Genomic DNA, 72089 nt, shown 5'->3' with positions numbered 1-72089 from the left:
AATGCCATGTAGTAATCACATGTGTACTCAACCGTCGCCTTGGCTACACTGAGAATTGATCTGCCCAAATGAATTACACCACAAATTGTCTTCACCACGTGTAACACCGCTTTATCTGAGATGAGGTTAATTAAAGGAGCTCAATAGCCCCCACGGAAATAGGCGTCGGAGTTCCTGCTAGTATTAATCTTAAACCGAAAACAATCACTATTCCATACATGTGTCTGATAGCAGGTGGAAATCTTGGCCACACATGAGAATATGTGAATGCAAACCATTGCTCCAAAACTGTCATGTGCATGCTCGGGAGAAACAAGCACACAAAAGGGCTGTTGTGGTCTTCTCAACGTGATCATCAATAAAAAAAATGTTGGTATTATTCTACAAATTTTGAATTATGAACAGTTTGTCAATTTGATTCAGTTAACGTGGTGGACTCTAATGTTGCTGAAAATTAAAATGGCAACATCTCTTGACGAGGTTTGGGTCTGAATGTGAAGTGCTAATGAAGTGACAATGTGATACTTTTGTTTTGGATAAAATAAAGATAATTGGGCTACGTTCAAATAGTCAACATGTTTCACTCATTTTGAAACAAATGTCTGTTACACATGTGTTTCTTGTAGTTCTTGCACACAGGAAGTCATGACAGAGAAAGGCAAAACTAACATTGCGTTGTTAAAGTGAGAAACCTGCAAACAGAGCCTGTTTACAGACATAATATTATATTATTACAGTATCTTTCTGTTTACAGAGACTAAACCGAGTCAGAATAATAACATTGACAACAACATTAATCACCAAAACCTACACACACTTGTATTGTTTTCACATGTGTGGAGGAAAGAAAATACAGGTGTTCTACATTTCTTTATAAAAACCCATCAAATAAACAGAATTGGACTGTATTGAAATATTTGAAATTACTATAACAAGGATTCGTTTCCCTGGAATGTTACAGGTTTGTTTGATCAGCCAGTCGGTCTCTGAGCTTTTGGGACGAGCAGGCAACAGTTCCCAAACACCTCTCCCTCCCTCACCCTCTCCCTCACCCCCTCCCACCCTCTCTGTGCTGGTAACATGTGAGTAATAGGCTCCACCACATCACTGGCTGCTATAGGCTGAACATGTTGTTGACAGCACAGTCGCTCTCAGGTACCTGGTCGCCCTGCATTGTCCCCCTGGCGCGCTCCAGGAGAAGAGCATGTTTGCAGATCGACAGCGGCTGCAGTTGCGAGCTGTACTGAGCATCTGTGCCTTTAAAGACTTGTAAGTGCGCGTCTACCAGAGAGCCCGCTGCCAACTTGCCACAACTCCGACACGCTCGGCGAGTCGAGCAGAGCTACCTTAACCAGAAAGGCACTGGCTCACCCTTCACACCTAGACCCATGGAATAATAACAATGGAATACCACTGGATACTGCTCTCTGTCTTTATGTACTTAATCTTCCGTCCAGGTAAGACTGCGCTCTTGATGCGCCACTTTACACAGAACTTGTTGCTGCTCACTCATGATGAAAAACTAAAGGTTTGACTGTGTTTTACTAGCCGAGGTATACTTTTCCCTTTAGAGCCCTTAACATAATCCACATCAAAGTGCAATGAATTGCTCCACTTGCCCCGCATCGCGCTCATGGTGCGTTTCTCCCCACTTTTCTTTGTTCTGGGAAGTGGTGCACTCAGCTCGAAAGGCTGCTAATAAGACAACCTGAACTCACTGAAACCTAATGAGGAAAGTGGATACTCTGATCTGGACGTCAAGTGCGCCACTTTAATTATTGATGCTTTCTACAAAGAACAGTGCGCCATTAACAAAAAAGTAATCAAACAGCGAAAAAAAAGGAGCAGGTTGCTGATTAATATACACGAGCCGTGTTTTGCTCGTTGAAGGTGACTTTCTCATGCAGGTTTCCCTAATAACCGTCTTTATGGAAATGTTTTTCCTGCTCCTTATCCCGAGGAAGTATGCAAACAAGCAACTGTTATGTTTCATGTTTGGATTAAAATGGCACGCGCGTACATTAACGTGATCAACACATAGGCTACTTTATTACTTTACTTTATTTTTACTGTATATATATTTTTTTTTACATTTACCTGACAGAATATAATAGATATTTATAGTCATTGCAGCACACACATTTTGTGCAGGTTTTAGATGCTGAGTTATGAATAAAATGGATAAAATGAGTCGTTTCCAAACTTTACAGCACTGTTTGTTCTTTGTCTAACGAGGAAATTCAGTCTGGATTTTCCCTTAGAGATAAGTCGCAAATGTATGCAAAGTTGCTTGGAAAGCTATCATTCCTGAGAATCGGAGAGAAGCAGTGACCCCTAATGTGTCGTACTATGTCGTCGCCTCCTCACTTTGCGCCCTCGGTGCGTGTGCGGACCCGTGGCCGATCACACCGGCATCAGCTGTCCACTGCTGCTGACATCTTAATGATGAAGCGTGTGACATGCTCAGAGGCTGATGTTGTTGTGTGTAAATCCTTTACACCACCCATGCCATGCAATAAAGAGGTTTGGCTCAATGAACCTTTACTACGTTTTCTACACCACTATGGTGATTTACTATCACAAATGCAAACACATTATGTAAATAAGTAAAATGCTGCAAAACATGTATCATGTTTTTGTTTTCTCTCTCTCCTGCCAGGCTGATAACCAAATATAAACATTACATCCACAGTTGCTTGTCACCTACACCACGTATACAATGAGGATCTTTAAACACCAACATCATTTGCATTAACAGTCGATAAACAAACCCACACCTCTGTAAGGATTCTGCTGTTTGCTGTTCTCTGATTATAGAGGATAAATCATGCCTCCATGCCATTTCTGTGTATCACTTAAGTCTAGTAAGGGCGCAGAAATGATGTATGAAATGCATTTTATCACGCCAAACTTGGAATGGAGGCAGCATATTAATCCGCAGCATCGCTCCACAGTTCCACATTAGTCCCGTGAAGCTGCAGCCACAGTCCTGGTGCTGTTCATCACAACTGGCTTCAGTAAAGAAAGCGTCAGTTGAATTAACTCCTAGGTGGGGCCATTTTCTTTGAACAAATATATTGCTCTTGTGTTTCCACACCTGTTTTCAGTTGGTGAAGCAGATTCGTTCGATTAGATCCCTTCAAGAAATCATCCACTCGACCTTCTATGCCTGGCTCTTGCTGCACACATTTGCTTTATGTTACAGCATGACCACTGTCATGCAAAAGAGTTCATGCCTACAGTAATGCAATATGTAATATAATAATATAATGCAATAATGCAATAATATTTGGTTGTCTCTACAGACAACAGCTCCCATGTAAGGTTCAACCTCCTCCCTTGTCAAAAGACGCTCAACTTCATATGTGTTTATATCTCTAAGCATCCTTTTAACTAAACAGTCGGAAAATAATATCTGGCCATTTAATCACATTGATGGATCACTGGTGCACTTTTTCAAAGAAGTCACATGCAAGTGAAGCTACAATGTTAAAGTGGACTGCTTGGGATGGTGCAAATCCAGTGTTTTGAAGTTTGGGGGGTACGGTTATCCTATTGTTTACATGTGGCTCACGCAGGGTTTATGTGTATTATCTAAGCCGCTCTTATGCACACGGATCCTGTTGGATTGCATGTGTTGACATAATTTTGACTCCACTGTGGTGTGTAAATCCTTTTTTTTTTTTAACACTTTTAAAAAAAAAGTTTCCAGTGTTAAAAGTAACTTTTAACACTTATATATAAATTATTATAAATAAACTACATTACCTTTAAAATTCTGAAAGATTACAATCCAAGGAAGACTTCACATCAGTGTTTCAAAGCACTCAGCCTCATTCCCGTCAACATGAGACTTTTCCCACTCAAAACCAAATGTGGTAAAACATTGGACAGTTGTTTCTTTGAAAATATGTATATCCTGATATTTTAAATCATCTTTAATATTTTTTTTACAGGCAACACCAAGCCTACAATTACCCCCATTGACCAGGATCACCTAGTCATTGATCTCAACCAGCGATTTGAACTGCTCTGTCGGGGTGAGAGGGAGATTCAGTGGATGCGAGAGGATCGGCCAAATGTAAAGCTGCGGGAGGAGAAAAAGACGAATGGCATGTCCACGCTGCAGATCACTAAAGCTCATCCTGGACACATGGGTCGCTACATCTGCCTGGAGAAGAGCTCTGGGGAGCAAGCCTCCATCTATGTCTACATCAGAGGTAGTTGGACGTAACTGTCTATGTCTTTGCTGACTACATATGTGTGTGATACCATGAAGAAAGAGATAAGGAAACTAACTGAAATACAAACGCTGTTGGGAATAGACTGTGGTGTAGAGCGGAGTAAATCTTTTAGCGTTGTTTTTTTTTGCTGTGGTGATATGGAGCAGTGTGTGTGGGTGTGTTTGCTGAAGACAGTTTATAAATTTTGCCCTTGACAGGTACAGTACAGTAGATACTGTAGCTATTTATTGAGTGCAAGACTGAGTTATACTGTATCTCTTCATCCATGTGACTCCACATTCCCTTGGCCCACAGCCATTACTGCAGGTTTCATGACTGTACACTCCACAAACAATGCGTCTATATCGGAAACGACTTTTTAGACGAGAGGCTCCAGGTAAAACATGAACAAGAAAAATACTGAGACCAAAGATTAGCCCGTGCAGAAGGTCACATTTTAATGATCAAGCTTCTCAGGTTTGCAGGGTCAGTAACTGGGGGCGAGTTTTGTGGTGAACAAGCTAATAGCTGAGAAGCTGAGGTCTCATTCGGATGGAGGATTTGTGAAGGAGAGCCTTGTTGCTGCTAGAACTGGAAAAATTGGTTTGTTCCAAATTGTGAGGTTGTCGAGTGATAGGGATGATTTTACTGATTAAACATCGACTCTACAACGAAGTCACAGTATTTTTCTCTAGCTCTTGATGAAAATATAGATAAAAGTGGAGATACATACATTGAGCTGTTTTGGTGAATTGGGTCACTACGGAGTTTGATATAAGGGAGGAATTGCAGCGCTAAAAGCCATGCATGCTGTGGCAAGTGCAAATTGAAAGGGGTAACACTGCTCATTTTTCCTACTACGCAAGAATAGAAAAGCTGCTTTGATCTCAGTATAGCTGGTGCGTCTCCTTCAGGTGTTTTGGCAAGAGGTTTCAAGACAAGAAAAGTAAACAGACAGAAATTAACACATTTGTCATGCAATGTTGATGTACCTATCAAACTTAATATATAACTATTGAGCTTCAGAACAACGCTGAGCCTCTAATATTTATAATAATATTTACCATATCTGCTCGAGCTGAATGTGTATCCTTAGACACGCACTGACGTTAGCAACTGAAATAATATTAATATAAATATTTACAGTTTTTATCTAGTAGCAACATCACTTATCACATTAGTGATGCATCTGATCACAGAGTTCAGTGCCACGTAAGATATATAATATAACCAGTCTCCACCCTTGATTTAAATTAACCCACATTTCAGTGATCAACTGTTAACTAGTACAAAACATGACTGTTTTGTAACGTATTTGTTGTTGAAGCTTGTGCTGCACAGAGAAGACTAATAATAGTGTAATAGCGGTGGATGAAATCATCAGATCTGTGTACACTAATGACTACACTTAGAATGAATACATGAAAACAAACATATTCACACGAGGGCTGGGAAATGTACATGTACATTTTTTCCATAAAAGACCTTTAAAAACACAGAGAATGATTCCTTCAACTTCTACGTAGGAGCAAATCTTAATCTTTAATTATCTGACATTTTAGAACAATAATTATTGATATTGATTGATTGGCCAAATCCCCCAGCCCTCATTCACGCTATATCTTAGGTTTGCTTGCTCTCATCATCAACACACGGGATATTATTTTTCTTCCTGTGAATTTCATGAGAGTTACAAAGCAATGTACATACATTAACTACTGAATGTGAACAAAGTAGTTGTTGCTGAAAATAATGTAATAAAGCTGTTAGAAGGATAAAGTGTAATAGTAATTTAGGTAAGGTTACAGACTCTCATTGGTACTTTGCATACATCTGATTTTTTTTTCCATTTGCCCCAGCATTTAATCTCTGCAGTGTTTTTTTATTCCTGTGCTGCATCTAGATTTATTCACTTATTTAGTTTAGGCTGTAAATAACAATTCTGTATTTCTAAATATGTCCGTCTATGTTGAGGATGATGATAATAATGAGGTCCACACATTGAGAACAAGTGAATGGATACATTCTCTCATCTTGAAATAACACTTCTCAAACAGAGACGGTTAGAAGCTAGTATCTATTACACAGTGCAGCTTTGTTATATAATGGGTATCACAAGCTAAAGCTTTAACAACTTACACCTCTGGCCCCACTTCTGGTGTGCGATTGCTTCTTTTTTCCTGGCAGATCTTGACAATCCCTTCAGAAAATCAAAGGTGTTCAACATTCTGACTCGTGTGGGAGACAGTGCTACCATCCCCTGCCTAGCAACTGATCCAAGTTTGGACAACCTGCATTTGGAAACATGCTCCGGTGGAGCTCTAGCCTCTGGTCTCCAGTATATTACGAGCCTGGAACAAGGCATCGTCATCCACAACACGCAAAAGGCCTATGAAGGTTGTTATGTATGCACAGGAAAGCTCAGGGAAAAGCACATCAAGTCACATGACTACTACCTAACAGTGAGACCAGGTAACGTTTGAAAAATGCATGTATACATTGTACATCAAACATTCCCCTACGTACTCACAATGTTTTGAAATATCATTTCAGTCCCGCTTGATCCTCCGGTGATTGAGATGCAGGCTCCCAAAAGAATGATTCTTACCCAGGATGAGAGTCTGACCCTAACCTGCAACACCACCAATGTCAATGGAGAGATCAAGTTGCAGTGGGTGACCCCGCCTGGTTCGGTGAGACCCTTGTGCATTTTCTTTACTGTGTGCTGTGCTATATTGATGGGGTATTTATCTGTGTATTTTGTTGATGAAGCTGGTTTTGTTTATTGGATTATATGAAAATTAGGGATGTCTCGATCAGGGTAGTTGTGCCCCCGATCCTAATCTGATCTTTTTACTGTTGTGTCTCTGCCAATGCTGTGTTCTTATCGGATATTTGCACGTCATTCAACTGCAACCAAGATTATGAAACGATCAATTATCTGCATGTTAGCTGTACACATGGTTTGTGTGTGTGTGTGTGTGTGTGTGTGTGTGGGTGAGCATGTGCTGTGGCGCACCAGACAGAGGACAGAGCAGAGCAGATCAAAATTAGACATCGTATTAAAATATGACCAATTATATCAACCATAGGTGATATGAAACAAATACAGTCGACTGCTGAGCTACGTGCTGTGGAAAGCTTTGCAGGTGAAATGGAAGTTTGGGGAGATTGTTGATCTCTGATCAGTAAAAAAAAATGGTACTTGAGATCGGGATCGGGACATCCCTTAAAAATACTGTAGCTTGAATGTTATACTACAAGCCAGCTGATTACTTAAAAGAGTTATTGGATGTACTAAATACCAGCTGTGTAGTATTGTTTTACATGCAAATGTGAAGCCTATATGATGACTCCCTGTCAACAAGTAGAATTATTGCCTGTAAAACGGCTTCTGTTAAGCCATCACAAGTCATGCTCGTCAAAAAGTGATCGACTGAAAGTGCAAGTGACTGTGGTTAAAGTTCAGTCTGTGCAATCTTTTGGATGTTGTACGTGGTTTCTCTGTGTGGATTACCCTGAGCATACATGCACAAGCAAGCGTGTGTGTGTGTGTGCGTGTGCGCGTGTGTGTGTGCACTTTCATGCAGGCGAGTGTGTGTGTCCATGTGTGTCTGTATGCTTGGCAAGTGTAGACATGCAGACGGGGTTAATCTCTAGAGATCTCTGGGCGTTGACAGGGTGCCGTCTGGTATCCACAGCAACCAGCAAAGGTTGACGGTGCTTCACGTATCCAGACGGAGCACTTCACCCATGTGCGCAGCTCCACCTTGCACATAGCAGCGGTCAGACCACGGGATGCTGGGAGGTACCGGTGCGAAGCTGAGAACGAAAAAGGCATCAGCACACAGTCAGTGTGGCTTGACGTTTATGGTGAGTGCATGAATAAGTTTCTTTAACTAACTTGGAAGTTATTACTCGCTGGTGGCAAGGGCATAACAATGATGTCATTGTGCTGTGTTTTGTTTTCCCCCTTTTTCTCGCAAAAGTACTGATAGCTGGTTTTCCATTCCAAAAACTCGATATCCAAAGAAGTATTCAACATTTTTGACTCAACTGCTTTGTTTTAGAGATTTAGATGATAAGACATATATCTGTATACTTAATATGAAGCTATTAAGTGCAGTTTGGTAACTTCACTCCGCACAAAGATTCTCTGTTATCTAGATTGTGGTATATCTCAGTCAAGGTTGCAAGGAGAAAGTAGCACCTAACAGTAAAATATTAATTTTTGTAGTAACAAAGTAATATGTTACAAATGATTTTTCTGTAATATTATTACTTCTACAATAGCCTGTAATGTGTTACTGTAAATGATCACATCACATCTGCCCCTCGAGCTGAAATGATGAAAAAAAGGAAGTAATGCTGCAGAGATCCCAGATGAACAAAGTCAGCACTAAGTAGTTATTTTCACCTAAATTCAACCGAAGTTACTCTTCGGTATAACAAGAGAAGCTGTCTTTTAAACAACAGTGCTGTCATTCTATGTGAAATCAAAAAAAACGTGTGTATTGTTGACACAGAACAAAGACTAGCAATAAAGTCGACAGCTTTATTCACATAATCAAAGTGTTTGAGATAAACAGACACTTAAATTCATGCTGAATATATCCTATCATGTCATCCAACACTGAATGAATGATGAATGAACAGAAGTGTAACACAGTGAGGATGATGATTTCATGGTGGAATGGTTCTATAAAATTCATTTAACACTAATTTGCCCCAAAACCATTGAATTACCCAGTCTCCTTTATCGGTGATTACAATGTAATATCCGTTGAAAAACATTCATATCACATAATTTAGTGATAGAATTAAATAAATTACATTACATTTATAGATTTACACGTTCAGTATTTTCTTCCAGAAAGTTTTGTTGAGCGAGATCACTGAAAGAAAGCCGGGCTGTGTTGAATTGTTCACGTTCACCCCTCTGAATTATATGCGTTAAATGGTATGTGAACAGCCTCACTCGCCGTTTGTGCAACTGAAACAAAATGTGTTACTTTGTAAAGAAAGCAATATTGTACTGTAACTTGTATTACTTTTAAACACAAGTAACAAGTAATATGGTATATATTATATGTTTATAGTAACTTACCCAACACTGTGCAGGACTCATATGATCTTAACAAGGGTGAGGGCATGTGTGACCTCAATGATTCAAAGTGTTTGTGACCCCTCAATATGTTAAATTGTCTCCGATATTAGAGAAGAGATATTAGGATTTATTTTCCAATTGTATCACATCATCTGTGGAATTACTGGACATTCTGGTCAACACAGTGTCCACACAGTGAGACCCCGAAGAAGAGGTATATAAGCCGCCTGCTGGAGTAGGGGGGACTCCGCACAACGCTACTTGGATAATTCATCTTTGTTATGTGTTCTCTTGTAAACAAAGTGGACAAACTTCAGCTGCTGTTGGGAAAGAATCGGGACTTTTGCACACTTCAGTCCTGTGCGTCACAGAGAAATGGTTGTGCATGTTGTTACTGGACTTTGGCAGGCTAGCTAGTGTAAAGTGTTCAAGCAGGGAGGATATTGTTTTGCACCACAGTCAGTCATGCTTACCAAGCTGCACAGTCACTCTTGCCATGTCGTGGTCCACCTGATTCCTGCATACAGGCAGAGATTAAGCTCTGCTAACATACATAGTGACGACTTCAAAGAAGGTCCTTGAGGCGTGCTTGGACTGCACCGTAAACTGGATGAGTTTACAGTTGCTGTGACGTCCTACGTCAGCTTCTGTTAGGTGTGTCCCAACACACCAGAGTGAGTCATAACAATGGCAACCCTGGTTCACAGTGAAACAGCTACAGTCGGAGAAGGAAGCTGAGTTTAGGAGTGGAGACAGAGACAGGTTTAGAGATTCTACAGATTTAGTAAGGAGGCGATGCTAAATGACTGTACACAACCACCAATTCTCAGCTAATGACTCTGATTGGAAAGGGCCTCAGACAGATGAACAGCTAACAGCCCAGACTCCCTCATTTGGCAAACAACCCTTATCTGGCCAGTGAGCGGCATTAGTTCTACTGCTGCTTTGAAAGACAATGTAGCAGTTGTGACGCCATCCCTCTAACGCCTTCCACCAGCTCCAGCCTCACAGCTCCTCCCCCTTCCCTACAGCAGTAGACAGGATCCCACAAGTGATGTCGCGAGCAACCCCTACCTCCTTTACTACCGTGGCATATATTTACCACCACAGAGAAAGATAGAAAGATATTAACGGCCTTTTTAAGAGACAGAACCCCTAAAAAGCAGCCAGACCAGATAATGTCTCTCCATCCACCTTGAAGCACCCTGCTGACCAGCTGTCTCCTGTGTTTTAACACCTTATTGGAGAAAGGTCATGTACCAGCCTGCCTTCATCCCCCATCCGCAAAAATCCCAACAATCATTGGACTCACCAACGACAGACCCATTGCTCTGATCTCTGTGGTCATGAAATCCTTTGAAGCTTTGTGCGGACCAACCTTAAGATCATTAAGGGCCCTAACCTGGACCCGCTAGCCAACCATTATGTAGATGATGCACTAAACCTGGCTCCCCACTTCATTCTTCAGCATCTGGACTCCCCAAGAATCTACACCAGGATCCTTCAATACAAATTACTCTGTGATTTGCCACATAGTCTGTAGACTGGTGGAGCCTATACACTGTTCTCTATGCAAATAACAATATCTAATTTTTCTTTTCTTCAGAAAAAGGATTCATCACCTTAACACCCACAAACAACAGAACCATCCGTGTCCGCTCCGGCGAGAGTTTGTCTTTAAAAGTTGAAATGGAGGCTCATCCAAGACCGCACACCTTTTCCTGGAGCTTCATGGGCCTTGAGCTGTGGAACACAACTGACCATGTCATCACCACACACAGCCATGAATATAGGTTAGCCTGCCCTCCAACACATTTTTTCCCTTCTTTTACCACATACGTGAAAATGGTCATTACCTGCACTCAGAGGAATTTAACACCTTTGGTTTGTCACAGCTGCCCGAGAAATACAACTGCAGTTCTTAAACTGCGCTTTGGTGTCATGTGGAATATTCACTGTTGGGTTGTAAATGGTTTTCATGTGAAAATCAGAAACCATTAAAGATCTGTTGTGTAGATAAATATTGTATTTCCTTTTCCTTAAAAACTGCATGTTCAGCACCGATAACTAAAATAAATTTAAAAAAAAAGACTTTAAAAGCAGCATCAAAGTTTAAAGGGAACGTGTTTCTCAGGTAGCTTTGATGCGAAACATCTATTTGTTGACATTCAATTAAAGCATTAATAAAACATTATTGCCTTGTGTTTGTAAAAATCGGTAAATGAATTAATACTAAATTTGTACTTTCTTCACGCAGGTACATCAGCGAGCTGAGGCTGGTGCGACTGAAAATGTCAGAAGGGGGGGTTTACACCTTTAGAGCCTCCAACAGTGACACATCAGTAAATCAGACATTTACCCTCTTTGTGATGAGTAAGTTGTGTCATAGATTTTGGTAAAGGTCTTTTGCTCCCGTAAGCAATATAATACATTCCATTGCTCCACGTTGCATTCATCTTTAGTAGCTGACATGTGAGAATAGATTTTAATGACCTTTTCTTTGTGGTGGATGAGGTGTTGCTCTCTGTCTCACTTCACCCTGCAGCATCCATACCTCGCCACAGGTTTAATACCATGTGATGAAATATAAAATGAACTCCCCCGGCTGGTTTTTGATATCTTACCGGATCTACTTTTGTTTGTCAGGTAAACCTGAGATTGTATCTCATGAGGGTCCAGTGGATGGACAGGTGCGTTGTGTGGCAGAGGGGTTTCCTGCGCCACAGATCACCTGGTACTACTGTGAGCAGCCATATATCAGGTGAGATTGCTCAACGCCCTGACAATCGTGATCAGAGCTTTCTATATCAAATTGGTTGATATCAGAAATGATTGTCAGACACATCAGACAATGAAAGATTAACTTTTGCTTCACAGTGAACATTAAAGAAACCAGTTAACTGTGGTTCTTTACAAACAGAGAAACAAGAACAACATTTCTCAAATCTTAATTAAAACAATTATATCTGGAATTACATTGATTTTTGTTATATTGAGCTCTTGTTATGTTGTTGTTATTACATCATTTTTTCCCAGCCCTACTATCTCTACAATCACTACACAACAGTTCATGAAATTACATTTTCCTCCTTCTGGTGAGAGATTTCTGCATCTCTGTTTTTCTTTTCCTTTTTTTTTTATTGCTGGTTTTAAGTGGTCCACTTGGAAATGTGATGTCATACTAAACTGCCCCAACCAGAGCTTAAAGGTGACAGTTGTGAGGTTATTGACTTTCCCTTGAGACCATGCATGCTGCTATTAGCATTTTACTTTAATCGAGTTAAGTAATGTTTCAGCCCTGAGGCCTTTTTTTCAAGATCCACAATGGCAGGACAGAGACGCTGTTACATAGGCCACACCCTAATAACACAACTGACAGTGATTAGTCTACACCATATGGTTGAGACAAACAACTACAGCTAATCACATCACTTCAAACAAAACAACAACATTTAATACACCACACAGAAGAGGTGTCATTGTAAATTTATAGCTAACTATATTCCAGTATGTTCAAATCATTTGATTTAAAATGTACAGAGTTGAGATATACAGAGCTCTGTAAAAGCATAATTATCCATAAAAATCCAATATTGAATAAACAGGAACATCTCAGAAATCAAACAATGTAAAAATGTGCCATCGCTCCACAATAAAGGATTATCTGCAGGACACTACTTTAATGTTCTGGAATAAGAATATTCACTTCGCTCGACTTTCTTACCACAAAGGCAAGTTATGCTATATTATATTCATTCATTCAGATTATATGACAGTTATTATAATTACCGACGACAACAACCACAGCAGCAGTTGCCCTCAGGGACAGATGTTTATGGAGGAGGTAAAAATGAATGTGCTAAGTGGTCTCTATGTAAATACTTCATTCCACATTCAACTGTCAATCATGTGTATGTTAATATCCTGGTATTATTACTGTTATCTCTTCTAAACCCATATAGTTGTTTGAAAGTATTATACAGTCATTTGGTTTACTTTAGATTTACTTTTTTAAGAGATTTTATTTATTTATTTATTTATTTAAGACAGCACATTTAAGATGTATTGTGCACCATCGACGGTCATGTTCTATAGGTGATGATGACTGTAGAATTTTGGAGAATAAGAAAAAGATTTGAATAAGGGTGACTTGTGATTGGTTGACATTGATAAGGTGACTCCCATGTGACAGGGGATTAGATTTGTGAACGGTAGGCCTGCGATATCTACCCGGATACACCTGGATATGACTCATCTCATGTTAAACATGAAGTGTGTAAAAGGAGGAGTGCCAGGTTTCTGTAGCAGCCCAAGTACCACAGCCCAATTAATCATCAGTGATTATCCAGTCATTTCTATAACAATAGTCACATCAACATAATAACCATTGCATACAGGTACATGTACACATGTAGATACAGAAAGCAGAAAGCAGTGTGACCATAGTGGGTTATCAAATAACCAGAGCATATGTGAGGTATCTGCTCCTTTAAAGTGCTATGAAAACATGGAACCCTTATGTTTTCTGTCTAACATGAGCAAAGTATGCCTTCCTGTTATGAAGACCTTTGGTGGAAGCAACAAAAGTGAAAGTAAAACATAAAGTAAAGTAAAACGTGATAACGTGCTGCTGTGTATTGTACGGCTTTGGGTTTTGTTTTTAACGCCAGGGAAAGGAATGTGTGCTTTTCAGGAGCTTTCATGCGGGAGATGCCCGAGTGACACAACAGCCCTGTGATCCCATCAGCCCTTCAACGATGTGTAATCTTCTGATTTCAGGTGCTCACAACAAAGAAATGCCACACAGGAGCGGCAAAATGTCATCACTGTGACTTTGTCCAGCCCCATATTTGGGAAGTCAGAGGTGGAGAGTCGGGTGAACATCAGCAAAGGAAGGTTCAATACTCTGGAATGTGTTGCAACGGTGGACGGAGAGCAGGCCTACACACTCTTCTCTATCAGTGGTGAGTGAGATGTCACATTTATACAGTGTAGGAAGCAGCAGATGTGTCTAAATGGGGTCCAAATAATACTAAACAGTTAATATTGTAAGAGATGACATGGCAGATATATAGAGTGAATGACCTGCCTGTGACTCTGTGGACTGATAACATAGTTATCTCACCTCTGCTCCTTGTTAATCCCTGTTTAAGATTTATTCACCAGGTAAAAAATATTTACTAAAAGCACAACTTTGGTGAGGATTAGCTCAAAAGAGTGTTCTTACAACTGGAGGAATGTCCTCTATAGTCTGTTGGTAAACATTAGCAAAGACGTGAATGACCAAGAGGTTGCCATCACAAAGGAATTGTTTTTGTTATGATTGCAAATCCACTCTGTTATAACGGCTTCCCCTTCTGCTGTACAGTGTTTTTAAAGTGGTGTGAGGGCAGGAACTAAAAGTCCCTGCCCTGCGGACAGGAGGCTTAAGTTTAGGCAGGACACTGTGGGCTCCCTGTGGACTTAGTAGGATGAGCAGTGCGAGGAAGGACAGTCTGTAGCTTTTCAGGACAGGCCGGTGAGAGCATGTGCCCAGGATTTCTGTGCTCCACAGAGTAACAGCAGACCGGGCGGAGGCGCTGAGACTGTGTAGCACAGTAGGAGTCCTGGCGATGCTGGGTATCCTGGAGGCTGTGGGAGGCTTGGAGGTGTCAGTGAGCTGCAGCAGAGAGTACACAAATCTTTAGACACCATTGACAGGTTTACAGGGGATTAGTTCCTGCAGACTCTGCATTCTCAGATTTGAAGTGGAGAGAAAGCTTCTTATCTCTAAACAGCTTATTGCACTCCACTGTACTGTAAAACAAAAAGGCACCACCGCCAGACACAAAGGAACAGGGCACTGATTATATATAATTACTCACCAGCTGAAAAAAAACAACAGCAGTACAAAATAAATATAATCGGAGGGGATTTTAGGCAGTTAAACAAAAGAACCGCTGAATTTGAAAACAAAGAATAAAACACAGGACCCTACAGTATGTATACATATATAATTGGATTAGTTTGCTGTGATTTGAACAAAGTGGTCTTGACTGTGACTTAACATAACCCTAATTACCCTTTGCAATGTCATTTAGATTGTGAACATGTCAAACTGATGAAGCAGTCTTTGGTTGACTCCATTTTCACGACCTGTATACAGTATGTAACCTCCACATGTCAATCTCCCCGCAGAGAGAACTGTTCCCCATGATCTGTTCACTCCACTGCTGATTGGCTCCATATCAGCAGCGAGCACCCTCTGCCTCATCCTTGTCATTCTGTTCTACAAGTACATGCAGGTAAGGTCCATGCAAGGTGAAGCATGTTTAAAAGCCACAAGTTCATTTCTAACCATTTATATCTCATTTATGCCAGAAACCAAAATTCCAGATCCAGTGGAAGGTTATTGAAGGCATCCATGGAAACAACTATGTGTATATTGACCCCACCCAACTGCCGTATGATCATCAGTGGGAGTTTCCTCGAAACAACTTGCGTTTTGGTGAGCGCCATGAGTCAATTATTATGTCATTTCTGATATACGATATACTGAACACCATGGGTGTCAGTGCAGGAGCAGATTGTTGGGAAGATGAAAGTGTGTTTGTCTAAAATAAAATGGAGTTACCATGACATTATCATGGTCTCTTTGATGACATTCTTGACTGTTTTTTTTAGTATTATGGGCACAGACTTATAAACCAGTTACTGGGGATAGCTCATAAATGATGAAACCTCACTCCCTCACTGCAAACATAAAACTGTTGACACACGCTGGGTGTTGTTTTTAACAAACCTTTTTTAACAGGATCCTGCGTGTCCTGGAGCCAATGTACATGGCTCAGGGGCTCAAACTGGTGTTGTCCTAGGAACACTGGCATGAGGCCAGTTTGTGGGTTGGAAGCAGGGTGAGGGAATAACAGTTTTGTGTTTGTCTTCTTGTCTTCAGGGAAGACGCTGGGATCTGGTGCATTTGGAAAAGTGGTGGAAGCCACTGCGTATGGACTCTCCAAAACAGACTCAGTCATGACAGTGGCTGTGAAAATGCTCAAATGTAAGTGTTGTTTTCTTACTGTGTGACAAATCTTTAAAAGTGTGTGAATATCAGGTTATAACAGGTTGTGTCATCTAAGTTAATCTTGAACTTAGATTCTTCGCGGTCTTTCTTCATAATGGATTGATTGTGTTTCTCTCTCTGCCCACAGCAAGCGCTCATGCCACAGAGAAAGAGGCACTGATGTCCGAGCTGAAAGTCCTCAGTTACTTGGGACACCACATGAATATTGTCAACCTGCTGGGAGCCTGTACTGTCGCAGGTCCGGCAGCCATGTTTTACTGCATCACTACTGAGTGTTTAATACATCTGTAAAACTCAAAAGCTGTTTACTGTTTGTAACTAAGCTTTGTGTCATCTTTCATTCTCATTATATGTGCTTTTTTTTCTTTTCTGCAGGCCCTACACTTGTGATAACAGAGTACTGCTGCTTTGGAGACCTTCTTAACTTTCTACGGAGAAAAAGAGAATCCTTCTTTTGCTTTAAGCTGGAGGAGGACTGCTACTACCGCAACATTGCACCGCAGAAAGACACAGCTGGGTCAGTATCTTTTTGTGTATGTAAAAAAAGGTTTATTGTATGTGAGCTAGAAGAGGGAGCACTCATATTTACAATCCAGAACGTGCGTGGGACGAGGGTATTGGGACAGCAATGTGCCAATGTGTGACTGTACTCTGCTGAGACCAGACTGCTCCTTTCCTCTCTACAGAGACAGCTTGAACGGCTACATGACCATGAGGCCTTCTGCTGCTGGCAGCCATCCTTTCAGTTCTTCCCTCGAGAAGAGATGCTCACTACACAAAGGCAAGAAGAAACTGAAAAAAAGAAGAGCAGCTGAAATGATGTGTGATTCTAGAAAATAATCTTCACACGCATTGTTCTCTCAGGTGGCTCTTATGTGGAAGCAGGTGAAGAGAGTGAGATGTTTGACGAGGATGGTCTGTCTCTCGTCACCGAAGATCTTCTGAGCTTCTCCTACCAAGTGGCCAAAGGCATGGAGTTCTTAGCCTCCAAAAATGTGAGCATCAGCTTGATTTAGCACACTTTTCCAAAAAGATCAAGTTTTTCAAAGCTTGTAAAAAGATGTGAAATGCATGTTGGTCCATGTCACTGAAAAATTGATTAGACACGGAAGCAAAGATACTGTGGTCAGAAAGCTCAGATATCAGTGTCAAAGGTTGTGTGTTACAGATTCAAGTGTGAGATCCAGTAGCTAATGGCATTAGGAAAAGCTCTTTGTTCATGACTAATGTTAAACTATTGATTTGGTCATGTATTTACATGCATCATCAGTTGTTAAAGTTAAAAGGAACATTTGTTTCCCAGTGTATCCACAGAGACCTGGCAGCCAGAAATATCCTCCTTACTCAAGGCAGAGTGGCAAAGATCTGTGACTTTGGCTTGGCCCGGGACATCACCACAGACGCCGACTATGTCGTCAAAGGAAACGTAAGTCCATGCTTATTGACGTATTAACACTTTACTTTCAGATGAGATGGAGGTGGATACACAGAATCTGGCATCTCATTTCGTCCATTGGTGACCTTCCTAAAATTCCTCAATTTAGTTGGCATTAAATCCGCCCTCTGTTTAAACCATGGCTTTCATAGTACAACAACAACAATAGTTTCTTCTCCATGATTGTTGACATTTTGGAATTTTTCTGTGTCCGTGACGTGAGTGCATAAAAGAGATGAGATTTTTCTGAAAGTGTCAGGTATGAGCAGCACAAATACACTCAGATCTGTGTGGTGTGTGTGTGTGTGAATGTCAGGGGAATGCCATATTTATATCTGACATTTGTTACAGTCTGTTCATATTGCAGTTCTGGGGCCACAAACTACTTTCACAGGGAAAAAAAAGAAGATAACTTGTGTTTGTGGTTTTTGTTTTTGTTTTTGTTTTTTTAGGCACGTCTGCCAGTGAAATGGATGTCCCCAGAAAGTATCTTTGAGTGTGTATACACATTTGAAAGTGACGTGTGGTCCTATGGCATCTTGCTTTGGGAAATCTTCTCACTAGGTATTTATCATTGTGCGTCAGTGTTTGTCTCGCTCTCTGTGTTTTCCAAAGTGCTTTATGTAACCGAAACTCTCTGCTGAATGTAGGAAATAGTCCGTATCCTGGTATGCCTGTGGATGCAAAGTTCTACAAACTGATAAAAGAGGGATACAGAATGGATGCACCGGAATTTGCACCCAGTGAAATGTGAGTTTTTGGGAAACACAAGAAGCTGGACATGATGAGACTGTGAAATAATGTGGGGGATTTAGAAAGTAGCCCATTATCTTCCCATTGCATTTGTCTTGAAGTAAATGTGGGAAAACACTTAACTGAGAATGGAAAACAACAAGGAATGAGGATGTAATAAGTGTTAAATAAATGTGTTTGTGTGTGTGTGGGTATGTTGCTGTGCAGGTATCAGATTATGAGGGACTGCTGGGATGCTGACCCCTTCAACAGACCCCCCTTCAGGAAGGTGGTGGAGAGGATTGAACAACAGCTGTCTGATGCCACTAAGCATGTAGGTTGCACCACCACAGTTTACATTTACTTTACAATATTCAGGGTGTTGCATTTTATTTTATTTTTTTCAAATCAAAGCCAACTGAGTTCCCAGTGACAAACACGCTCATGGTCAACATGTGTTTGAAATCAGATTTACACATATTAATATTTTAATTAATATTTAAAAAATTATTAATAAATTAATAAATTAATTAATTAATAATATTTGCTCTCCTGCACAGTTAGATGAAAAGACTGGTCCTCCTCGTGTTTGTGCGATAAATATGAAGCTAACCAGGAGACATTAGACTACTTGCATATTTGTTTCTATGAGCAGATCTTTAAGACAAAAGAGAGGACATGATTCTTCAGAGGAGGTTTTTTTTTGGCATATTAACAAAGCAACAGAAGGAAGAAGTCGCACTGTATCAAACACTGTGTGAGACACATCCCACTTCCTTACTGCTTTAATGTAGCTTATCAGATGTATGAGTTGAGGAATGAAACTCAAATGTGTAAATTAAAGCGACACAATGTCATATTTCAACCTCCAAGATTACTTTGATTCTGCATCAACTTAGAACTTGTAACCTCTGTCAATGCCTGAGCACGTCTGCATCTCCTGCATTGGCACTGTGTACCTTCTGGTTTATGGTCTGCGCTACAAACATTCTACTTTACAACAAACGTCCCAGTCTTAAATCAAGTGATTCAAACAATGAGCATTATACATTATATAAGCTGGGTTGAAAAACGCAAACTAAAGCACTATCGTTCTTTTGACATAGGCTACTTTACCTGGTTTGAAGACATGGCTGTTTACATATTAGCAGAAAAATATAGTACTATACTTTTATCTTAATGATGTGTAGACACATAATCAACAAAGCTACAAGAGATTCAATATCTCGATGTTGATTTTGCAAAACTGAAACAGACAATATATAGTATGATCCCTCTTAACGCTTACTTTCCTCTGTCCTCTCTTTTTCTTCTTTATCGTCAGATTTATCTGAATTTCAGCCTCAGACATCCTGTGACGCCGAGAGCCACAGAGGAGCCGAGTCCTCAGAGTGCAGCATTTCCTCATCTCAACTCAGCTGGCACAAACAGTGCTGTGACCCAGCCTTTACTGGTCCAGCATGAGGTCTTCCTGGAGGGGACATCCCTCACAGCCCAGCGGGTATAATGACCCACCTGACCTGTCAGGCTGCCTCATAAAGTGCCTGAAATGATCCAACCACTACACCCACCCACCCACTGCCCCGGCACCAGCAGCAACTGTCACATGCTGCAGACAGAATAGCAATTGCCATCTATAAAAAGGAAGCACAAAAATGAACCAATATGGCTTTGATCACTGCTGTCGCAATGAATGCCTACACATTACCGAAAGGGCAGTTGGATGAATGCTCCCCTTCTCACAGCAAAGAACTGTCATGGTACAAGGGAGGAACATGAGCTGTTACTTACTTGTCATTCATTTCATTATAACACTGTTCTCCGTTATTTGTCTGTTATTTTTGTTGGGGTTTTTTTCAGTTACATTTTTCCTACACATTTCATAAAGTTTGCTTTGTGTTTTTAAAGCACTCGATATCATTTTTTTTTTTGTTGTTTTTACACTCTTTGTTTGTTGTTCTTTGTTGGTTGTCTGTCATGAACATTTATGTCGCATCGTTTTCGATTGGCCGTCACAAATAGTTAGAGGAAATAAAAGCACTTGAGGCACATGAATTTCACGTCATTCCATTTAGGTTATGTGATGCAGCTTTTTGTTTCTGTTTTCTTTTAGCTCCTCTCGTCATCATCATCAGTATTATTTCCGACTGTTCAGGTCTATGTTTATAAGAAGGAGATCATTTTTTGGGGGCCAATTTAAATTGCAATATTGAGACACTGGTTTATAAGCTATTAGAGAGCATGGCCGGTCATGCTTAGAGTCCATAAGTGCTTCAAGTGTTTTGAGAGATACATTTTGGATGTTACTACCAAAAGAGCATAAAAAGTGTCTTTACAGGATCTGATTAACACTTCATGGATCAGCCCATGATTACTATACACACGCTGTTTTCACAGATATGGTAAAAAACATGGTACGCTAGCTTCTCGTCTATGTGCTTGTTGACTGTATATGTAGATATCTGAAGGTTAATAGTAATTGTTATAATATGATGACATGGAAAGAGTTTGAAAATGGAGCCCACGACTCTTCACATTATGTCTCAGATTTGTTGCAATATCAGGTGACTGCGAGGAGCCTGTAGAGTTCTCTTGTAAAGGTGTAAATAACTGCAAAGGTTTATATGGTTCCTTCCCTGTCACATGCAGTGTATGATCTTTGTTTACAAGCACGAGACAGGTACTGCCATTTCGGAGATGTGTTGTCTTTGCTTTTCTTTTTTGTTCTTTTTTTTTCCTTCACGAAGGATAACGAAATGGGAGCTTCTGTGTTGGCTGACAGGCTGTTGTTTGATGTGCTTCCGCCCGTGCTACTGCTGCAGTACTTTGTTGTATTGTGTATGTCATGGTTAAAGTCGGGTGAAAAGCCAGGGGAAAATCTGAGGTTCTTCAAGTCACTCTTGAGAAGTTGACACTGGTGACGGAGCTCAGTGTTGGCGATCTCATTGTTCTCCAGCCTGTAGCTGGTTTCCCAGCAGTCCTCCTCTGCATTGTATCCAGCTGTTTCCTCCAACAGAAGTGGGACTTTCAGTACCTCTCAGCGAGGAGTCTGTATTGGTCCAGACTATTATGAGTTCCCTTTTCCCACTGGTAGATGTTTTTGTGAAGAGCACCAGGAAAGTGTCCTGTTTGTGTGTATGAGTGTGCATTTGTGTGAGTGTGAGGACGCACACACCAGTCGTCTTTGTGTGTATATCTGTATGATTGTCAAATTCAAATATTTACTGTTAAGACGTGCCACTACGAATTATTCATCAAGTCGTTTAGGCTATTAAAACCCCACAGTCTTACCGAATTGTCTTTTTGTAAATATCAATTTTCACACATTGTAAATTTCTGTTGATGCTTTTGAAGATGTTTATCTAAATGAAGATGTGGTACACTGCTGCAGAAATGTATTGTGATGTTTTTATTCGTATCTGTTCACAGATTTCCAACTTCCAAATTGTGTTTGTTTCTCTGTCACCATGGAAACTTAAACAGAATGTCATTTTGACTGTTTCATCATTTAAAAGGAAACTGCCTCACAAAAATTATCAGCATTCATCATCAATATTCATCAATGTGGAAGGAGCCGTCTCAGAATGACTGATTATTTACATCTCTTTGCTCCGTCGCACCAGAAATATTTCCTCCATTTTGCTACATATTTATTAAAGGCTTTAGTGTTATGGCAAAAAATGTAATGTATTGCTGTTACATGTGTCAATGTAAATAAAATTGCTTATATTGAATTTCATATTACATTTTCATGATTCATTTTTTCATATTAAATGATATTATGCGCATCTTTTACAAATTGGAAGACCTCAGTGTCTGCATGGTAATGCATGCATGATCTGTTTATGGCAGACATATGACATATTTCCAAGCACAGTGCCAGGCATCTCACTGTGAGTGAATGCTTGTGGCAGGTTGTTCCCTGAGGTGGTTGTCATAAGTGAGTCATCAGCTCATCTTTGCTGTGAAATGGAAATGGTTACCACGTGCTACTGTAAACTACACTTAATGGATGACACACGGTCTGATGTTTTTGCCATTCTTCCTGCCCTACTCCTAAATCAGTTGGCCCTATCCCAGAAAGGGACATCTGGTCACGAGGGGAAAGCCACAAGGCGGACAGCAGCGCTCGAAACAGACAGGCCACACATTTGCGTGGGCAGGGTCCATTGTTTTACGATCTAGCTGATAAGGCACTAAGCAGGAAATCCCACCATTGAAGGAGAGTGGCTGAATGCAAATACTTGTTGATTAGACTTAAAGATGTTTTAAAAGAAAAAGAAGAGAAGGGTATGTAAAAAGTTCTGTGTACATACTCAAGAAAATAAAGTGCTTTTTGACATGACCCACAACATTTAATTTCAAATGATTAATATATGTGTATAATGGAGTCTTGTTTTCATCATTTTGTCCCAAAACTTTTCTGCTAAAGAAGTCACAGAGTCAGTCGCTCCTCTCATATTCATGCTGCAGTTAAATATGAAAAAGATACACGAACTATGAGTCTTCCACTTCATACTTACCACTGTTAGTGTTCACATTGTCTTCTGGGCTCCAGCTCTCCTTGAGGGCAAACAGACGTGCTCTATGTTGAAGATTCATATCATCATTAGTACAACAAAGTTCTTGTCGAAACAAGAGCTCTCCATACATATGAACAGTGACTTTTTTTTTATTAAACTATTATGCAATAAGGCCATTATTCATCTTTTGACAATCATCACCATATAAATAATTTCTCTCTTCTCAAGACAACGTTGCACAGCTCCAAAACAATAGCCCTGCGTAAATTCTATTAAACCAAGAGATGTAAGTAATAAGTGACTTAGAAAGAAAGAATGTGTGTTCCATGCAACAGGTCCCCTGTGTGGGCCCTGGGCATGAATTGCTCAACTTACTGTGGTTCCTCACTGTGGCTGTAAATTTGATAAGCATGTCACTCTCCTTCCGATACTGTTTGTGGTAAATCTGGCAGTTTAATATAAAACCCCTCCTGTATGTCACACGTTGTTTCTGTGTACAAGGTTTACCTTTTCTGCCTGTTCATGAAAGCATGAATGCATTCTGAATGAATTCAGAAAAAAAACAAATAACTCCCGGGCATCTTTTTAAGTGTCATTTCCTGACCACATCACACAGTCTCTCCTAAGCATCATATGATGTTTCATGACTTGCCATGTGATGCTCCACATCTTAACATCTTCAGTTAAAGTTACAAATGATCTATAACATAACACTGACTATGCCCTGCATTCACCAACATGGAGAACTTCAGGTAATAAACATGTTTTCCAGTGAAATGAACCGCTCACAGAGCTTTTTCTTTTCTTTTTTTTTTAAGTGTACTTCTTTAGCAGTTAAAAGAGACTCTGCTGCGACAAATGATGGTAACATGGGTGTCACATATGGCTAACTTTTCAGGTCACCGCCACTTCCCATATTTGCTCAAGCTGCTCAGGAAACTTAAACCCCAGCACACACTCTGACAGAGCCAAGGATGGGTGCTGCTGTGGACTGACAGACAGAACCAGAAGCTCAGAGATACTCAAACCACAGAGGCGTGTGTGTGTGTGTGTGTGTGTGTGTGTGTGAGCATTGAGGGGCAACATTTTATCTAAGGTACACTGCACTTCCTAATGTGCTACGCGTGAACTCTCTGACAGGTCAGTCACAGTCAGGCAGGGCTCAGAAGGAGCAGATGGCCACTATGACTCTGTTGTAAATCTAAAACACTGAACAAAGTCTGTGGATAAACAACAGTTTCATACTTTGTTTGATTTGTAGCATTTTATAGAGTTTTCCCATTGCTCACACACATGTGTTAGTTTGTTGGAGTGACTGAGTGTGTTAACACTGTGCAAACATTGTAAACAAGGAGAGAGTTACAAAGGCACTTACTTACTTTTCAAGTGCAGATGAACTACAGCGGTCTCATATCTGTCCAATATAATACTTTTATGGCGTACAGGTCTTAAAGTGAGGGAGAAACTTCACACCGAAAGGGGAAATGAGCCTAGGGTTAGGTCAGTGGTGAACTATACAACACACTGTTATAGTACCTGTCAATAGGATTCATCGTTTACGAGTTTAATGACAAACTATTACACACCTCTTGCCATTCAAGTTAGGACCAAAGCAGTAGAGTATTATTAGTAGTATTGACATACAATACTATCTGCAGAGCCAAGTGTCAGGACTGAAAATACACTGTACACATTATTTATATGAACTTTTATTAGTCTGTTTTAAGCACGTTGGTTTGGTGGTTTGCACTGGTGTCTCACAGCAAGAAGAAAGTTCTCAGTTTGAAAGCTCATTCGACTGTGGTCTTTCTGTATGGAGTTGCATGTTGTACTGCAGTTTCCTCCCGCAGTTGTCGGGTTAAATTGAGACAATAAATTACCCATTGATATAAATGTGAGCTCTGTGATAAACTAGAGATCACTGCAGGGTTTTCCCTGACTCTCGCCCACTGGCATCTGGAGTTGGTTCAATGGATGGATAGTCTTATATATTAGTCCATAGTTGTATTATCCTCACCAAGGAGATTATGTTTTTGGCTGCTTTGTGTGAGCAGCACTATCACAGACTGTGAAGGACAGATTTTGAACATATTACAAATAAACACTCACTGCGTTTGACTGCATCACTCTATCAATCTCTCTTGCACTCCCTTCCAGTTCCATCCTTCACAATATGGACACAAACACTGTCAGAAGGAGAATTATGCAGTCAGTGATGTGTGATGCCATCGTGTTTATTTTAGAGCTGAGTCTTCGTTGTAGTGTCTGTGTATTCTGTCTGCGTTTTAGTTGTGTCCCTTTATTGTTGTGGATTTGTCTGTGTAGTTGTTAAACTTTAACTGTTACTTTTTATACCTTTCTGTATAATAATAGAGAAATGAAAATGAAAACATTTCTGAGGTTGTCAGTCATGGTCCAAGGAAGAAAATGATCAGTCTGTGTACTCAATTGGATACAGATGACTAGACATTGTAGGAAAATTAGTCTCTGACTCCTTTCTGTGTGTTTAATTGGTTATATACAGCAAAGAGCAGTCTTTCAGAGAGTATGCATTACTGTCACACTGTCATTTCTTCATCCTTGATGCTACTTTGTTTGCATCAGCACACAACCAGGTACCATGGAGATGTAACTCTGTTATTCGTTCAAATTCATGGCTCTGATCCAGTCATTTGAGACACTAACTTCCAAACTGACAGCTATTATTCAACTTTAACAAATGACATTTTCATTTTTTTTTTGAGTCACAGAAAAACAACAAACTTTATGTCAACTTTCCAAAAATAATCATGCCATCTAATGTGTTGCTTATACTGTTTTGAAAACATATCGACATGGTGATTTCTTTCTTTCTTTTTTCTTTTTTGAATGTTTGGCATGGCCTTTGTGTGAGCTGGAACATTCCACTGGGCAAGAGGATATCATTTGTCTGCTCATGAAATATTTAACTGGTTCTGCAAGGTTAACAAAAGCAAGGTATTGAGTTCATTTTAATCTCCAATTTCCTTGGATCTGGCACATAGATCATGATGCTTACCCAGAGTAATCTGTGCCAAACATGTCACTCATCTCTAATTTATTATCATCCTATTATCATCTCCACTGTTACAGGGAGACATTGTGCAATGTAATACAACATTGTGCCCCATCACAATGACAATTTTAAACACTTAATCACTTGGGAATGGAATAATTCATATTTTTTCATTTAATTATGTTTATTTATATCACACCTTAGCACATCTTTCAAACCAACTTGGCGAAGGTTCTTATTTGTCAAGGTTATGGCAATCGGACTTGTTTGTTTCTTGAAGATGTTTCACCTCACATCCTCTTTTCTAATATGACAGGCCACACCTTGACAGCCTTTTGGATAAGAAATGTCTATAGGAAACTTTAACTAGGCCAGGTGCTTACCTCGTTGCGTTGTAAATAGCGTGACATAAAACCACAGCCCTGCAAGTGATTCAACGAAGAAGAGGAAGTACAATGCACTAAAAATTATCCATTGGAAAAGAAACACAAACAGCATATTTTAAATTGTTTTGTGTTCCATTTCCATTCTTAGTGTTGCCTAGAGGTGATGATTCTCTGACAACCAATTAAAAAAGTGCACTGTGCTAGGTATCGCAAAATAATGGTAACAAAATGTAAGACTGGATTAAATATACTGCTTGGTTGAAATGGGGCTTACAAATTGGCTCACATCATCACATCCCTGTTTTTATTTGTTGATTTTACAGTTGATACTTAATAACCTATAATGTATTATAATATGTGTAGTTGTCACGGGGTCACCTGCTTAGGGACTGTCTTGTTTATTTTTCCCTGTGTTGATCTGCCCTCACTAACTCTCTTGTCATTGCAGATCTTGTCACTCACGTCAGCCCTGCAATCACCTCATTCCAATCACCTGAGTCTCCCCGCCCACTTCCACACCTGGCCCTCATTATCCTCATCAGCCTCCCTTACAAATACAACCCACTCTCATTCACCCTCTGTCAGATCGTCGTGCCACATGTCCTGCTCTCGTCCTGCCACTTTTGCTCTGCTTAAGACTTTTGCCTGCAACTGATGCCAGAGGTTTTTCTGGACCTCCCTCCCTCAGGTAGTTTACACCTTTGTTTGCTGCTTAGGTTTTTTACTTTAAATAAAAACCTTTTTTGGACACTCGGAACCGTGCTCTTGGGTCCAGTGTTTTCTCAGACATTACAGTAGTAATGTCCATATGCTGCAGTCACTCAGGTAATAAGTCTGTTGGACTGTGAAATTTCAAGCATGCCATTTTTCATACTCCTTCACACATGGTGTTACTGACAGATGGAATATGGGAAAGTATACAACTTTGAACATAACACCTGAAAACTCATAGACCTCCACATATATTGTATAAATGAAAATAAGTGAGATTTTTTTTCTTATTAACACCATATGTGAAGGGGTCAAGGGATGTTCCATATGCATGAAATTCCACAGTCCACTGCACTTATTACCTGAGTGACTGCAGCATATGGTGCCAAGAACCTTATGGTCACCCATCATACTGCGTTCAAGAGAGATGTGAGCATTTCAATCTTTGTTTCATCAAACCAGATCATTTTGTTTCACATGCACTTACATCACACGATGCTCTTGCAGGATTACTACTTACTCACTCCTTTTCTCTACAATCTTAATTTCACCAGAGTTTGTTTTCTCTGTCTATTAACAGGCTCATTAGAAACCTACGGCACCAGTTTCCAAGGATCAGTTTGGTGGAAGGGTGGAGGATGTCACAAGAAAGAAGCAATTACTTCTTGGAGTGCATCCAGTAAAGAGGTAAGATTGCTTTCTTTAACGACACAAGAGAGAAATCAAAACCTTAGTGGATGTGCCCTATAGTTGTTGGTAAAATAAAACTGCATTCAAAAAATATGCATTCATTCTAGACTCAAACAATCACAGAAAGTGTTTGGAATCTAAACTCTTTTTGAGTTCCACCTTTACAAATTAAGAAGTAATTTTTCCCTCAGGGAAGATGAGATTTCTACTTAGAGATAGCTACAGATGTGCTCAGCTAAGTACCACCTTGCCTCTCAAGTGGGAGGTTGGTAGCTCAAGTCCATATTGTCAGACCAAAGATTTGAAAAATGATGATCCCGTCCTCTCTGCTTACAACTCAGCATAAAGGGAGGTAGACATATTCTGTGATGGACTAGCATTCCATCCTTTCTGAAGCACAGAAGTGCAGCCAGAGAACAGCACCAGCACAATGTTTATTAATCAGGTGTACAACCCAGTCATGCACCTGGTTAAATCATCTGAGTACAAGACATACATGTCTCTGTTTGATTTAGGTTGTGGTGGGTATATTTGATTTTCACTGCATTCCTTACTGATGGAACCTCCATTAAATTTATGTGATGTCAGATAGCAGACACACCTAGACATTTATAAGACTGTGTCTCCAGGGGAATTCTTATTATAGTTCTGAGGAGATGCATGTCATTTCTTTCCTCACCGACTCGTGCAACGTTGAAGCCGTTGCAGCCATTTGCAGATGCTTAAATCAACTCCAAAGACAAGTGTTCCGGTGCTTTGATAAGTGGATGTTGACAGACACTGACAGACCTCTGGATTCACAGGTTATGCGTCTTCAGTCCCTGTGCAACAAACTAATCACTACGTAAACAATGACCAATTAGGCTGTCTGTCAACATACTGTGACCAAGTATCAATTGTGGTTTTGTTTGTGTCATTGTGAGTGCTGTTGAAATACACACCTGGACATTACTTTTTCAGGATTTTTTCTACATAACACACAGGTTTACAGATGTCAGGTCAGTTATGAAGCCTTCAGCAATTGTTTATTGAAGGAGTTGATGCACTAATGCAGCATTTACTCAAAATAGACCTGTAGGTTTCGGGCTTAATGTTTGGTCTACATTGCTTCAGTTCACGTCACGTTCAGGTCCCACATCAGACCAACTCATTTTTGTGTCTTTACTTTCTTTTGAAAAACCTTTTTGACATAGGTGCTTTTCATGGTCCAAAACATAGAGATATTGTGGCATGGGGTGTTCTGAGTCTCCATCATACAGTATATAGCCAATTACAGGATTTGTTGTATATTTTCTCTATAAGGGAGCATACTATACAAAAGTGACATCTTGTTCTTTTGAAGAAGTAACAATTATGACCATTAACTCCTCAGGGAACTGTTAATTGACATTACGAATCAAGTGAGAAATAGGCTTATTTCCCCATACACTTCCATTCAAACTGAGTTATTTTCGCAAACAGCAAAAAGGTGGTTATAACTTCTACCTGTCCCCTACTTCTTAGGCCTCACTTTTTAAACCTGAAGGCTTGTCCATGTTTACACTCTAAGTTTCTCGCTGTCAATAAAGTCATCAGCCACTTTTGTGAGTCCTTCCCAGTTTCAGCCACAGGCAACTGCCTGCTTTGCTAGCCCTGTTATCACATCCCAATGCTTGAGACCATCCTTCCAACATCATTTTCCACACTGAACCTCTTTAGGGTCCGAAGCAATAAACCATGCCATGACAAAGTTATGTTGCTTCAACATTTAGGTGAGGTCAGTCAGGCTTGTTCTGCACTGGGCATGAAAAGTTCAACTTAAAAAAAAAACAAAAAACCTCGTCCTGTGCAACCTGTAATTTGTATGGGTGCTGCACTGTCTCTGTGCAGCACTTCTGTACTCATACACATTGTCTTTTTTTTTTTTTTTATCCTCAGCACATTTTTCAATCAAGCTGTGTTTGAAGGTTATTGCTCTTATCATTAAGCAGGATCTGTGGTCAGCCTATAGCCTTTGTGTCAGGTAAGATTCTTCACGGTTAAGCGAGAACTGTAAATCTAAGATATATTATCTGCTAGTTAATGTAATATACTGTTTTGGTTCTGCACAAAACTTCGGAGTATTGGTGACTATATTGTCTGTGTTGTTATTATAGTTGGCATTATTAGGTTCAATATCCCAGAAGGTAGACTATCCTGGGGATACTTTAACTTATTCCAGGGATCTAGGTAGGGTTAACGCAGTCTAAGAGTCTACAGGATGTTTGGAGGTCTTTGACCGGAAATAGTAGTTCTCTGCTCCCTTGACTTACCTTTGACTTTTGTTGATTTATAATAATAATATATATTTTTTTTAACATTGGTTGAATCGAATGAAAATACATTTTGCAAAATTCAAATTGAAATTCAATAGTCAGTGGTGGTGTCTGATTTTTAACTTTTGCAGCCTGACAATGTCGTATCGTGTCCCCTACTATAGTGCACATCCTGTTTCTTCATTCATTATTTTGAGTAAGGATATCAGTCTTCCTTCCCTTTCAGTCTGAGCTGTTTACAGCTAAACAAACAACTCTCTGTCTCACATCCGCACACATTCAGACGATATCTGAAAGCTCTTACTGTGCGAGGCCTTGTTTGGACATCTTTGGGACAGACTTGATGGACTTGTCAACGCAGAAAGGTTCATTTAAAATAATCAATATTTATAACTCTACTGTACTTAGTGTCCCAGGCTGTACCACTTACAATATAAATGGAATGTAACCATAATTAATATTATACATGTCTCTCCCTTTCCCAATCTGTCAAAATGTTATGGGGAAACCACAGTAATGTTTCAAGTTGTTTCATGCACACACCAAAAAGCTCCAAAGGAATTTCAAATGTATACAGCATAGCAATATTTGATGTAAATGTTTGTATTGTTTGCCAATATGAGGTGTTTAAACATGCAAAGTTGTTCAATGAAAGTCGTGTCAGTTAACCACTGGCTGTTAATGCATTGGAGTGGAGGTAACATTCATTCTACTTTAGACTTTAACAACTTTAGACTGACTATTAGACTGATAAAGCCACGTCACATTAATGCCTGTTCAGGTCTGACTTGGTGTTGGAGGTACCTACTGGAGTTTAGCAGAACAGTGTCTGTCATGACTAACCATAGAGAAAGAGTTGTTAATTTTGCTGAGGTTTTGCTGCAAACATTTGGATTTTTGATGACAAGAGTACATTTAAAGAAGCACACAAGTTGTGTAGTTGTTATCTGTAAAGGTGCCCTGCAAAAACACACTGCAATTGTACCTACAAGTGAATACAGTCTATTACTCCTGCATTAGATAACATTACTCAGACTTGGCATATGTTTCTTTTGGAATATCACATGCAGTCCAATAGATCAAAAGTACAGGAACCTAGGAAAGTTCCATTCAGCTGCCTCGGTCCTTTGTCCTGGTTTTATAAGTAGAACCTGTGTATTTTCTTCGAACTGTTTTTTTTCAAGCGGACATTTTGACAGGAATAGCACGAGTGTTATTGATAATATTAACTGTGGCTCTGTGTATTCATGTGGCCTGAAACTGAGGTTCCATCCACACGGAAACAGAGATGTCTCTGTACGATCTTTTTATCATCTGTTCTGAAAAGGTTTTCCGTAAACACATATGTCAGGCCTGTATGTGGTAACACTGTAACACTGGTGAACTGCTATTACTGTGACACTTTGCACACTGTGTGCAAAGTTCTTTTATATACTGTACATTACAGTGCGTACAATCACAGAAACAGAATAAAGACAGCCAGGGGGACAAAGGAAAGAAATTAAAATGATCATAAAGTGAACAGACTAAACAATCTCCAAACACAAGAAGAGGAAGACGACAAAGATAGCAACTGTAAATGCAAGAGTCATCATTAATTTGATTGCTGTGCAATGATTTAAAAACTGATGCAGCATTACCACATGAACTTCCACCAAAATATTATTATTCAGCAAAAACAATTTTCCTCCAGTCAGAATGTCTGCCTATAATGTTAACTTATCTCTTCTGACATTATGCTCTCATACGATAGAGTAGTGTTGATTTGTTTCCTGGTGCGCTGGATAATCTGAATCTTTCATTTTCATTTAAACACCTGGAAAGAATTAATGGGCTATTAAATTAATCTCAATCTCAATTCGATTCATGGCAGGGAAGTGCTTTTTAAACGGTGGTAAATAGCTCTCTTTCTCAGACAATTTAACTTTCCCTTGATTGACTAGAATTGATCAAAACACTCTCAAATGACCTTACCGACTTATACACAGCAGGGTGCATTTAATGAGTTAACGTGATCATTCAGTTTGGATATTTAGTGGCATCTATTAGTTCTTTAATCCTCAGCAGTTGTTTATTTAATGGCCCTAAATGATACCAAAAGATAAGTTTTCGGCTGTTTTGTAGTGAAGGCTTTACTTTACTGATGCAATGAACATCTTAATTTAGTTGATCTTCCATCCATCATCTACTGCTTTCTCCTCCAACAGGGGGTCGCGGGGGGTGCTGGGCCAATCTCAGCTGACATAGGGCGATAGGCGGGGTACATCCTGGACAGATCGCCAGTCCATCGCAGGGTCACATATATAGAAACAAACAACCATTCACTCTCACACTCACACCTGCATCCATTTTATCTAATCCCCACATTGCGTGTTTTTGGACTGTGGGAGGAAACCGGAGAACCCGGAGAAAACGCCACCACACACGGGAAGAACATGCAAACCCCATGCAGAGAGGCCTAAATGTACATTTGTGTAAGATTTTTCTTGTTTTGAGAAATCAGTGTTGTTTCCCTGCCATTACTTCCTGCTGAGAGCAGAGAAAACACACATCTGCACAGCTGAGGAATGACGTGAGTGTCCGCCGGTGAGAGCACTGATAACCTGAGGGGGGTCTCCTTCCTGTACAGCTGCAGGGCTTGACCAACACAACAACACTTGTGAATTAAGGACTCACAAAAGACATACGCAGACGCACGGTAGACTTTTCTCTCTTCCTTGAAGTGTAGTCACTGTCCTTTTTCAAAGGAAGGAACCAGCAGTGTTATCATGACAGAGAGACAAACATCCTTAGGAGTAAGACTTTCTTGCCCCTCCAACCACAGCCGCCCCCACTTGCTTTTAATATCCAACAGCTGGGTGACCTCATGAGAAATTTGTGAATGGACAGTCCAGCCAGTCCTCTTATCTGGCTTTGCAGATTTCAGCCTCACATAGGATCATGAGGCACAATAACAGTGAGGCAGCACATCCTGTTTCGCTCTGTACATAATGGATAGTTTTGCAATCATTTGCTGTGAATAAACAGTGCACTTGCAAAGGAATCATTTATGTTTTGCTCTGATACCAGATGTAGACTAACAATGTTTCTGTTTCTGGAGCTGGGCCACATCACTTCAGTTTACAAAAAAAAGTACAAGTGTTTAACTTAACTTACATTGAATAATATTTTTGCAGCTTTTCTAAAAGCACAGTTTTTTATTTTGTAATTACAAAATGTGATTACCTCCATGTCTTTATTACTACATATAAAACTTCATATTTTATTAGCAAAATGTATTTTCAATATACAGTATCTCCAAAATGCTCTATGGGTTTATTCATTCCAGTGGTTGCAGCAGTCAAAACAGTTGAAAAACAATTCAAATTCCAGAATGTTCATATTCCTGATTTCATGCTTCATAAAGTATAACTTTTTTTTTTCATCTGCAATGCATTTCAACAACCAAAGAAAACCTTTTTCCATTTAAAAATAAGACTGATGCATTCCATCCCCTGTTGTTATGTGCTTTTTCTGGCAAATGGAGAAATACCACTGGACTTCAGGGAAGTTTTAGTAAATAGTTGAGATGCTTAATCATAGTATCCACTGCTCACTAGTCAAACAACAAGTAAGAAAACACATTTCAGCCAGTATATTCAGAAAATACAAAACAATCAAGGGACAGGAGATCAATGATCACTTCACCTCAAACCAAAGAATTCAACTGTAATAATGTGGGATTTTCTTGATTGTTTTAGAGTGGTGAGAGTGTAGGTTATAGTGGTTTTGTTGATGTACTAGTTTATGTGTTTATAAATATGTAGCCTATAGGCCTTGGTTGCACACTGGTGTGCTTATTGCTAGGAGGACAGAGAGCAGATTAATGGAATTGGGATGGAACAACAGGACTGGAATAGAGAGGTGGGCAGCTCACGAGAATGACACTGAGGTCATTGAGGATGTCCCAATAAGGACAAAGACAGAACTTCACCAGAGGTAGATGAACAAAAGCCATATCGCTAGAGACATAAAGATTGGGGGGACAGAGCAGACTGCGAGCAGTGAAGACGAGCCCCTCTCAGTCAAGACGGCTGGGTTACGTACAGTCCTTTTGGTGGGCGACCATAAAACTATTGACTGGCTGCAGGTCTAGAAATGTGGCTGCCACAAGAACTTTCGGCTGTAGGACGGTTTGTGGAAAACACATGCAGAACACTGGAATGAAGCTGTGTTGAGGCCAGGCAGAGAAAGACCAGCTGGGAGTCTGAAGCAGGTTTCTGCCAGGATGGAGACCTGGAGTTAGTGTCCAATGGAAAAAAAATGTGGTCTCCACAGAACCAGGGAACCTGCCCTGTTGAGTCTCCTGAAAGTGTTCATTTGATCACCCATGTAACCATCACTTTTTGTCACTTTACCCCATGCGTTATGAGGTAATTAATGCCCGCTGTGACCTTTTCTCTGGTCAGTCATACTGTTGAGTATTTTTTACAACACAAAATGAGTCAAGTAGGTCATTTCATGTAAATAAACAGACAGACAGACGACTTTATTAATCCCTTTGGGAGGTTCCCTCTGGGAAATAAACAGATGATGATGCTCTAAACTCAAATGTCTAAACTGAAAAATACTTTTAAGAACATACTGATGTAATGACAAAGACAGTGGGGGAATACACAGAGTATGTACAAGGAAGACATGCATAATTGCTAGGGTGACCAGATCCCAACAAAATAAATGAGGGACAGACATTATTAAGCGGTAACATGTGGGACACCCATGACTAGTGCTGCGAGACAGTGTAAAATGTTGATAAATTGTCTATTTAACTTAAACAAATAAACACATATAGACTGAATGTATCACATATAGGCTACTGGTGGTGCTTTATAGAAATGATGGCTTATGAAATATAGAAGATGTGCAGGGTGTGGGGAAAAAAACATTTCCCCACACTTTTGATCATCAAGAATAGCAACATATACGAAATAAGTAACTAATAAAGTATCTATGACTGCAGCTTTTGTACACCACATGACTTGAGTGATAAAAATCCATTGATGTACTGTCCATATTTTTTTCCCCTCTAAATCTTTCAACAAACTGATATAATAGACAATTTAAAAAGAACTAGAGAAAGACAGGAAATAAATATTCAATAGACACATATATATGAAATTAAAGTTGAATTTTACAAAGTTAAAGGTCCAAAAAAATGAATTGCTAATTGAATTGTTTGTTTTTTTGTTGTTCCTTATTTTGTTAGTGTATGTGCTCCATACATACTTATATACAGTTGTTCTCTTTATGCTACCCTGCTGCTTTAAATGATTTTGAGACCTGTCAATTTAATCTATCGGCAGATTAAGAAAACAAAATCTGTGGAATTTAATTACATTTTTTTTTTTTTTTTACTTGTAACGTGCAGGAATAAAGGGTGTTCTTGTGTTATTACAATATACATGAGCTTCATCTTTAATTTGAATTAAATCTGCAAATGTAAGAGTCTGCATGCACAGACTCCATGTGGGCCTTGTTATCAGAAAGTAGATGATCCACAGATGATCAACAAAGGGAGCACAGAAAGTGCAGAGGCCTTGGCACATCTGCATGTGTCAGCTGAGAAGCAAGAGTCAGATGACACTCAGATTTCACATGATCAACATGGAAACCAAGGTTATGTGAGAATAAAAACAACTGCTGGCCTTTAAATTACGCTTACACATTATAGATAAACCAAGTTCTCAACCAAAGGAGTAAGATCCTTTCCTTATATAATAGTATCAAGATGGTACTAGCCCATGTATGTAAAATTATACTTCAAGGGGCAACAGACAAATATGTTGTCCCTAGTGATTCCTTATGCAGCAGTCACAGGATACCAGTAAGGATATTGGTACCAGACAGCCTGTTTTGTGTTATGTTATGTAAAACATCCCATGTGACGTACAGTTAATGAAGTTAATGAAATTCACTGCAGACTGAGTAACGCAGTTCCTTGCATCATAAATCAGTTTTGTGAGAAAAGCATAGTGAAAGCCAAGTTTGTAGACATCAGTTATGCACATGAAGCGTGTTTATACTGATTTACTGACTGGTTTGGTCGTGTGCTAACGTCACTGTAATTCAGAGCTCAGGTATTAATATGAATATAAAATCAAGGGCTGGTTTATGGACTGCATTACAATCATTTGAATAGTTTGCATTCCCCATGATTTAGTGGGTCTTAAATCAGACACAGATTGTTGGTGCACACTAAACACACTTTCAATGAAAATACAGAAATCAGTTTGAAAGATGTTCAGTTGGTTTTGATAAGTGCTGGGAGTCCATGAAAACATTGTCAAATATGACTTAAAACGATGGTTCTTTGTATGTAAGGAACAGATACAGCTAAGCCCAATTAATGATGCCATAGATTATACAACTATTCATCCTATTTTTGGATTGATATCTTCAAAAAGAGACAGCCACTCAAAATAAACCCTCACTCCACATGAGCAAAGACTAGATAACACATATTATACATATATCTTTGCAAGACCCAATTTACAAAAACAATAACCTCGTCACGCATTGTGAAAAGATGAGATCATCACCATATTGTACAGGAGGCCACACATAGAAATACATACACACACAGAGCAGATTAAGGGCAGCTTTGTAAATGTAGACGGGGCCCCACTGCTGTGGATTATGACAGACTATTCAAAACATGCCACAGATTTAATAGTATTACCTCATACCCATGTCATTGTGGAACCATCACGTTTAACAAACATAGGCCACATATTCTTCCCTAAGGGTGGGGTGGGATGGGACATTTGCCTGTCCTCCTCATTCAACTATCCTCATCATTCACCTGTCCTTATCGTTCACCTCTCCTCCTCATTCACCTGTCCTCATCATTCACGTGTCCTCATGGTTCATCTGTCCTCATCATTAATCTATCCTCATCATTCATCTGTCCTTGTCATTCATCTGTCCTCGTCATTCACGTGTCCTCAACATTTTTTTTACTCAGTAAACAGAAAAATTACAAATTTAAAAAGTTTACTTTAAAAAGTAAACTACTGTGACCAGAGGTTGCAATAGAACTCCACATCATCTTCTGCTCCTGCCAGACCACAGCTCCCCTTCCAGGCACTCTACCCACTGTGAAACAAAATGAAAGGCACACTCATCCTCAACCGTTTGGCTGCAATCAATCATCCAGGTTTTTGTTTTTTTTTACAATGGCATTGTCACTGTTTTTCTTTGATGAGGCTCAATTAATTCTCAGATGATTGTGGTTTTACTGGCATGAAAACATGTACAAGTTGTTATTGTCATGCTATTGCTTTTGTCTGAGGAAATTGCATGCATTCTCATTTTCTCCAAGGCATCTTCTTCCCTCCTTTCCTCCAAATGCCACAGGAGTTGATGGTTGTTGTATATCATTGGAGTCAATCTTGACTGCCAGCGAATGGATGACAGGCCTTTTTAAGCAGCCTTCAAAAGCTTAGGGCATATGACAAGACTGTGAGATAAGGCTGCTACGGGCCTGTCAGGGAAATTAGTGTGTCTATCTAATCAATAAGCGTGTGGGTCTGGTGTATTAGAAATTCAGCTATGCCTTACTGTAGCCCCACCCCTTTAAACCAGGTTTGTCAATTATTTGTCAGGTGACAGAAACAGTTTATGGGGTGACACGAGTGACATGCTGATTTGTTTCTGCTGCTTCACAAGAGAATCTGTCAACTCCAATTGTATGTATACATGTGAGGATCCAGGCGTATGTCTTGTATTTCAGTGACTCGTATCTGATGTAACCAGACAGATGATTGAAAAGATCAAGGTAGATTATGTCTACATGATCCTGCACAGTCTCATTTCCATTCACATAGCAAATGTTTGTATTCCGTCAATATCTTTGCTTGTAAATTTAAGGGAGTGCCATCAAGTGACAAGAAAGATACTGTCTGCTCTTGCTGCTTCTGTTTGATATTTTTGGCAGTCTTTGTGAAATTGATGTTGGAGCATTGCTACCACTTAGTGGTGGAAATTATATCATGAATGAATCAGAAGGCAAATGATCAGTCATGATCCCTCTGTGTAACCACGTGGCAATAATTAGGATGGCGCTTTGTGTTTTGAGAAGTGGGTGTTAAAGTTAGAAGAAGATTAAATAATCCACATACTTAGTGTGTGTAGTGTTTCCTCTTAGGAAATGAGAAAGGAAATTACAATGAAACGTTTGGTTGTAGATCAGTGGTAGAGTGGGTTGTCTTCTAAACTAAAGGTCGAGGTTCAAACCATTTATCAGTATGTGAATGGGTATGACAGATGTGTGATAGAAAAAAGCGTCACATGGATCTAGGAATGTGTAAGTCAGTGGGTTTATGGAAAACTGTAGCATGCTTTGAGGGATTATCAAGACTAGAAAAGGGTTATATACTGTAAGCAGAGACCATCTAAGATTTGAAATTAAAATTTCCCCATAGCAGTATTATCACCTTCAGGAACAGTAAAAAACACACAAAAAACACATATATGCAAATGTGCACACAAATAAAGTATGATTAAACTCATCAAGGGTGAAGCATTTCTGCATCAATTAAGTCTCAGCATTAACTTTAGTCATGAAAGTACTTTTACTTTGAGTAGTAAAAGTACTGGTTCTTAAGTGAATCATCATATCTTATCTATCAATGACAGGATTTCATTGTTATTACTGACTGAGTTAAGCATCAAAAAGAAAAAGTATATGCATTTCAAATAGCTGTCACCCCTGGAGTATTCAGCTGTAGCTGTGCAGGTATGATCTCCCTACTCTGACAGTGTCTGTTCACACTATACCTTTCACTCCCCCTACCTGCAATGCAACAGCAATTCAAAAAAAAACACACGCCAGCAACTAGATACAGTGCTCACTACTGCACTAAGACTCATGATGTGTGTTTGAATGCCAACTTATTTCCTGCAAATGCAGAGATTTGCCTACATCCTGTTTGTCCATTCCTGAGGAAATCAGACTGAGTTCCTGCAGTGCAAGATGTGGAGTTCCTTTGTCCCAGATACCAGTCCAGTTGTCTTTAACAGTCTTCTTAACACACCAACAGGAAACAGTAACATGAGGCGTGTATCATGTACTTGACAATGTCTTTCTTTTGCAGGTTGTCACCCACTGATTGGTGTAATTGTCTCAACTAAGAGGGAATAAAAACTATATCTTTCACACAGCAGAGGGCACTGTTGATCACTTCTCACTAACTCCAATCAAAAGGCTAAATGTGAACAATACTGACATCTTTCAATTAGTCATGTATTAGCTGTGATTTTTACATTTGTTGTTTTGTTTGTCTTTTTTTTCCTGTTCCCTCATATGTTCTCCAAAACATTAGGTTTTAAAATCTTCTGTCTTGAATCCACTTACAGAGCCAATGAGCTGTAGGAGGTCAGGCAGACTGACCTCCTACAGCAGTAATAGGGAGGACTTTCTAAATTTAACCCTTCAGTGTTACGTGTGGAAATGTGTAAACAGCTTCTCAGAGACTGAGCAGTGTTTCCTCTTGTGTGCTATAGTTAGAAGAGTTTTTGTTGTCCATGTTTGTAGACAAAACAATGTGTAATTTCATCATCCACTGAGACTGCACATATTTTTACGGTTTTATACCCAGCATCAGTGGGTGCAGAAACACTTTGTAAGCAGTTACATGAGTGTAACATTAAAACATTACACTATTGGTATCAGGCAGATTTATATGCTATAATTTTTTTATTTTTTTATTTTTCCTATGAGATCTCGTGCCTGCTTTGTGAAAATGACTTTTTCTTTGTTATCATACTCACACACACTAACCTTGGCACAGCTACGAGCACTTTGGGGCTTGATATAACTAAGAAAATACCCAAGGCTGACAGGGTATTGTTCCAGAGAAAGAGAGAAAAAAAAGAGAGAGGGCAAATGACCATGGCTGAGGGACTGACTGTTGTTTTCTTTGCATACGACACAAAAGAAAGTTACGAAGAAACAGACAAACTCACCCAAAGATGATCATGGGTTGAACAAATGCTGATGAGTTCAACAGATTTGCCAGTGTTAAAAAAAAATCCATCAAAAATCATTAATCTATGAGTACTTTTATTTTTATAAAACTATAGTTACATGTATTGCAGCTTCTAGTCATAGCCTTTCAATAAAATACTGTAAGTTATATGAAGGAAACTGTACAAATGTGACTCTAGGAGGACGGTTCTGCCTCCTTACCAGCCAGTTAATGTGCCAACAAAACAGTTAAAGTGAATGGAGAAAGGAAAAAAAAAAAGAAAACATTTGCTGATTTAATTATCCCAAAAAATTCCAGATGCTATTTCCTGCAATAGAGGAAGTGATGAGTGGGGGGACTTGGCCTCAGGAAGTGGGCATGTCCCTGTGCCTGGTGGCCAGACCTTTTACTTGCTGTGTAAACATTGTAGCATTCCTCCAGCTCCAAGGAGAGCAGTGCTAACAACGTTATCCTTCATCCTTCACTTTTCTCCACTGACTTGTTATCAACATCTCAACAGAGAGTTCCAGTTCATGTGTTGTCATGGTTCCTATAGTGTGATACCTGTGGAAGCTAAACAGATATTTAACAGTGAGACGACTCGTGAGAAGACTTTACTGTGGAGAGATGTTTGGGGGTCAGACAGGTGGTGTGCTGTAGCGTATCTCTGCATTGTATTTTTCCGGTGTCTTGGGCAGTGGAGGCTTCTTCAGCATCTTGTGCTTCATTATCACCTCCTCATTAGCATAGACTGGGGTGTCAGTGTCGTCAGAGTGGTACCCGGATTGGTATCCGCTCGTCTGATTAGATGATTCGGAAGCCAGAGACTCTTTGCTCTTGCAACGCAGCAGCTGGCTAAAGAGGGAAAACAGGAAGAGGAAATGTATAATAACAAACCTTGGAATTTATTTATACACCTACAAAAACTTTCTTTATTTATAGCTCTCAGAGATTAAAAAAAATAAATCATAATGAGTTATAGTGAGTAAACTGACGCTCACCTGAAGTTGGGCATTGTTTGCAGCTGTTGGTTCAAACCCTTCACTTCCTCTGGTGAGAAGCCCATACCACTGTCTAAGTGACCCTCCTGTGGATGTGCCAACAGATAAAATGACCACTAGTGGTTGAGACTTGACGGGGAAAACACTGAGTCTTTCTTTATGTGTTTGTTTGTAAATGACCTTTAACAGCAAGTGATACTGGGCACTGTGTTAAGTGGACTGTATTCTGTGTTGTTTTGTGTACTTTTCTGTTCTTTTTATATTAACACAGCATGGACATTAAGGTTGTAAATACATTTGGGATATTGTTCATATACTTATACTTTATATACCGTACATCATTTTGGGTGTAAATATATTATAAGTTCAGTTATTTAATAGTGAAGTGATAAAAGGGGTAAGTGTTTTTCTTCTTATCTTTTTTTATTTTAATGTTCAATTCCTCATTCATCCATTCATTCTGTATATTCATTGTGTGGATTTTTTTTTCTTGACTTTTGTCTGCAAACCAAATTCCTTGGATAAGTTTTTACCAACCTATACTTAGAGCTCCTACAACTGTTAGGAAACAGTAAATGGAACCTCTTGGAGCCACTTTCGGAAGATGAATGAATGAATTAATTAATTAATGAAAAAAACATATCCATTAATTATGTCAGTGCTATTACAAAGGGCGACTCACTATACCCCACACATCTTCCAATATCAAGCCAGTCATGCTTCTTTTTCATTATAAGGAGGAACTCATGAAACATAATAATGCAAATTAGGACAAAGGAAGACTGTAATTAATCGCCTCACAGTCCAAGAGTATCTGTTTCATAAATGTACGTGCTGAATCACTGACACTCACCATGACACTGTTGCGTGCCACAGGGATGTCATCAAACGTCTTCAAGCTGAGGGGCTGACTATACCTCTCACTCTGTTGAGTCAGTCTGTGGAGAGAAGATGAGTCAGTGTATGACATTTAAATTCTGAGCACTCTAACATTTTTGAAGTGATAGCAACAGTGTAGCACGACAGGTAACAGTATCATGCTGACCCGAGAGACCGGGGGTTGTCGTAGTGGAGCTGAGCCTCCAGGATTTCCTCGTTCTGAGGTCTGCTGTAAGGATTCCTGAGGTCAGAGGTCACCGCTGATCCCTCTGCCTCTCCTGCTGTCAGGGGGATGTAGTCCTTCCCATCCTGGAGAACCAAAGGTATACTTTAATATTATAATCTCAATTTATCAATGATGAAAGACCACAAGCGACATACCTGTCTGGATACTTTTTTCCCCCTTTTAAAACTTTTTTTTCAATGCTAAAGCTAACTCTTACATGTTCTACATGTACAGGTCACGTTTAATATTCAAATAATTCCTTCCTTTGAGCTGTAATCAGCTTTTTAATGTTGTGACTAGTTTAGATCAGCCTGTTTGTTCTCCTTCAGGTAATGACGTCCTGTCGTTCCCAGAATGACTTGGCAGCGCTCACTGGGTGGGTGTGAACGTGTTGCAATCAGCTGTGTGTTGTAGTAAGTAAGTGGAACACTTACTGCCTTAGAAGGGACTTTGGTGAGGAAACCGTTTATGCCTTTAATCAACTTTTCTGAGTTATCATCACAAACTATTGTTGCTTCAGAAAAGGTCTGAAAGATAAGCAACCTTTTTCCAAAACAGTTGTTCCCACTGTACCCGTCTTTGCTAAATTATAGTTGTTGACTATTTTTGATGACATTGTAATTTGAATGAGCCAGGATCATTCACATTTACTTGATTTTAAACATGTTCGTTATTGACACCACAAATCTTCATCCTCCAATATGTAAAACAGTATCATATCAGTTATTTTGGAGTAAACTTTACATGTAATATATGATTTGGTGTCACTAACTGTACTCACTGTACAAGAGGAAGCTAAGAAATGTTCTGATGTCTAAAAGTTATGATTTTGTATCACTACCTTCAGGAAACGTGAATTATTTTATTATGTTTTTTTTCTAAAATGTTGTAGTGATAGCTATGTGTCTATTATTTTGCCAAATGTATATTTTTGTTTCATTTAAGCCCCTACAGGTTTATAACTTACTCATACTCATTTATTTTACATTCCATTGTAGACAACTGACGCTGCTCCATACAGAAGCTGATGTTAATCTATGTATCTAAGTGTCATTGTTTTCTGCTGATGAATTAGATCTGTCATGAAGATATTTAAAATGTTAAGATAAATAACGGACACATAGGCTTCTTTTTTTTCACCCAACCACATGCACTTACCTGTTGAGCACTGGCCTGCAGCAGATTGCCCAGATGTTCAACCAGCTCTGCAAACGTGGGTCTGTCTGTAGGACGATCCAGCCAACAGTCCAACATGGTCTGGTATCTATGAACACAAACACCAGCCACATTATTGGGTACACCGGTAGATTCTTGTTATTGAAATATCTAATCAATACACCATGTCAGCAACACGTGCTTCAAACCAAGCATCAAAATGGAGAGAAAAGTGATTTAAGCATCTTAGAACATGGCATGGTTGTTGGTGCTTGCTCTGACCAGCCACAATCATCTCTAGAGTTTACATAGAATCGTCTGAAAAAGAGAAAATATGCATTGGGTAGCAGTTCTCTGGCCTTGTTGATGCCAGAGGTCAGAGAGAAGCAGACTACAGCAGCAGTATACTGCCATAGATGCCCTGCATACCAAATAAAGAGGCTGGTGAGTGTACGTTTGACTGAATCATGCCTCACATTTCAGTGGTGGCATATTCTGGGGGTCTCATCCTGGTTCCTTCCTTCAGCCTCCTGCAGAAAGACTCGTCAATGCACACACCAGGATAGGGAGAAGCTCCTGTGGAGAAACATGACATACATGGTATGGCAGGTGCACAGTGGCCATTATGCATGTGGTGTTAAGTTAAAAAAAAAAGCAGATGATGAGTACCCAAAGAAAAGATCTCCCAAAGAAGGACCCCAAAGGACCAGACATCACTCTGTGTGGTGTACACCCGGTCGAATATTGTCTCAGGAGCCATCCACTTCAGAGGGAGACGCGCCTATAGCCAGATGAAGATGTACATTTATGAATCTTGGTTTCAGTTTTGGTTTATCACAACAAACTCTGTATTCAGACTTCTCATTTTGTCATGATTCCTTTGTGTTTCAAAAAGGATCAACCTGCCATGTTCACCTCTTTTTACTTGTCTTGGATTTCCTTATTACTAACTCTCTTAAAATAAACTTTTTTCCCCCTCACAAGCCCTGGTCATGTCATGTGACTGACAATTTTCAGGTAAATCTAGAGAACTTACATCTCCTTTGCGGACATAGTCTGGGTCTTTGTACACATCTCTTGCGAGGCCAAAGTCGCAGATCTTCACCACATTGTTCTCCGAGAGCAAGATGTTTCTGGCTGCTAGATCTCTGTGGATACACTACAGAGGAAAATGGAAAAATTCAGTTTCCTGCGCACAAATGAGTGATTATTTTTTATCAACAACTTCTGAAGCCGGATGTCAAAAATGGTTGTATGTCCACCTTGCGAGAGGACAGAAACTCCATGCCTTTGGCCACTTGGAAGCTGTAGCATATCAGGTCCTCCATATTCAGGTGGTCATCATCTGAGCTCTCTGTGGTCACATCATACATTTTACAGAGGTAAATGTGAGTCAAGTGTACACATATATATAGAGCTGGAAGTGTTTGATTCAGTGATGTTTTAGCACCTTCCTGCGTGTCCATGTTACTACATGAACTGTTGTCTCCAGCTGTGGAACAGACAGCTGTTCCTGTGCAGATGTCCAGCTGGGCGATTTTACCCACACCTAGATCACCTTCAGTCATATCCTCCTTTCCAGACGCCCACTTCTGACTGTCCACCCGCCTCCTCTGTAGCCCACAGGGAAACACAGATATCGTTTATATTAAAAAAAAAACTAAAAAAACACTGTGGTTACAGTATTTAGTGTCACAGTAGTTAAATATGTGAATACATGCAACTACAAGGGCTTAAAAGCTGTTTCATCAGCTGCAGGAGGGTAACATATCATTTACCTTGTATGGGCTGTATTCTCCACGCTTGCTCTTCAGGTAACTGGAGAGGTTTCCATTTTTGCAATATTCTACAATCACCATCAGCGGCCCTGCAGAGAGACAAAAGAAGATGTAAAATGTACAAGTTCAACAATTCATAACTGCACACTGAAAAGTCACAATAGAGGGAAAGTAAACATAAGTCCCACCAAATGAACACAGATAACTTTGTGTTTGAATGTCAAGAGTAATTAGGTCAGGGAGCACTTGCTGACTTGTGCTCATGTAGAAGATAATTAGTCAGGAATGCTTTGTTCTTGGACCACAAAAGGATACAGTCATGTTGCACAGTGAGCTCTGCATGATGACTCACCCCCAGGCTTAGTACAGGCTCCCAGCAGGTTGACGACATTGAGGTGATGTCCAATATGAATGAGAATTTTCAGCTCTGACATCAAAGCGTGATACTCACTGGATGTGGCTCCCTCTGTAACACAGACATAAGTATGAGTAAGGTGTTTTAGGAGGGTTTTTTCTTTTTTAGCACATGTACTGAAGGACAACATGCTCACCCTTTAGCATCTTGACAGCAACAGTGGTGCATGTGGTCGCTTTCTCGATGCCAAAGGCAGCTGCTTCTACCACCTGGCCAAATGCTCCCCTTCCCAGTGGTTCACCTTTTAACGCAAAAAAACAATGTTCATGGAGACACAGACACTCTTGTGAAAGCATGTTTGGTTGGTGTAACGGGGCATTATGTGTGCCAAGCAAACATTGCCTACACCGTCACACCACCACCTGCCTGTACAGTTGATACTTGGCAGGAGGTATGTCGATAATGCCAAACTTTGGCCAGCCTACATCTTTGCAGTCTTCATATTTTCAGTTATGTTGTGTCGCCAATCCTTCCCTCCAAGTAAGGACATAAATGATCAGAGTTCATATGATACCACTGAATCATTGCAAATGAATGAAACTGTCAAACCCGTGACAGTGACATTACAGGTTATATAATAAACGAATGAGGCTCTGCCTTGAAGACATGAAGAAGCATTTGTTCATTATATGGAATTGTATAAATAATCCCGCCCAGGTGCACTGATTGATTTACAACGTGCATTTAGTGAAATGCATAAAAAAGAGGTTTCAATCAAACCATCCGTAATTCTACGACACCGAGTCATTGGTGTGACCTGGTACTGAAATAAAAAAGTGCTACATCTCTGATTGAAGTTTAAAATCCCAGGAGAATCACAGTTGCAGAACTCATCACCCCTAAACCAGCCAATCAAAGTCAGAGTCACTGAGATCACTTTTATGGGGACTTAAATGCCGTGTCAATCAGAGTGGCGTTTCTAAAACTACATTTTTGTTTATTTGTTGATTTAATCAAATGTGTGTCTCACCAAGCTTTAGCCTGTCCCGAGGAAACTCCCACTTGTTGGCGTCATATGTGAGCCTTTCACACTGCTCATCCGTGGGCATGTCCTCTGAGTCCAGGATCATGGACAGGTAGCCAGGCTTCAGATCCACACCATTTGGCTGAAACAGTGATAGTGAGAAATATGTGTGTAATGTGTGAATGAATGAGCTGCTATTTGTCTCATTGTCTTTTTTCCCCTAAACTAAATCTGTACAGGAACTTCCCTGTGACTGAAGGTCTACGTGACTTGTGGTAACACAGAGTAGCCCTATTGTTTCTCAAAGGAGAGAAACCTCTGGGAGCCAGACCAGCCACTTCTAATCAGTTATAACCCCACAATGTGCTTGTATTTGATTTAACTCATTATTGGGTCACTTGTGTGGAAATGAAGGGAAACTTCAAGGAGGGAAAACTGAGTCAAAGGGAAGATGAGTAAGATCTTACTCGCTTTCTTCCACGAATGACAAAAACGATCAGTAACCAGAAAAACATGGCAATGACCACCGAACCAATCGGAACAATCAGCTCCACGTTCGTCTTTTCCTCAGCACCTACAAAAAAATACAACAATATGATAAGGACAAGTATTCACAAACAACCTTATAATTATGATTATTATAATCAGCTGCTCTGACAAAACTGGGACTCTTCAGGTCAAATTGTGTGACATCAAGTCTAATTTCAATGACGTGTCACCGGACAGTAAGTAAACTATTTTATCTTGTTATAACAGGCAATCAGGAGGCGGCAGAAACAACGAAAGCCAAAGAATACTTGGAAAAGGCCAACCGGAGCCATAGTCATGTGTAATTACATGGAGTAATGGCCTGTCTCTGTCTGGAAACAAGGGTATTTGGGCAGAAAGAGAGAGACAGATGAGGGGGGGGGTTGTGCATTGTTTTGGGTTTTTTTGGAAGGACAATCTGAATTAATGGAAGCATAAAAGGGCTCCTCCCATCTCAGGTTTACTTTTCCTTTGTAAAATTACTGAATAAAATATCATTTCATGTCAATGTTCATTTGCAACACTTAGCCTTGCATGTTTGGCACAATGTAATTGTTTTTTATTAATATCAGGCTAAAGCTTCATCTGAGCTAACTAACCTACAACGACTCCCTCACATACAGAGATTTACTTGTTAGTCAGCCAGCCTTGTCAGCACAGCAGGTGCCTGAGCTAAGCGCTGAGGTACTGTAACTGGGTCTGCATTCTGCTGGCTGGGACTCGGTCACGTAGGCCCTGGTTCTAGATGGTGCATTTGTTTGTTTGTTGCTGTGTGTCTGTGTTCGGGACAAAAAAGGGGGGTGGAGGACAAGGGAGCAGTGGCTGGAGCTAGGGCAGGGCTGGACTCTCCCTTTGTATCGCAGCCTCCTCATTGTTTTAGATTTAGAAACTCTCAGGAGGATGTCCCCAAACTGAACCGACTTCCCGTCATGCGGAAGCAAAGCTATTCTTACTCTACATCTTTGATATCAAAAATGTCACATGCGTGATGTCCATCCTTGGAGCCTGATATGAAGTTGTTGTGCTTTTTTTGTCACCCATGAATGGTTTATTTTCTGAATTCTTATCTGGATCATGCCCAGTGGAAAGAGGGCAAATCACACCAAAAATGTGCAGGAAAACTACAAAGATATATATATATATATATATATATATCTGTATGTTGCTCCCAAGAATACAGTGTGCTTTTACATCTTTGAGTCCAGATGCCCCATGTTCACATAAACAACCCTTATTATCAGCATACAGACAATGTTATACTTTCACACATTGCTTTATATTACTTATAATTGGCGTTCACTGACCTTCAGTTGTCAGAAAGGCCTGTGAGGCTTCACAGCCGAGGCTGTTACATGCAGTGCAGATGTACAGGCCACTGTCCTCCTTCTTCACACGCTGAATGGTCAAAATATGGTTTTGTTCACTCAGAATCACACCTGAAAACAGAGCACGGTGTTATAAGAGCAGTGTCAACACATAACGTGAGTTCAGTTTTCTTTGAAAAGCCATGCAAGTCTCACCCGAGCCCTCCACTACACTGTGATTGTTTTTGGTCCACACCAGCGATGGGTTCGGCGTCCCGGCAGCATCACAGTGAAGACTTATTGTTGAACTTATGTTGACTTTGAGATCTGTTAAATTATTACGGATCCTGGCAGCTTCAAGAGCTTCAAGAGGAGTGAACAAGAATAATGTTGAGATTCACACAAAACAAAACATGGGAAAATCAGAATCTGTTAAAATTATGAGACACGGAAATCAATCACTCATAATTACGAAGGAGTATTAGGGCCAGCCAAAAAAAATACTCCTTTGTACATAATACCTGCAGAGTAAAACAATTAATTATCTTTTTATATTACTATAGACATTTATGCCCATGTTATATTTAAATGTAGTGACAAATTAGTAAATGTGAAACATGTCAAATAATCTCACTCTGGAGACACTGAGCTCCAAATATGAACACAGTGCTTTTCTTTTTGGAGTACTCAAACTTCTCTTCTGAAAGAAATGATCTTACCTCTGAGGGAGAGTCGGTGTAGCAGGCAGGTTCTCTCCTTGGTATTGATGTTTTCCACCTGGCAGACATATAAACCCTCATCCTTGTGGGACGCCTTGGGCAATGACAGCTCCAGGGTTATGTTGGTGCTCTGCAGGCTGGACAGCACTGCCTGTGATGGTGGCCTCTGCTGTAACGGTAGTGAGTGACAGGGCTGCACTGCTGCCACCTGCTCTGACTCTGAGATGTTGGTCACACGGAACCAGGTGAGGTTGCCGTATATCAGCTTGTCGGCCTTGCACCTCAGAACTACATGGTCCTCTTGTAAGGGCTGGTTGGAGGGTGACATGCTTACCTCAAGGCCCCCTAAGACACAAGCAAAGTGTGGTCAAGAAAAACAGCTTAACAGTTTAAATTAGCGAAGAAGAAGAAAGAAAAAGCATAGCACTCACGTGTCACATGGAAAAAGATGGTGCGTGAGTCTTCTCCTACTTGGTTAGCAGCCCTGCATCTGTAGAGGGCATGGGCCTCAGCTTTCTGAATCTTTAAAGAGCTCACGATTTTCTATGGAAACACATTTACTTTGTTTATAGCTGTAAAAGACGACACATAAAGTGCAATATCGGAAAGGGTTATTACTGTAGGAATCATTTACCTTTTGAACATTATCAGTGTATGTCATAATTCGCTCTATGCGGTTGTGACTAGTGCTGTTGACGATATCTCTCCAACCTGTGCATGTGTTCAGCTGTAACTCAGTCTTGAGTCTTGGCCTGTTAATAAAAAATAAAATACTGCAAACATGTACAGGAGTTTCTCTTCCATTGATGCACCATGTACTTCACACTGACAAAGGACACATAAGATGAAGAAAAAGAAGGATGTAAGGCTCACTTAGAATGGTAATTATCCAAAAGCTATGCACTACTTGTTTTTCATTTTGTCTTCTCATGACTACACATGCAAACGATTGTCAGTCAATACCACAGGGAAATGTATAGGAAAGGTGAGCATTTTGTCAAAACTGGGTAAGACTGAGGCAGAGCTTCTGCAGGAAGAAGGTCTCTTTTTGACAGAGAACAAGATTAGGACAACAGGAAACATTGCAGGACGGAGATAAAGAGCACACTGATTAGTGAGTGAGTTAATGTGGCTCTCCACACCTTCTCCTTTCTATCAGCACTCATCCCATCATCTGCCGACCTGAAGGGACTGCTGTGTAACAGCTGAGAACTGTCTGCAACCACTCACATACGCTAACAGCTGTTCACATAGACAGAGAAAGCTGCCATTTGAAGCACTGATGCGAGGGACACAGAATATTGCACAAATGTCCGATTGTATGAAATAAGTAAACACACAATTGATGTTCTAAAAATGGACATGGTGGGGAGCAAGAATCACATCCGTTGATCTGCACAGGGTCAGAGTTCAATCTCATTGTTTCCAAATCAACAACCTGTTGACAATGAGTGACTGAGAGGCATGCGAAACACTGCATACACAAAAGGAGGCACCCCAACTCCCCTCTCCTCTCTCTGCAGAAGAGAGGTGACTTACATAAAAACCTCTGGACAATCCTCATAAGGCATCCATTGCCAGTGGATGTGCGCAGGTATTGGAATACCACGAACAGTGCACCTTAAGGTGGGGCTGCTGCCGTGTAGGTACACGTCTGTGTCCACTCCCACCTCCTTCTCAATGATTTGAGGAGGCACTGTAGAAGAAGATATCAGCTGTTATCACCCCTGCTTCATCACAAGATGCTACACAAAAAGATGCTGAAAAGGGAAAACTTGCCATTGACAAGTAGCTGGAATGAGCATCTGTGTTCCTCTTTAGTAATAGTGTTGGTCAGGACTACTGTATAATTTCCTGCATCCATTTCTGTGACACCGCGGATGACGAGAGCATCATTTCTCTGTTTTACTCTGTAATCATCCTTCAGTGGTAGGCCATTTTTTAACCTGGGCACACAAGAAAGAGTCTTTTTTTCCCCAAAGATAACACAACAATGAAAAGTTAGTATTATAATTTCAGTGTTCTACTGCACATACCATTTCAAGCTGGGCACAGGGTAAGCAGAGTACTTGACAGGGGTCAGTGTTGTTTGATCTCCCACGTTTACCACCCTCACCTTCGTCCATGGTTCTTTAATGTCAATGAAAGGCTTTTCTATTAAAACATAAAATGTATGTTAGTGACACAAATCGACAGTATGGTGTTTGTCTTTGACTCTACCAATGACAAGGTAAAATTCATAAACAGTTTTCACACAAATCATAATTAACAAGTGAATGAATACATTCAAAACATGTTGTAAAAAGAGCAATAAAGCTTTAGACATGCCCCTATTAGTTATTTTTCTACTTTTCCCTTACCAACATTAGGTTAACAATTGAATTAGAAATTAAATTGTTTGAATTGTTTCTCTTTCACTGGGTCATTTCAGCTTTAACCAGCTAACAACAACACAATGAGCTGAGTGTTTTAAGCAAAAATGACAGGAAAGGACAGAGAATCAGGACGTGTGCAAAGGAAAGAGATGAAAAAGAAGGCAGTAGTGCAACATTATAGATGACAGCTGCCATGAAACATTAAACAAGATGAAGGAATGCAGTACAAGGAAAATGGGAAATATTGCTTCGACGTGTGACGTGAACAATTTAGATGAAGTCAGTGTCCTGTGTTCTGTCTGCACGTACCAAACACTTTGAGACTGACTGTGGCACTTTTCACCATGTGCCCACTGGATGCAGAGCAGGTGTATTCTCCACTGTGATCGACCGTCACATTCTCCACTTTAAGAGTGTTCAACAGCTTCTGAGAGTTCCACAGCTTTATCTTTTGGGGAGATGTTGAATAGTTCCTTGAGGTCTAACAAAAGAGAGAGAGCAGAACATCAGAAATGTGAGATTTATTCATCTGTTAAAGAGATGACACATCACATTTGAATACTGTGGAAAAATGGATTTTGACATTAGGAACCAAATGTTCTTGATGTCTGGACCTCAAAGAGTAATTTTTTTTTTTATTTGCACTTTGACCCTGCCATGGAGCTAGACTGAAGGATTCCTTAAAAGCAGGAAATGGGAAAAATGTGCAAGGACAATGGGAAGTGAGACACTTCTGGTATCTCTGTCAATCCTCAGGGGTGGGACAAACTGGCCGGTTAAATCCTGCCACATGACTTCATCAATGATTCATGATAATAATGATGACACTAAATATGATAGAAGAAGAGCACAAACTCCTCTGGCACTGACCAGGGCCTGACCAGAGTGTGTCCAGTTAAATTCAACTCCCATATTGAGCTCTGTGTGTGCAGTGCAGTTCAACTCCAGCCGCTCCCCCACAGACAGCTTCACTTGTGTCGGGGTCAGGGTGAGGTCATAGATCTTGTATCCTGCGGAAAAGGGCGGGAAGACACAGCCGTGAGTCGGGGGCCTATTGTACTCCGGAGACGGCAGACTCTCTGTACTCCTGCTCGCCTTGACTCTCTCAGTAGGCTTATGAAGCCTCAAGATTCGCGATTTAGTCAGTGCCAAATGAAGGTTTGGCAACCAGAAATTCACAGGCATCACCTGATAGCACCGATTAGACAATACCAGCAGTCAATCATACTGGGTCCACTCATAATATGAGTAAATAGACAATAAATAAACATTACTGACATTATATTCCATTCAAACATTTTTTGTTTTTTTGCAACTAGTTTAGTAATCCCCTGATACTATAGCTATTCAGTTTATTCTTACTTCCAGGTTGACCTCAGCCAGCAATCGATGTATTCTATTTTGATAGACTCTGGTGCACAGTTTTTGAATTTCTTTGCATATGTACAGTATATGTCCATTTATTTATTTACTCTGCTTCATTCTGTTATTTATTCTTCATTCTGTTGTTTATTACGTGTTGCCCATGAATTTGCTTCGTTTTGATTTGAGAAACCAAAAATGTATATCAATGGAATAGGTAAGAAATAAAGGTTGATTTAAAATGCAAAGTTCTTTCTCTCTAAAACACAGACATACATATGTCGTGGCCTTCATCTTACCGACAACAGCCACGATGTACAGAGAGGACTTGAACGTCTCATTTCCAATCCGAGTCTGGCATAACACAACACCAGCATAGCTGATCAGATAACTGGGAAGAGTGTAGCCCGTCTTGGCATCCCACAGAGAATCCTTCCAATTGGGATGAAGCTCCTTATTTGGATACTTCTGACAGACACACAAATGTACTGATTTTGAACAAAGAATAAGGCAACGCTTCAAATTGTATACATGAGTAGCTTTTGCCACAAGTTATAAAGGAGCTATGTTAACTGACATGAACTAATATGAGCATTTATGGATAAGAGAGGAACTGATATCATATTTGTTATATATTTTAGTGTCAGATTGAAGATATGTTACTTAAACAACCATTAGGGATACACAACAATTATATATCATTTGTGGTTTTTAAGTCTGAAACATAGCTTCAACAGAAAGTCTTTGGGCTTGAACCACACATTGAAGGTCAAGTAAAAGCATTTTATCAGATCCTGTATTTTTAGAAATACAGGATCCAGTAGCTTGATCCACACGAGTAACAAAGAAATCTGTTAAGATTTCAACCATATACACTCAGACTCTTCTGCATCCCCCCCAAATAATGGAAAAGCCAATATCAGATATTTAGTGTTAGTTAAAAGCTGATGCTTTAACCCCTTTAACCCTTTGATGACATGAGATGAGATGAAAAAGAAAGTACTCTCACAGTGTGGAGTGTAACGTTGAGATTCTCCACCGAGCCTCGGCATGGTATCACCACCTGCTCTCCCTCACGGACGAACACAACATTATATTCTTTCTCAGACGGCACAAATGGCACTTTGTAATCTAAAAAACAAAGAGAAGAAGAAGTTAATGATAATTTGTGAACCCCAAATAAATGTAAAGAAAACAATTGAGAATTTTCTAACTGTCTAGCTAAGAATATTGCACTGTGGTGTTCAAAAGTGAAGATGTCCCTTGGATGAGGGTAGGACAAGAAGCTGCTCATATAACCAGATAAGATAAGATAAGATAAGATCTATAAACTGTTTTCTATAAGCACTTGTGCATATTTTACAAGTCATCATTAAGTCTTATTAACGTAAGAAATTATACATTAATTGCCACTTACATAGTCTAACTGTTGTTAATAAACATCTTATGTATCTTATGTTTGTGACAGGTAAACAGTTAACAAGCTTCTAGTACCGAACTTTAAGTGTCTTAAATGCAATCAGAAATGAGTTTTTATATTCTTATTGACACAAATGTGGACTTATTTGTGTATATAAGCATTTTATAATGTCTTAAGAGTTACTTTTTAATTTTGAATTGCAGCAAATTGTGAGGACCTTAAAATAAAGTGTTTTCAAGAGGGTAAACAGAAAAATACAAGTCCTGCAGTAACTGATTCAATGACCTATGACCTGGATGACTGAGAATCTACACTGATATCGTCCACAGTGTTCTGTATAAACACAAATTCATAATCCCTCGTCATCAAAACACACACTACACTACTTTTGTGAGAATCAGTTTTACCGTGGACAAATACGTGAACTGCAACTGAAGTTTTGCCATCTTCAACTTTCAGGTCTCTGTAGGAACACTGGTACTGTCCGGTTTCACTGACAGTTGCATTGGAGATCCTCAGTGTTGTGCAGAAGAGTCCTGATCCACTGCAGTCACTGATGGAGAAGTGGGTGCTTGTAGGAGGCGTTGACCATCTCAGGTACTGACGACCTCTGAGAGTCAAGAACCAAACAAATATTAGCAAATTCTGAATACACACAGAATGGATGGTGGAGAACGACTGGGAGGTCGTTTTACCTGCATGTTAGTTCCACGTTGTCAGATTTGTTCATCCTATGAACGCCATGGATGTTCAGTGTCGGTGGATCAGGCATGAACCGCAGTTCAATGGCTAAATTAATCAATATCACAATTACAACTCAATCACAAACAACAAACACAATCAAGAGTTGACATCAGAGACACAATGTGTTTATTGTAAATGTTAGAATGGAAGTCACTTCAGATGACAATGCGGAATATGTTGTGTAAGTGGCCCTGGAGCAACTAGAGGCCCTTTTTTCCACTGCTGCAGAAAATGGCGGAGCTGTGTAAAAACAGGAAGCAGGGGAAGATGGGCCGGGTCAGGCTCAATAGCCCAGCACAGTGTGGTGTAGGTGGGGTTCCTGTTTCTGAGGATACAGGCTGTCCTCCACCTCCCTGTGAGGCCCTAAGGCATTGTATTGTATTGTGTGTGTGGGGGGGGGGGGACTTGACACAGTAAAGTTACCAAGTTAGAAAACAAATTTGGCTTAATTTAATTTCATGACTGCTTAATTACGATAACAATCCGTGTTTTTTTAACACATACATGATGGGATTATAACAATTTGTAATGCCTTTTCGGATCAAACGTTCCCACCTTTTCTCAACATATCCTATATTAAAACATTACAGTACCTACAAACACATTTCAGATAAAACCTGTTAAAAAAAAGTAGTAACAACAAAGAACAATGTCAAACTTAGAGGAAAAACTTAATATATAAAAACAACTCCATTATGTGATTTAAGTTTGTCAGTAGTTAGAGTAGAAAAACAATCAATAAGACAAGGATTAATATTATAGTCTTACCAGCCGAAAAACTGATCTTCAGAATAATGCCAAGTATTGGAATGACGGAGACTGCCTGAGTCATCATCCAGCAGAAGACATGGACAGAGTCCTCATCAAAATCCAATTCAGGAAAAAAAATTAAAAGAAAAGACAATCTTCAGTAAGAACAGTCCTTCGCGCTCAGGAGAGCACAACCCCACACACTTTAAACCTAATTCTGCCGCCCAGAGAGAGTTTGTCTCATGAAAACAGGAGGCAGCAGCACCAGTGGAGCAGCATTGTATAAAGTGTGACTGAGGATGGTCTGTGTGTGTGTGTGTGTGTGTGTGTGTGTGTGTGTGTGTGTGTGAGTGTGTGTGTGAGTGAGTGTGAGGAGGGAGAGAAGCAGAGGAGGAGCGTCTCTTACTAGATGGAGGGACAAACAACTTGATGGAAACCTTTGTGGGCTAAATTTGCAATCTTCGAAATCCACGGAGATGTAGAAATGTGAACACTGCTGCCACATTAATAGACTCATACATATTGTAATCAGTGCAATAAATGAATCTCAACGTTTTTTTGATTTGATTAGATTTTTTTCATTCTTACTTTCTTTTCAAAAGTCAAATGACTGCCTCACTGATTTGGGGTAAGTTGTGAAAATAATTATATAAGCTATAAATAAGCAATTCAAGTTAAAGCTATGGGTTGAAATTGTTTTCTAAACATGTTTTATACTGTTTGTTAAAATCCCTTTCTTGTCCTGATGAACATCAATGTAGTGGCGACTACACTTAAACTCCAAATGTTTCCCTTTGTTTTACATTTATATGAAGTAGTATTATGAACAACCTGACATTTCTTGAGAAAAATAAGTGTAATTTTAACAACATTATACCTAAGTTTACCACTTACACATGTGCATTACAACTTCCAGATCACAGTGGCTCTAGATATCTAGATATCTGGAACTGAAAACGTTAGTATTTCACATAATGATTAGATTAGATTCTAATCATAATGGTGAATTTTCACAAATTCATCCTGTGGGCCAGATTGGACCCTCTGGTGGGCTGATTCTGGCCCACGGGCCATACGTTTGACAACCCTGGCCTAAAGCATATTAAAAACTGAGATGAACTTCATTCTCATGTGATAATATCACATATGCTTAAATTAGTTTTCTCAAGTTTTTAAACTGGTCAACTGAATTTTCCCCAAGGTTTCAATACGTAAAGTTGTGATTATGTCAAATTCAATAAAGCCTTAATAGTCAGAAAATGAATTTAATAATAACTATCTTATTATGTGACTCTATTTAGCTTTATCTGATGCTTATTTCAAGTAGTACATTTTTTGACAATGCCTTAACATGTAAAAGAAGCAAGGAGCAGCATATGGCTCCTAAAGTTGACGTCATGAGATTTAAGTTGTGCCTCAGAGAAGAAAAAGCAACATCACTATAGATCACATCTGATGATTGTGTGTTTCTCATTTTTACAGCTGCTGTTAATATGATGATGGTAACATTTCTCCTGATGATGATGATGATGATGATGATAAGAGGGTGAGATGTGCATTTTGAAGCTGGCAGAGATTCAGAAGAGTTTAGTGGCTTGATGATGTTGTACATTGCATCCACATGTTTCCTGGCCCTGGTCACTCCCACAGGGATTCCCTGCCCACTAAACCACCCACCATCTTCTCCGTTAACACTCCACGTGAAATGTACCTCTGGAAAGGTGGAAATGGAAAATATTTTTCCATTTTCCTATCCAACATTTTTCCAAACTCGAAATGAGGTGAATATTTCAACCCATTCAAAGACAAAGAAAGGATCAGTTTGAAAAGATGGATGAGGCAAGACAAATAATTGAGCTTATTTGGAATATATTTAACTCTACCATATATATATATATACTGTATATCACAAATAAAAAAAAACAAAAAAAACAAATAAGAGATTATAGCGATAAGCTAAAATATTAACATTTTTGAAAATCACCATAGTTGCGAGTTAAGGCAGCAGTAAGACTGACATGAAGTTTCGCTGATAATTCTATTAAAAACCATTTTATTTGACCAAGAAAAAAGGATATCACACAGGTTTTTAACTGTAGTTTGGGAACGGGGGTTGCAAATTGTAAAGCAAAGCGATCTAGTGCTTTGTATCACGTATGCCCTTTTATTTTGACATTTTGAAATCTGGGGCTGCTGATTTTAAATTCCAATTAAAATCTTATTTTTATGGTCCCGTGTCCACAAAGAACTCTATTGTTTTCAAGGCAATGTGTTTCTGTGGTTTTCAAGGGGCTTGCACAGGGACCAGGTCTTGGCACAGTAAAAAAAAACGAGTGAAGGACACTGAGGACAGTGAAGGGAGGGAAGCAGGAAACAGTCCACACTTCCTCAGACAGGATACTGTGCTCCTCTAAGAGGCATCCTGGAATCTCATGCTCAAAGGCCTTACCAAGTCTGTCACACAAACACACTTCTTTTCCTTGGACACGTAACTGTGTTGTACTGATACAGACAATTTGTCAACATCCGATCAGAAAGATCTGTAAAACGAGAGAATGTGCGGGATGAGGTCAGATTAAGTGTAACTAATGCACAAAAACATATTCTTTTTAACTTTGCCTTTATTTTATCTAATTTATAGCTGAATTAATAATCGAGCCACTACATTTAATTTTAATCCACATGACTGTGAAGTAAAAATCAGCGCTTTATCTTATGTGTCCATTACCCACCCTTTACTATATTTTTGCATTGTAAATATATTATATTTATTATTACTTAATGTCTTTTATATATATTTTTTCCACATTCTCTCATGTTTATAATGTCCATGCAGTGAGACTAATAAATGGTACTTATCACTAACTACCTATTAATTAATGTTTTTTTATTTTATAATCATTAGATTACAATGTTCAAATACTTTTCAGCACTGGAAACTGCTTCTGGTAGAGTATACTGGTTTATTTGATAACATTAGACATTTTTTTTATTTCAGGCCCCCAGGTCCAAAAAAAACTAAAGGGATAACTCTTCTTCTTCTTCTTCTTCTTCTTCTTCTTCTTCTTCTTCTTCTTTTAATAATAAGACCTAAAAACTTTTATTTTTTACAATGTTGTTCTTACTGGGTCTCATTTTATATGATATATGTATTTATGTACTTTGTATTATGAACTTGATCTGTATTTGTATTACTGTATTTTATGAGTAATCTAAGCAATAAGCAGCAGTATGAGGAGGAGAAGGATCCGGAACTATTGTGACTGTTTACCGACGGTCCCCTTTCCGCGTTGCACAAAACAATGGTCGTTGAAGGAACCGGTAGACTTTAAAATGATTTGGAGTCTATTTGGCCTGAGCTTTTTAAATATTTTATGGTCTTTTCTGGCTTGTTGTTTTCTTGTAGCATTGTGTGTCCACAACATCTGGAGCAAATACGAAACATGTCGTCTTTATGTGGTGTTTCAGGATCTTATTCGCTACGGAAAAACGAAAACAAACTTGAAACGAGAGAAATGGCTGCGTGTCTTTGACGTCCCTAAAAGGTAAGTGTTAAAAAGGAAACAAATTATAAATGTGAACCATATCTACATATTCCTAAATGAAGTTCACACTGTGATTCATGTATTGAAAGTCGGAACGTATTGATGCTAATTTAGCTGAACCTAAACAAATCTAACTTGTCCCTCCTTCAGGTGGTTCTGGCACTTCTATGCCATCTCTGTTTGTTGGAATGGTTTCCTTCTGGTCATAAACCTGAACCTCATATTCCAGCACCAGTTACACCTATCCTGGCTCAGTGGAATATCAGACATCCTATCAGTCGTATCAAGCACTGATAATCAGGGTAGGCTGTGATCCTTCTGCTCTTTAAGCTTTTTATTCCTGTTTCTTTCACATGGATGTCTGACGTTGTTGTTGTATGTAGTTCCACAGCTATCTACTCTCATGGTGCAGCTGCTGCTCTGGATCCACTCCCTCAGGAGGCTACTGGAGTGCCTGTGTGTCAGTGTTTTTTCTAATGGATCCATGAATTTGGTGCAGTATGTCTTCGGTTTGGCGTATTACATCATCCTGGGGTTGACTGTGCTCTTCTCAGATCATGGAGTAAAAGGTTAGACTGAGGTGAATCTGCTGCATATCTCACATTCTCTATGATGTTCTTGTAAGTGGTATTGATTGTGCTGTTTTGATCAGGGTCTGGCAGCCTTCTCCCTCAGATGGACTGGTTTCATGTGGCTGGATTTGGACTTTTCGCTGCAGCCTCACTGCTGCAGCATCAATCCACGGTCCTGCTGGCCAAGCTCCGCATGGGGAAGTCAGGTAGGTTTGTGCTGATGAATTCCAATGTTCATTGTGTTTTGGGTCAATTAATACACATTGTGTATACACTCTGTTACCACTGACCACTGCCTTGATTACACACCAGAAAGGCTAAGTGAGTTAGAGTTTGTGGTTTAAGCTTAATGGAGGCTGCCATTTGACCTAGTAAACTTAATCTTTTGAGTTTTTATATCAACTGTAGGCTACATAGGTTGTCCAACACACTTCGAGGGATATGACAGCAGCAACATTACCAATAAATTATGCAAAATTTTACACACTGTACCTTTTAACAAAAGTATGTTTGTCACTGACTTTTATTATCTCTGCTGGTCTAACACTGCACATTTCCCTGCTGTGGGACAAAAAAGTATACCTTTAACTTATCACTAACAGATTGATGTATTTTCTGTTTGCTGTTTTGCAGGAACAGTAGAGACGCTGGCTTACAGTATTCCAAAGGGAGGCTGGTTTGAGTTGGTTTCATGTCCACATTATTTTGCTGAGCTGCTGATCTACATGTCACTGTCTTTGGTTTTGGGAGGCTTGTCGCTAACCTGGTGGCTTGTTGTCCTTTATGTGCTCTTCAACCAGGCACTGGCAGCACAGCTCTGTCATGACTTTTATGTTAGCAAATATGAGTCGTACCCAAAGCACAGAAAAGCTTTCATACCTTTTGTGTTTTAAATGGCTGTCATTGGTGTGTCTATCACTTCACTATCTCTGAAGTGATAGAAGTCATACACATGTTTTATGAGTTAAATTTACTGACAACTTCCTAATATAATTTCTAAGACCAACTTTCAGTCACATCATTCCAATCCAAAAATCACAGAATTTGACAGACAGTGTACATTTTTGGTAACAGACAGAAACCCCAACTCTCAGAACTGCTGCTGCAAATGTATTAAAAAAATCAATTAAAAAAGCATAGTCTGGAAGGAAACAGTGACTGCTATACTGACATAGCAGTATAAAGGGAATTGGATCTTCTTGTATTATTCAGTAATAAAATTAATCACTGGCCTTCATGTCAGTGTGTGATGATATTGTCATTACTATGTAATAAGAAGTCATTATCGCCACTATGTTATTCATGTTTACAGTACCACAATTGTATATTATATTTAGATTAGTCTAATAGCTCTATTATAGGCAGAGCATATTAATACAACTGTGATTACTGTATATTATATTATTATTGGACTGTACTGCCATACTATGTATTGTACACAATAAATTATTATGTATACATATTGTTTTCATATTTTTATTATCTTTCCCTTTTATGTTGTCTACCTATTTGTATTCAGCACTGGGCTCCCGTAACTCCCACTTGCCCCTTGGACGTAGGGATGAGGATCTTAGTGGAAGGGGTCAGTGTGTAGTCCCGGAGAAAACCTTTGCGTGGCAGCAATATGCTGTCAGGTGCCTAACCCGCCGGAAAACCAAAAAGAAAAAGTATAATTTCCTCCTCCTTGGATTATGGTCGTGACGTGTATCAGAGCGGTGTTCTCAGGCTGCGAGTATGAAGTTAGCTGGTTTGGTTACCGGTGAAATTAATTGAGTCGCGGAAGAGAGAGATTAACCAACGAAGTGTCTTTGTTCTGCGATTCGGTAGCAATAATGCCTGTGATGGCCGGCGGAGTACAAGGACGGACTGACAGAAATGTTACATTATTCGTCTTAGTTCCGCTTGCCGCCGTGTTGTTGTTGTCGGTCGGAGTTGCTGCTGTTCCAGAGGAGCACAATCCTGTCCAAGAGCAGTTACCACAGGAGGTGAAAAGCTTTAACTTAATCATTAATATCGCTTGAAATAGTCACCATCCATCGCCCTCCCACCACCGCCGCCTGTGTTCCTAAAACCTCCGAGTTAGCCTGCATGCTAACATGAAACACTGAGTTCCGGTGTGTTGCTCGAGTGGTCAATGTTAGTGTTTCACGGCCGAATACAACCACAACAAAACAATTATTAACTGAGAAGTGAATATAAGATGCTATACTTTAAAAGGGGTTAAGGGTGAGAGTGTCACGGTTAATATGCATTCACTAGCTTTGTTTACGTTCATTGGCCCGGTGGTGCCTGGGGCAGAGTAGACCGATATGTTTGAACGTTATTACAAACTGTATGTAACTGTGTGTGTGTGTGTGTGTTGTCCTTCTTTGCAGAAAGCCAGTACTCCTCATCCAGTGGGCCCAGTATTGTCTGAAAATGACTCCACTAAAGGAAACCTGGGTTTCATTCATGCATTTGCGGCCTCTATCTCAGTCATCATTGTCTCAGAACTTGGAGACAAGACATTTTTCATTGCAGCCATCATGGCCATGCGCTACAACCGTCTCACCGTGCTGGTCGGTGCGATGCTGGCTCTGGGACTCATGACTTGTCTTTCTGGTGAGTAGAAGTGAATGTTTGGTTCTTCCTTTAAATGTTACTTTATTCTTAAGTAATAATGAAGTAATCACACACACACCCTGCCCATCCTCATTCTGCAGTGCTGTTTGGTTATGCCACCACCATTATCCCAAGAATCTACACATACTATGTCTCCACGGCTCTTTTTGCCATCTTTGGTGTTCGTATGCTGAGAGAGGGTCTGAGGATGAGTCCAGATGAAGGCCAGGAGGAACTGGAGGAGGTGCAGGCAGAGATCAAGAAGAAAGATGAGGAGGTGAGTCATTACATTACATTACATGTCATTTGGCAGATGCTTTTATCCAAAGCGACTTACAATAAGTGCATTTAAACATTTGGGTACAAACGAGCTAGAAGTAAGTAAAGTCAGTATTGTTCTGTGTTGTTAATGTCTCACCCTGAATTCAGAAATTGCCCAATTAACTCCATGGACTTAAAGGATTGTGGAAATATTATAACATTCAATTCATATTGTTTTTCCAGTTATTTGGCTCCACTCAAATTTCTTTTCTCGATTTCTAGAGTTCCTGTAGCCTCAATTTGTGCAAAATATGTTTCATTGGAACAAGATAACATCATCAATTATGCAACACATCAAACCATTACAAGCTGTAACTTTCCTCAAACAATTGAAAATGGACACAGCAGGCAGTTCAAGACTGTGCAGTAATCTAAACTGACAGCCAATGAAAATTATGCCCAGCCCCACCCCCAAATTCCATAACAGCAAAACTCTATTTATGTTTTATACATCTGCAAGACACAATAAATATTTATCGTACACTTTGCCATAAAGGTTTCAAGGAAATGAAAACAATTATTGGGAAATTATATTGACAAATTATATGAAATTACACTACTTGGTGGGTCAATGTTTAATTTAAAGATGGTAAAAACTAGTGGAGATAGCTTAAATATTCTTAATTGAGCAAACATATTTATACTTAAAACATTATGTACATATATTTACATATTTACATGAACACAGGTCGCAAATTATTATTTATATATTTATTATAGATTATTATCTATAGAAATAAAGGAAATTGTGTGGCTATGAATACACATACATTTAGATAATCAAATTTAGGAGTCAAATTAATTCACATCCAGAAAAGTATTTTAAGCACCTGTATGATTTTTCAAGGACTGGTGAGTTTGAAATAATTGTGATAAACATGATTGTGATGAAATGGCACTGAGTAAAGTTGCTACTGTTAAGCGCATACTTTGTTCTGTGTGGCTGTGACTAGGGCTGTCATGGTAACCGCAGAGACCAGTGCAGAAGATGTTCAGACAGTAACAATGGCAACTGCACAGGTGGCTAAACAGGTGCTGTGGCCCACTGAGAGCAGCAGTGAGTGACGAGCTCATATGCTGCGACAACGATTTGTTTAATTTCCTGTTCCACTGATGTTCCACTGTGTCCTGCCATGGCTCTCTGCAGCTCGACAGATGCCATTTTTAACTACTGTGGCTATCAAGCCATGGGACATGCACTAATTCCTAACAGACTCATCCTTTGTGAGCAACACTCTCGCTAACTCTCTGTCACATGTATATTCACATACGGTGGTGTGTTGTTTGAAATTAACAGTCGTAGTAACATCGCCACGCTCGGTAACCACAGTGGACTCAGTCATTGGGTGATTAGAACACTTACCTAAGTGCTGTTTTCTTTGTCGTTATCTGATCAGCTGCAGCGGTCCAAGCTGGCCAATGGGACTCCAGATTTGGAGGCTGGATCAGGGACAACTATGCCTCAGGGAAAATGGCACAGCTTCATCTCACCCATCTTCATCCAAGCCTTTACCCTCACCTTCCTTGCAGAGTGGGGGGACCGCTCTCAGCTGACCACTATTATTTTAGCTGCACGGGAGGTTTGTTAAATCTATTCTTTGATTCTGTGCCTGTTTGCCGTAAAATATAATATGCAATGATAGCATGTTATGTGTGTGCATGTTCTTCTACACTGGCCCTAGTGGGAAACAAATGCTCTGTTAGCCACACCACAAATCACACTTCTTTATGTGACGTGCTGGCCAGTGTAAAAAGGACACTGATAAATGCATCTCTGCAGTTGTTTGCTTAGTTTCTTAAAGCACTAACCTAACCCTTAATGAGAAACAGAACTATTAAAAAGTAAGAGCAGAAGTACACAACTGATAGTCGGCTCATGTCTGATGGGAACCAGTCAGGAAGTGAAGGCAGGTAACTGCATCATTGAATGTCATTTAAAGATCCCAGGGATGCGAAACACTGGGTTAATGTGGAATGCAGACATAATACACTTTGAAATCTTTACGTTTTTATTCCCAGGATCCATTTGGAGTTGCAGTGGGAGGCACACTTGGACACTGTTTGTGTACAGGACTGGCTGTGGTGGGCGGGAGAATGATTGCACAAAAAATATCTGTCAGAACAGGTAAGTTCCCTAATATGCATATGTTGTAATATTGAATAAATGTGTTTTGTTGTGTTGTTGACTTTTATCGTTCTCTTATTATAACCAGTCTATTCATATGCCCACTGAGTCTTATTCTGGGAATGGAAAGATGTGTTATTTGATTTGTCCATTTGTAGAGAACAACAACATGTCAGTTTACAATGCTTACAGGATGCATGGACATATTAAATTACTGCCTGGCCCTTATTTGTAAGAAAAAATATGGTGAGAATATATGTTAGATGCTCCCAACACATTTCTGGGACGACTGACCACTTAAAGTGAATTACTGGATAGTGTTGTCATAGTAATACGGTGATCAAAACAGCCCAAATAATGAACTATAATTCCTTCATTCTTGATGCCAACAGGGGAATAAGTTAGTGCATAATTAGGATAACTTGTGTTTTTACTGCCTGGAACACATTCCTTACAAGACAGAACACGTAGTTCTTGTTTATAGAGAAACAACCAGTATTTTTCACAAGATGTTAACAGTAACAATGTCGGTAAACAAAAATTAAATGATTGTGTAAGTTCAACTTAAATTTAATAACACATTAGTCTGACTAAAACTACTAAATCCAATTCTAAGTCGGACTAACAACCCAGATAAAGCCGTTAAATACTATTGCATGTACATGTTTGGCTGGAAGCTCAGTTGTGAATACTGACTAATAAATGACCAAAGGACACCTCTTCAAGTTAGTTAATTATTAAAGTGTTCATGGACATGTACATTGGTGGTTTGCTTTATTAGAAGATACTCATTATTTAATTTGTTTTCTTTTGTTTCCATAGTTACAATCATTGGAGGGATTGTTTTTCTGGCGTTTGCCCTCTCTGCCCTGTTCATCAAGCCAGAGGCTGGATTTTAACATGATGAAAGACTTTCAGGTTTACTCTGTATATATGCGTCACGTTTGGTTCCATTGCTGTAGAGTGACTTAAGTTTTGTTTTGTGTACATGTTCAACAGAATGTGTGAAAAGTTCAACAGAAAGCCAAAGTCCCGCCCACCTTCCTTAGAAATCCTCTGTTCCACTTCATCTTGTAACTCAGGGGGTTTCTCATGGAGGTAGGAAAAAAAAAAATCTCAACCTGAAGCGCACACTAAAACCTCATGGGAAGTGTAGTTGTTAAATAGTGTTTTATTTTTATGATGTACAGAGATTAGACACACATTTGGTTTAGAACCGGAAAAGTCTAACAAACTACAAGTCTTGGTACTGAACAGGTGAGAAGGCAGTACTGTGGCTTTCTGTTAGAGAGCTGGATTAACATCATATAGCTTGTGAGATATAAGAGTTCTGATGAATGTCCTCCAACCCAGCAGTCATTTTCTAACAGTTTGACACTGTCTTTTTCTTTATAAATGTTTGATTCTCGTTTGTTGAACAAGTGCTGTCAGGCCTCATCTATATTTACTCTCTGAGCGTCTCTTTTTATTGTAATCAGTTTAAAAGAAAAGGAAGAATACGTTAACTGCTTTTAAGTTCATAAATACATCCGTCCATTAGATTGTCAAATGAGTTCACACAATGCTGATTCTCCATATAGCGATGTTTAGTTTTCATGTCACCCAAACATTGCAGCGCTGCACACAGGACGTGATTTGTTTTATGTCGAGACGCATGGAGGCAACATCTATATTATGCTATTAAAGCGAGACGGATGCAATCAGGTTGGAGTGTGACTCAGAACACAAGGAAGCACAGAGGAATACATTTCAGAAGTTAATTTTAATTTAGTTTTACCACTACACTGCTACTGTATACACACAAACACTCCCTCAGTCAGGTCTGATAGCGTTGCTTGACAGAGCCCGTTTTTAGTTGAGGGATGCAGCATAAAAATGATATAACATCTCTGCTCTTTCAGTTCAAACTAATAAAATCACCAAAAGTATTTACTCCTGAGTAAATACCATGCTGAGTGTAGGCCAGTGTTCAGTGTCACAGGTTAATACTTCTACTCTGTGATCAGAGCCATTTTCACTGAGAACCTCCGTGCCTCAGACGTTACTGCCCCAAATCACTATGTCAGTATAACAAAGGAAACATGTCTCCATTAGTGACACAATCCATGCTGCCATTTGTCCAACTTCATATTGACAGAATAATGTGTCCCTTTTCTCCAGAAGAACCCATTTTGTAGCTCTTAGCAACACCTCAACTGGCATTACAATAAAACCTGTTTTTCCTTTTTATTTAAAACAGTGTGTATTTATTTAGATTAGTTTTTCTTTTTAGAATATGTACTGTAGACTTAAAAACCGGATGAGAAAGGGGTTAAGAGAAGCAAGGAATGGAAATATTTTTTTAATTGTACAGGCTAAAGCTGCTCTGTCAATGTTTGACAAGCCGTGACAAACATTGTCAGCTACATCTGAACATCTGTGATACAGGTTGTTTGAAATGTCTCTAAATCTGCAAAACACTCAATAAAAATGTTTCTTGTGTTTGTCTAATCTGTCATCTAATCATTTGTACTGTGTTTGAGATGGATAACAGTAGACAATGTATAGAAAATGTATAGTTTTGATTTCTGAATGGTGTAGCTCAAGAAATGCATGCAAGGAGCAAACTTTACTGGCACAATATCTATAATAATTTCTAAGTACAACTGAAAAAATTGATTACTAATGAATCCTTTATCTATTTTGATAATCGATTAATTGGTTTGAAGCTTTTTTTTCTTGATTAAAACACAATTCCTGATTGTATCAGATTCTTAAATGTGAATTTTTTTAATGTTTTCTGACATTTTAGGGACCAAACGATTACTCAATTAATCGTGATAATAATCGACAGATGAATCGATTATGAAAATAATTGTTAGTTGCAGCTCTAATTCTGGAATTAAAACTGGAAATGTATAGAGGATTAAAAAAAAATGGACAACCTCAAACTGACCAGCAGGTGGCAGCAGTGGATATTCAAATTTTGGGTAAATACCACAATCTAGAAAATGAAGCCAGAAGATTTGATTTTTAGTAATTAATGCATTACTAATCAGTAATTATTCCTTCCTTTATGAAGACATGGACAAATGTGTTACCACATATTCAATAATTGTAAACTAAACGGTCAATGTGACAATCATTTCTCCATGGTCAAACATTGAATTTAATGACTTTTAATGCCCTGCTTACAAAGTCTTTTAGGTAAAAAAAACAAACCCTGTGTTCCAATGCTTCAGATGACCAGGACTGACGTGGTTGTGTTCAGGACATCTATGACTACTATCAAACTGTAAATCAGACACTTGGACTGTACAGTTTTAGAGAAATTTCAAGTTAAAAGTTGCATATTCGCTTCTTTTTTTCCACTTCTAAGCCAGCAGTGTGTGCCAGAGTGTGAAGATACTGATAAGTCTAAAAGACATCATTGTAGCTCACATGCATGAACAGGAATGTCAGTGACGTACATTTATTTATCAAAAGGAGTTCAATGCCCTTGGGATTGAGGACCCATATTCAAAAGAGGATATGTGAGTTTACAGTGAGTGAAACAGTAGTGTGAGATGATGATGTTTTGTTTCAGTGATCTTTGTAAATAAGCTTCACATATGCTCTACATCCGTCAGTCATGTGATATTGTCTGTACTCGAAAAATGTAATTTAATTTCTGCAGGAAGGTTTTGACCTCCAGCTGAAAAACGACATACAGTACTAAACTATGAGTTTTTTGACCGATTTTGGACGACATACTATACTATGACTTTTTTGTCTCATTTTGGACGACATACTATACTATGACTTTTTTTGTCTCATTTTGGACGACATACTATACTATGACTTTTTTTGACCAATTTTGGACGACATACTATACTATGATTTTTTTGTCTCATTTTGGACGACATACTATATTATGACTTTTTTGTCAAAATTTGGATGACATACTATACTATGACTTTTTTGACTGATTTTGGATGACATACTATACTATGACTTTTTTGTCTCATTTTGGACGACATACTATATTATGACTTTTTTGTCAAAATTTGGATGACATACTATACTATGACTTTTTTGACTGATTTTGGATGACATACTATACTATGACTTTTTTGTCAAGATTTGGACGACATACTATACTATGACTTTTGACTGATTTTGGAAGACATACTATACTATGACTTTTTTGTCTCATTTTGGACGACATACTATACTATGACTTTTTTTGTCTCATTTTGGACGACATACTATACTATGATTTTTTTGTCTCATTTTGGATGACATACTATACAATGACTTTTTTTGTCTCATTTTGGATGACATACTATACTATGACTTTTTTGTCTCATTTTGGATGACATACTATACTATGACTTTTTTTGACCAATTTTGGACGACATACTATACTATGATTTTTTTGTCTCATTTTGGATGACATACTATACTATGACTTTTTTTGACCAATTTTGGACGACATACTATACTATGACTTTTTTGTCTCATTTTGGATGACATACTATACTATGACTTTTTTTGACCAATTTTGGACGACATACTATACTATGATTTTTTTGTCTCATTTTGGATGACAAACTATACTATGACTTTTTTGTCTCATTTTGGACGACATACTATATTATGACTTTTTTGTCAAAATTTGGATGACATACTATACTATGACTTTTTTGACTGATTTTGGATGACATACTATACTATGACTTTTTTGTCAAGATTTGGACGACATACTATACTATGACTTTTTTGACTGATTTTGGAAGACATACTATACTATGACTTTTTTGTCTCATTTTGGACGACATACTATACTATGACTTTTTTTGTCTCATTTTGGACGACATACTATACTATGATTTTTTTGTCTCATTTTGGATAACATACTATACAATGACTTTTTTTGTCTCATTTTGGATGACATACTATACTATGATTTTTTTGTCTCATTTTGGATGACATACTATACTATGACTTTTTTTGACCAATTTTGGACGACATACTATACTATGACTTTTTTGTCTCATTTTGGATGACATACTATACTATGACTTTTTTTGACCAATTTTGGACGACATACTATACTATGATTTTTTTGTCTCATTTTGGACGACATACTATATTATGACTTTTTTGTCAAAATTTGGATGACATACTATACTTTGACTTTTTTGACTGATTTTGGATGACATACTATACTATGACTTTTTTGTCAAGATTTGGACGACAAACTATACTATGACTTTTTTGACTGATTTTGGAAGACATACTATACTATGACTTTTTTGTCTCATTTTGGACGACATACTATACTATTACCTTTTTGACAAATTTTGGACGACATACTATACTATGACTTTTTTGTCAAAATTTGGACGACATACTATACGATAACGTTTTTGTCTCATTTTGGACGACATACTATACTATGACTTTTTTGTCAAAATTTGGACGACATACTATACTATGACTTTTTTGTCAAAATTTGGATGACATACTATACTATGATTTTTTTGTCTCATTTTGGACGACATACTATACTATGACTTTTTTGTCAAAATTTGGATGACATACTATACTATGACTTTTTTGACTGATTTTGGATGACATACTATACTATGACTTTTTTGTCTCATTTTGGACGACATACTATATTATGACTTTTTTGTCAAAATTTGGATGACATACTATACTATGACTTTTTTGACTGATTTTGGATGACATACTATACTATGACTTTTTTGTCAAGATTTGGACGACATACTATACTATGACTTTTGACTGATTTTGGAAGACATACTATACTATGACTTTTTTGTCTCATTTTGGACGACATACTATACTATGACTTTTTTTGTCTCATTTTGGACGACATACTATACTATGATTTTTTTGTCTCATTTTGGATGACATACTATACAATGACTTTTTTTGTCTCATTTTGGATGACATACTATACTATGATTTTTTTGTCTCATTTTGGATGACATACTATACTATGACTTTTTTTGACCAATTTTGGACGACATACTATACTATGACTTTTTTGTCTCATTTTGGATGACATACTATACTATGACTTTTTTTGACCAATTTTGGACGACATACTATACTATGATTTTTTTGTCTCATTTTGGATGACATACTATACTATGACTTTTTTGTCTCATTTTGGACGACATACTATATTATGACTTTTTTGTCAAAATTTGGATGACATACTATACTATGACTTTTTTGACTGATTTTGGATGACATACTATACTATGACTTTTTTGTCAAGATTTGGACGACATACTATACTATGACTTTTTTGACTGATTTTGGAAGACATACTATACTATGACTTTTTTGTCTCATTTTGGACGACATACTATACTATGACTTTTTTTGTCTCATTTTGGACGACATACTATACTATGATTTTTTTGTCTCATTTTGGATAACATACTATACAATGACTTTTTTTGTCTCATTTTGGATGACATACTATACTATGATTTTTTTGTCTCATTTTGGATGACATACTATACTATGACTTTTTTTGACCAATTTTGGACGACATACTATACTATGACTTTTTTGTCTCATTTTGGATGACATACTATACTATGACTTTTTTTGACCAATTTTGGACGACATACTATACTATGATTTTTTTGTCTCATTTTGGACGACATACTATATTATGACTTTTTTGTCAAAATTTAGATGACATACTATACTTTGACTTTTTTGACTGATTTTGGATGACATACTATACTATGACTTTTTTGTCAAGATTTGGACGACAAACTATACTATGACTTTTTTGACTGATTTTGGAAGACATACTATACTATGACTTTTTTGTCTCATTTTGGACGACATACTATACTATTACCTTTTTGACAGATTTTGGACGACATACTATACTATGATTTTTTGTCAAAATTTGGACGACATACTATACGATAACGTTTTTGTCTCATTTTGGACGACATACTATACTATGACTTTTTTGTCAAAATTTGGACGACATACTATACTATGACTTTTTTGTCAAAATTTGGATGACATACTATACTATGATTTTTTTGTCTCATTTTGGACGACATACTATACTATGA

The 72089-nt window shown here is 39.0% G+C and overlaps 4 protein-coding genes across 6 annotated transcripts; 3 read left to right on the top strand and 1 right to left on the bottom strand.

Annotated features, from left to right (window-relative positions):
- The first annotated feature begins 1126 nt into the window (after positions 1-1126).
- Positions 1127-22299, top strand: kita (KIT proto-oncogene, receptor tyrosine kinase a). Of its 2 annotated transcripts, none has more exons than XM_058639303.1 (21): positions 1127-1457; positions 3957-4220; positions 6411-6695; positions 6777-6916; positions 7925-8096; positions 10937-11123; positions 11588-11703; positions 11977-12091; positions 14110-14294; positions 15508-15614; positions 15691-15817; positions 16265-16369; positions 16521-16631; positions 16769-16910; positions 17080-17174; positions 17258-17388; positions 17697-17819; positions 18281-18392; positions 18479-18578; positions 18789-18894; positions 19885-22299. In XM_058639303.1, exons 1-21 carry the CDS (start codon positions 1403-1405, stop codon positions 20065-20067), a joined length of 2961 nt encoding a protein of 986 aa, XP_058495286.1. In that variant the 5' UTR covers positions 1127-1402; the 3' UTR covers positions 20068-22299. The 2 variants fall into 2 exon arrangements, with proteins under 2 accessions (XP_058495286.1, XP_058495285.1); XM_058639302.1 differs by having other exon boundaries at positions 7904-8096.
- Positions 22300-40283: 17984 nt separating this feature from the next.
- kdr (kinase insert domain receptor (a type III receptor tyrosine kinase)) lies at positions 40284-56148 on the bottom strand. Of its 2 annotated transcripts, none has more exons than XM_058639167.1 (30): positions 55844-56148; positions 55027-55120; positions 54739-54941; positions 53921-54042; positions 53211-53379; positions 52420-52559; positions 51859-52030; positions 51211-51328; positions 50954-51120; positions 50714-50870; positions 49809-49926; positions 49606-49717; positions 49175-49519; positions 48672-48818; positions 48456-48587; positions 47091-47197; positions 46630-46765; positions 45796-45900; positions 45597-45710; positions 45245-45333; positions 44917-45079; positions 44729-44820; positions 44503-44625; positions 44136-44247; positions 43943-44042; positions 43470-43575; positions 42252-42394; positions 42060-42144; positions 41207-41292; positions 40284-41060 (listed from the first exon to the last, which is right to left on the bottom strand). In XM_058639167.1, exons 1-30 carry the CDS (start codon positions 55908-55910, stop codon positions 40844-40846), a joined length of 4041 nt encoding a protein of 1346 aa, XP_058495150.1. In that variant the 5' UTR covers positions 55911-56148; the 3' UTR covers positions 40284-40843. The 2 variants fall into 2 exon arrangements, with proteins under 2 accessions (XP_058495150.1, XP_058495151.1); XM_058639168.1 differs by having other exon boundaries at positions 53211-53376.
- A 2962-nt stretch (positions 56149-59110) lies between these two features.
- Positions 59111-61395, top strand: srd5a3 (steroid 5 alpha-reductase 3). Its single transcript, XM_058638774.1, has 5 exons — positions 59111-59370; positions 59521-59672; positions 59754-59939; positions 60023-60148; positions 60576-61395. Exons 1-5 carry the CDS (start codon positions 59159-59161, stop codon positions 60833-60835), a joined length of 936 nt encoding a protein of 311 aa, XP_058494757.1. The 5' UTR covers positions 59111-59158; the 3' UTR covers positions 60836-61395.
- Positions 61396-61598: 203 nt separating this feature from the next.
- On the top strand, positions 61599-67479 carry tmem165 (transmembrane protein 165). Its single transcript, XM_058639261.1, has 6 exons — positions 61599-61927; positions 62318-62543; positions 62645-62820; positions 64262-64444; positions 64884-64989; positions 65812-67479. Exons 1-6 carry the CDS (start codon positions 61775-61777, stop codon positions 65886-65888), a joined length of 921 nt encoding a protein of 306 aa, XP_058495244.1. The 5' UTR covers positions 61599-61774; the 3' UTR covers positions 65889-67479.
- Positions 67480-72089: the final 4610 nt, after the last annotated feature.

Source organism: Solea solea, chromosome 9 (assembly GCF_958295425.1).
Source record: "Solea solea chromosome 9, fSolSol10.1, whole genome shotgun sequence".
NCBI classification, from domain to species: Eukaryota; Metazoa; Chordata; class Actinopteri; order Pleuronectiformes; family Soleidae; genus Solea; species Solea solea.
This window is presented reverse-complemented; position numbering and strand designations above follow the sequence as displayed.

Excerpts from the sequence above, each read along its gene's own strand:
- kita (XM_058639302.1), top strand. The coding sequence starts at position 1,403 with ATGGAATACCACTGGATACTGCTCTCTGTCTTTATGTACTTAATCTTC. Across the intron at positions 15,615-15,690 it reads TGTTCTACAAGTACATGCAG|AAACCAAAATTCCAGATCCA; the intron begins GTAAGGTCCATG and ends CATTTATGCCAG. Across the intron at positions 17,389-17,696 it reads AGTTCTTAGCCTCCAAAAAT|TGTATCCACAGAGACCTGGC; the intron begins GTGAGCATCAGC and ends TTTGTTTCCCAG.
- kdr (XM_058639167.1), bottom strand. The coding sequence starts at position 55,910 with ATGATGACTCAGGCAGTCTCCGTCATTCCAATACTTGGCATTATTCTG. Across the intron at positions 45,901-46,629 it reads TCGGGACAGGCTAAAGCTTG|GTGAACCACTGGGAAGGGGA; the intron begins GTGAGACACACA and ends TTGCGTTAAAAG. Across the intron at positions 42,145-42,251 it reads GACAACCCCCGGTCTCTCGG|ACTGACTCAACAGAGTGAGA; the intron begins GTCAGCATGATA and ends TTCTCTCCACAG.
- srd5a3 (XM_058638774.1), top strand. The coding sequence starts at position 59,159 with ATGATTTGGAGTCTATTTGGCCTGAGCTTTTTAAATATTTTATGGTCT. Across the intron at positions 59,371-59,520 it reads GTCTTTGACGTCCCTAAAAG|GTGGTTCTGGCACTTCTATG; the intron begins GTAAGTGTTAAA and ends TCCCTCCTTCAG. Across the intron at positions 59,940-60,022 it reads CTCAGATCATGGAGTAAAAG|GGTCTGGCAGCCTTCTCCCT; the intron begins GTTAGACTGAGG and ends TGTTTTGATCAG.
- tmem165 (XM_058639261.1), top strand. The coding sequence starts at position 61,775 with ATGCCTGTGATGGCCGGCGGAGTACAAGGACGGACTGACAGAAATGTT. Across the intron at positions 61,928-62,317 it reads AAGAGCAGTTACCACAGGAG|AAAGCCAGTACTCCTCATCC; the intron begins GTGAAAAGCTTT and ends CCTTCTTTGCAG. Across the intron at positions 64,990-65,811 it reads AAAAATATCTGTCAGAACAG|TTACAATCATTGGAGGGATT; the intron begins GTAAGTTCCCTA and ends TTGTTTCCATAG.